We start from the raw sequence: 72,089 nt of genomic DNA on the forward strand, positions 1-72,089 counted from the left end.
TGTAAAGCCACAGTGATTAAAAAGGCCATGTCTTGAAACCATTGCTTTCTGAAAGGTGGAACTGCAACGACTCCTCAGATTCACTCTCTCATTAGGAAAATGCAGTCTGGTTTCCCTCCTGCCATCAGAGAAAGACTGATTCTGAAAGCCAGTGCTCATGAATGTATGAGTAGAAGACGGATTAATTCTGCTTCTTTAACAAACCAGTGTGTCCCTGTATCTTCCTGACACCTATTTGAAAATCTTCACTGCTGCACAGTCATTATCCTGCTACCAGCTGCCTGAAACTCTAACACGTGTCTCTGGCAGCAGATCTGTCTCCTATCCAAAACTCTTTGATGAAAACTTTAGATACACAGGCTGGAATTGAGTTGGCTCATGAGGAAAGGCTAATACTTCCCAGAAATAAAAATCCCAGCTCTGTTACTCACCAGCTAGATGTGGATAGCATTTGCTCATATTCCTAATAATTTCATATATGGGCATCAACCAAACCATGAAATGGATGAAACTTGAAACCTCCTGCAGTGAAGCCTCTCTGGATTGAAAAAAGAAAGAGCTCAGTGGGTCTCAAGTATTTTAAGATCTTGATCAAACCAGGAATTCCTGGCATGCTGGCTGTGCATGGCACATGACCTTCTGTCATGCCACTTTCCCCCTCATCCACCCTTAAACTTGCAGTAAAATATTGGATATATTCATAATTTCTCTAACCCTCTTACTATTTATTGCCAGACCCTGAGGAAACTGTTCCAGCATTCCTTCATTTCCATTTCCCTGGCAGCTCTGTAGCTACATTCAGGATTTATTTCTTGAAAGTACAGACTAAGTCCTAGACACAATCACACTACATCACTGCCCTGTGCAGAAGTTGTCTTCACATTCTGCTCCATTCCCTGCAACTTTCTCTGTTATCTTAACACTGAATTTTTATTTAATTACACTAATTCTTCTTTTATAGCTGAAAGCTTCTCTGATAACCTAAATAGAGATATTTGGGTTGTACCTTTAAATGTTTTAATATTGTTCCATGTTTCCTGTATGCTTTCTGGAGAAATAGATTTAGACCAGCTAATACTGTCTGGATAATGGAGTCCAGAAGCCAAGAAGAATGAGCTCCTTCAGCATGTTTTACACAATCCAGGGCACTGACAAATAGCATTATAAGGCAAAATAATAAATACCTCATGTGCTACACCACAAGTACTGCCTAAAGAGAGATAAGAAATACACATCTTTAGGATGCATATCTGACAGAAGCCTTTATTTGATAAAATTACCAAACTCTTCTCTGATGAACCCTCTTGCAGCTCAAATCTGCTTATTCCAGCTGCTGTGTTCTATTCCTTTGCTTCCCATGCTATAATCCCCTCCTCAAAACAGTCAATAGCAATTCCTACACAAACTGACCATAGCCTCCTCATTTTAAGTCAGTAATTACCTCAGTCAGAGAGCAAAACTGGGGTGCCCTTTGCCTTCTGAACAACTGCTTTCACAGCCGTGGAGCTGTTTCCCAGCTTTAAAGAAAGCAGTGTGGCACAGCAGAGCTGTGTGTGTTTCACAGCAACCTCCAGCACAGCCATCTGCAGGGGAGCTGCACTGGGGCAGCCACAGCCACAGGGACAACACCTTTTGCAGCAGGAGGGGGACATTTGAGCCTGAGGAGAATACCCCTAAAAAAAAAGCAACAGACCTTGGTGACAAGCTACCGTATATATCCTGAATGCTTAAAGCTACATGATAGGAGAGCAGGAGCTCCTGCACAGAAACAATAGTTCTTTAACAAGAAATAGTGAGTTTCCTACAAACCAAAGAGATGATCTCTTATAATCATCTTCCACAACCATTTCCCCACCTTAGATTCCTCCCTCCTTGTTCCCCCTGACTGCTAGAAGTCAGCAAAGACCTGATAATAATAAAACCCCCACTGTTTGCTTTGTCTTTGGATTGAGGTGATGGCAAGGATCTCTGCAGAAAACAAAGCCTTGCTGCTGATGAAGTCATTTTAAAACCATCTGTCGTAATTTACTGAGTAATGAAGTGAAGGCTTGCTCTCCCCAGCCTCACTGCAATTTGCCATTTTTTTGGCACATATATAAAACAACACTTGCCTCCTCTAGCAGTCTCTGTGACAGTCTCAAGGTGACTGTCCAAATATTCCTCAACTCTGGCAAATGTAAAATTGCCAAACTTTGTTTGACCCTCACTGAAAGACATTACAATAGAGTTAGTTTTGCAATACTCTAACAGCAATTTTTCTCCCAGCGGCTGTGTGTTGGCAGTAAAGGACAAGATCACACAGAATACACAGCAAATCCAAGTAAAACTGAAGTTCATTGCAGAATTGATTGACTGAGGTTCAGAGGCAACTCAAAAGGTGAAACCATGTGTTACCTCACCATCACCTCTTTTATCTTGTACAGCAATTCACCATCCTTGACTTTGAATCCTTTCTTTCTTCTCTTTTTTTATTCTGCTGGAAATACTGCAGTTAATATGTGGGAATCCAAGCAGCATATTACTTATGGAATCCCATCTGATTTCAGGTACATCCCATTTACCTCATACCCCATACATTGGCAGTTAGATTTTGTTTAGAAACTGAAGAAAAATAATACAGAATCATAGAATGGTTTAGGTTGGAAAAGACCACTAAGATCATTGAGTCCAACAGAAATATGAGAATAGTTTATTTAATTAAAAAAGAAATAGCCTGATCTTGCCAGAATTTTCCACTTCTAGTTCAGGGAGGTTTATAGCTTGCCAGTAGCTCAGTCTTCACCCTTTGCACATTTTTCTTCCCTTATGTCTGTAACTCCCTTCAATCCTGGCAGGTAAAACGATGTTGGGACTGGAAGCACCGAGGTACACACGTATGCTGAAATCAGGCATGAAGCATTGCACCAGGAGGCTGGAAAGCCTGTTTACAGTGTATCATTTCAAGAGTGGAATGCCATATATTTTCTTTGCTTTTTGTAGCTTTCTTTAAAAAGTCTTCATGGAGTGAGCTGCTGATTCAGCATTGCCTCCTGGTGAGCTGTGAGAGGGTGATGATGTGAAACTGAAACACGAGATCCAGCTCTGGAACAGATCCTTAGATCAGCAGTCAGCCCTCTGCTATGGCAGAAAGCACATCATCCAGGCCTTTGCACTGCTGAGGTTTTCTAAGGTGGCAAGCAAAGCACTGTTAATTTTTGCAGTTGGCGAGACAGTAGGAATAAGCCAGGGCTGGCTGTCTGAGCCCACCCAGGCAGGGATGACCTGCCCCCTGGAACGCTTCCCGGCGTTATTTATGACAGCCTCCGTGGCCACGGCCGCTCTCCTTCTCCAGCATCAATTGCCAACTTTCCTTTTTTTGGCAGTTAATAAGGAGAAAATTCTCTTTTTTTGCCAGGTGAAATGTATTCACTGAGCTCAGGGTATTTGGTAGTAAATTCTGGCTCTGGCTTTGTTTAATGCTACTTTGGTCGAGTGCAGTTTGTCCATCTGCTCCCTAGTGCTGCATCCATTATGGGCGCTGAGACGCTTGTTTTATAGCTCCTGTTACTCCCTTCTCTCTCCTGAGGCGTTCTGCTGACTGATTTGAGAATACAAGCACATTTTCAGATGCAAGGATCTGAAAATCATTTTAATGCTTCCAAATGTCTGGACATTTTCTAGAAGGTCTTTCCAGCCTGTGTCATCTGCTTTGAACATGATTTTTGTGGTGCTTTGCACCTCTCCTTTGAGTCCTTTGTTACAGGTTTAGTGTCATTAGTTCAGGAAAGACCTGGTTTAGATGAAAGCAGTAGTTTTTCTGTAGCCTCTACAACTGAAAGTTCAGTCTGTATAATATGCTTCAGTGTTTTGCCTGTAATTCACATTGTCTCTGCAGTAATCGAGTTGTGTCATCATCTGCTTTCAATGGCTGCCAATTCCCTTTCTTCTCCTGCATAGCTCAGAGGAAGTCAAGGTAACCTGGCAGTCCCTGATCTGCCCATCTGGTTTGCTTTCCCTTTCCTCTTTGCGTGTTCCTGCCCGATTTGTGTCCAGTAGGACTCCAGATTTTATAGACTCCGTTTACGTGAGGTTTGCAAACCATTCCTGGCCAGAAGGATGCAACCTTTGAATCACCACAGCACTGAGTAACAAATTTTTTCCCCAAAAATTGTGACATAAAGTCTTCCCTGGATGCCAGGACTGCTTACAATTCTATTAATCAAAGCAAATGCCCGCATTGTTTTTCTACACAGTCTTACACACCTCTTACACTGATTCCTGGATAACAGCAAAAGCTGCCTCCAGAACAGAGTAGCTTATCATAGCAGCATTTACTAAGGAGCTCCTGTCTTTAACCTCAAAGCAGAACTCACAGTGCAAGATAAAGTGATTCCAGACCACACAGCTCATCTCCAAGATTGAAGGAATAAGCCTTGGAGCCTGGCTCTGCTCCCAGGCAGATGCCAGCCATAACCATATTCTGCTCAGAGGGGTTGGCCAGCTCCAGTCTCTCTAGCTTTGGCTGTTGTTCAGCATTAGGTTCATAATAAAGCTCAGTGACAGATGCATAAACCTTGCTGTCATCTACCTCCCATTGCTACCAGTGCAGTGTTATATTTGTCAGATACTTCTTGACCCTTCCATCTCTTTCAGTGCTTAATGCAGCTTCTAGTGAAGCACTGCCATCAAATCCTACACTGAACTTATTCTAATCCTATTTTTTGCCATTAAGGAAAAAAATTAAAACAGTTTAAATTAGGAATTCAGTTCATCTGAGTGCTCCTTCTCCCCTCATGTCTGTTCATGTATACATAAAAATGACAGATGATTTTTTTTTAAATTTACACATAATCACAATTATTTAGCATTCCACCACATTACTCCAAATTTGAGGCAAGCAAGTGAATAAACTGCCCATGCCACCTTCAGCAGCGGCAAAACTTACCCGACCCAACGCTCTTCCAGAAGTGTCCATAAGAGGCATTTTCAGTAGTACAGTTTCAGATAAACCTTAATCAAAGTCTCAAACTGCTGTTTAAATGCAATTTAAACCCCACCTGCTGGCTGAGCTCCTTAATGGCATCATGTCTGCCCATACAGATGCTAACAGGGCTTAAGGATGCTCCCCTTCCAGTGCTAAGGGGCTTAAGAAAGATCTATGATACATCCCATTAAGAAAAATACCAGGCAAGACTTTCTAAAGTGATTAATCATCTATATTAGCTCTGTTTAATAGTAACATGTCTAAAAGATCTGATTTGCAAAACCACTAATCACATTTGGCAAAACCAACCCTGAAATACTCTGAAACACAAATGGGTCTAAGGAGAAGCAACAAATGTCCTCTCAGTTAAAAAAAATTGAATGTATTTCACAAAGAAGGCTTGAAATAGGGGTTTGATTACCAGATATTGTTTTGTTTCCCAGATCCAGTTTCCAGAGATACATTTCAAGTAACTGTAGAACACTAACTGTACATACATACACACAGAGAACACAATGCAAACATGTAACAATGAGGGATTTGTTCAGAGAGTTTACATTTAATTCAGTTGGGACTCCGATATGACTGTGTTTTTACAAAACCATATATTGAAAGAAAATTAGGCTTTTGTTTTCATTTTTTATTTCAGTACCTAAAAGTCAACTTCAGTGGAAAAACAATCTGTATAACAGTTTAAGAATATGAAGTGCGTTCAGGAAAAATGTTGGGCATTAGTAAATTTTTCCATGTGTGATAAGGGTAATTTAGCATAAAACTATGCATCTTCTGTTTTCTTAAAGCTTGCCAGACTTCAGAAAAATGTTATGGTGCTAATGAGACAGAAATCTCTGCGAATTCAGTGCATGGCATACAGGGAAATCAAAAATTAATTTAAGAGGCATATTTCTAAGCTATGAGGGTTATTGACAATAATCAGTACAATCAGGAAGTCATCAAACACTGACTTGACTCTTTTCAAAACAGTGCATAAAAAGATATTCATTTTGTTTTGTGTTCATATTTCATATTAATTTATTATCCAATAAACAGTTTATGTGACTGTATTTATATTGCATGAATTGTTTGGAAAGTATTTACCACAACTGTCACCCAGAGAACATTTTACTTTCCATAGCTCAATTTGTGGAGCAGGTCAACTGACACTTGAGACTAATTCTGCTTGCCTGGTTAATCCACAAGCTTCAGAATGACCCTCTAAGCACTTCCAAACAAATACCCTGGCCCACTTCTCTCTGATATCCACCCCAGAGCTTTCCATAAGCCATTTTTTATGGATAAAAATGTCATCAGATGAATTAGCAAGAAGCAAGTAGAAAAGAATAACATATCCTGACATGAATTGTAGGGCTTTATGTAAACACATATAAACACACAAGAATATATATGTTAAAAGCATCTACTGATTCTTATTGTTCTTAGTGGCAGAATATGAATAAGAGAAAGATGGACCTACTCAGTTGGTAATACCCTGTTACCTTGATGCTGCTTACACCTTCAAAATTAGCATGGGAGGACAACCACAGTGAAAAGCCTGTTAGGGAAGAAAAAAAAGAAAAGCAAAGCAAAACCCAACAATAATCATAGGGCTTCTCATTAACATGTATAGTCTTTAAAAGCTCAGGTTCTGAGTAGCTGTCAAGAAACCAAGACTTTAGTTAGAAATAATTAGTTACAGTTCATACCCTCAGATTCTGAACCTCATCAGCCCACCCAGCCTGTCTGGAACTAGCAGGAGCAGCAGATGCTTGGCCAGACAGGTAAAGCACTGTAGGAGATTCCAGCTGCCCAGAGCCTGGGGCTGCAGTGCAGGTGATTCCCATAGAGGGAGATGTTGCTTTGTTTCTTCCTTATTTCAAAGGTTTTCTGTCCATGTCATGTGAAAAACGTGGTGTGCTCCAGTCACAGTGCAGACAGTTCCCAATAGGTAGATTTTTAAGATGAGCCAGAACTTTTCGGTCATGTCTATTACTGAATTAAATTTTTCCATTGTCCTGCCATATGGCTTTTTTGAGCCAGCATTACTGAATTTACAATTCCTGACTGTTTTCTTAGCCTGTCCAAAGGAACCCATGAGGATCCTCAAAGGGCTGGAGAATCTCTGCTACAGGCTGAGAGAGCTGGGGGTGTTCAACCTGGAGAAGGAAGGCTCCAGGGAGACCACATTGTGGACTCTCAGTACTTAAAGGGAGCTTATAAAAAATGGATAGAAACTTATTCCAAAGGCAGATCTTATCATTTTCCCTTGTCTTATCCTTAGTGATAAGGGAGAATGATTTTAAACTAAAAGAAGGGAGACTTATATTGTATGTTAGGAGGAAATTTTTTCCATTAGGGTGGTGAGGCCATGGCACAGGTTGCCCAGAGAAGCTGGGATTGCCACATTCATGGAAGTGTTCATCCAGGCTGGATGAGATCTTGAGCAACCTGGTTCTAGTGGCAGGTGTCCCTACCCATGGCAGAGGGTTGGAATGAGATGAGCTTTCAGGGTCCTTCCAACCCAAACCATTCTGGGATTCTATGATTCCTAAAGAAGGATGGAGATGGAAACTGTTCTTACAAAGCAATGAAGCAGCTACTGCATTCCCAGCACTCTTTCAATCCTTCAGCAACAGCCAGGCTGACCACATCACTTGGCACTTTTGACATGAACATACTTTTGTGTCCATCACAAATAGCTGGCACCATCACTTCCTCATTCTGTACCTCCACACAGAGAACATACTTCAAAATAAACAGAAGGAATAATGGACTGTCTCTGATATAACGAATTTATGGAGCTCAGGTTAAACTGAGGACATCATCCCTGGTAACCTATGGTTTGCTATGACAGCCAATGATGTTTGCATTTGCAAGAGAAGTTTTGTCTAATTTAAGGAGTAGGATATGAAAGCACCTGATTTCATTGCTGCCTGGTATTATGGTGGACTCTTCATGAACCATATGCTATATGTCTGCTGTCCAGCACAGGAGCTTTTTAAATTAATATTCCTCAGAGAGGTGATCTGATATTGCTTTTGCAGGCAAAGAAATGGGTCTGCTTTAAAAATAACCTCTTATATGAAATGATGCATCATAGCAATCCCATGCAGAACAGCAGCTAGGAAATTATTCCATAGCAACGGCCACATCTTAATAGAAGATCATCTCCTGGACATCTCCCTCTGCATTTCTGCAATTACCAACTATGTCTCCTACCATCTGCAATTATATAAAATCCCTCTGGCAAGTACAGCTATTGCTTACATGGAAAATTAATGTAGTGGAGCAATGGGACCTAATAACTAAATATAAGAAATGTGAGTTATTACTACATTACTATCTGCCAAGCTTTACACCAGCTACCAGGAGCCATTGAGCTGATCATTATGTGAACTAATTTTGAATTCTTTGACTTAATAATATAAATCATAGCTCTTGGATTTAATATTATCTTTGCACAATAATGCAGAACTTTCTCCTGCCACTTGACATTAAAAATGCAGCAATGCAAGAGGCTGCTTTCAAAATCAGAAAGGAATTAATTGATCTGCTCAAAGGACAATGTGGGAGCCAGGTTATGTTGGCAGCAGCTGTGACCACAGGAGCAATGGACAAGTGTGCCTGGGTACTCCAGGGTGCATCAGGCTTGTTTCAAAGCACACTTCTTCCATACTGCTCAGAAAGAGGCATTTAAGTTTCCTGCTGCCCCTGCGTCATACTGCTGTTGGGCTATTGGTTTTATAAATCAAAAAGCACTTTGATTCTATGTAGAAGAAGCAGGTTTTGAAGTGATTTATATGGCAGGTTAATATTATCCCTAATCTACAGATTAATAATGATTTTACAAACTTTGGTCTTTTTTTGTCCCAGCATCCCTTGACTGTATTAATAACTTCCTACTCTGGTTTTAGAAGGTGCAGATATCATAGTGGCTCTCATTTTCATCTTAAAAATTTAAGACATTAGGCTTCTTTTTTTAAAAAGTGACATTTTATTTAAAGTACTTTGAAAGCAATTAAACATTTTCTGACAGTGGGTATAAACATTGATAAAAAATTCCATAACTGACATTTTTCTAGAAGAAAGCAATGACAAATGGCATCCATGTTTGAAAAAGTTGCACAAATATCATCTTGGGGAAAACAGTAAGACGTCGCCTGCCTAAAAAGATTTGGAACAAAGTAAATTATTGGTACTAACCTATCTCTGTCTACCAGCCTAGGAAAGAAATCTTAGACATCCACTTTTTGTGCTCTGGAAGTATTAATCTCACCATAACATAGCAACACCAGTCAGCACTTCTGCCACAGAACAACATGCCTGGCAATTAATAGAGTTGCCAGTGCCTTGACAAAGTCGAAGCAGGAGGAAATGTTCTGAAGAGGGAGGATATCCCAGTTGTCATGACTTGGATGTCAAAGCAAAGATTGACTGTTTGAAAATTGAATTAATCCTGCTCACCTGTGGCAGATGAAGAAAGGCTGAGTGTAAAACAGCAGCTCAGTCCAACAGTTAGCTGTCAGGTTTTGAACTGTGCTGAAACCAAACTGCAATTCTCTGGTGGTCTAGATAGAGGAGATAAAAAGGGATCATTATGATCAATGGCTCTGACCCTGAACCAAACAGGTATCAAACATACTGTGCTTCCAGCACCGTTTGTGGGCAACCTTAGTTGCAGAACTTCCTGATTTTGATTGCTAATTTTGAGTAACAGGAAAGCTGAGTTTCTTCAGAGTGTCTGGAAAATAGAGGGAAGTGAAAGCAAAGGCCTGGCCCACACACATTCAAGCCCTGTGGTGCGTCATTTCTCGGGATGGTAACGACACCGGTGGATTACAGCAACCTGCTGGAAGGCCAGGGTGAGCTCTGTAAGTCACAGCCAGTACTGCCCTGGGACAGGCAGTAATTCTGTGGGTCACTTTAGGAGCATGAGCACTGAGTGGATTTGGTACAGTCACTGTGCCCCTGTGATGGTGAAGGCAAGAATGCCACTAGCATGATGCACAGTACAGGTATATTTATCTGTGTCACTGTAAGCTGAAGTTAAGAAGCATGGATTAGTCACATAGTCTGCAAAGACAGAGGAGGCTGAGCAGCTGAAGGAGGTTCAGAAAACCCCTTCTGAGAAGCAGGTCATGTCTGAGGAATCTGTCCTTTTCACCATGTGAAGTTTGAAGGAAAACAGCAGGTATCTGCTGGTTAGGTATACAACATCCTGAAGGAGTATTTCAGCAACCTGCAGTAACCTAGCACATGTATTCTCACTAGCCAATAAACATACAACAACAAACAAATACCAGTGCCAAAAGAGGTGACACATTTAGAATTAGAGTAGCTATCCCAAACTGAAAATGCTTACCTAAGTTTAAGAGGATTACCCCCAGCCCTTCCCAGGCTGCTCTCTGTCCCCTCCCAGGTGATATTTGCTTCTCCACCACCTCTGTTGCATAAACAGTTAAATATTTGTATTCTCAATCATTTAGAACTTTCTTCTGCAAATAGTCCCTTGATTATAGATTCAGTGTCAAAATAAGAGCAAATAAATGTAAGAATATGAACTGTTTATATTAGAAATAAAGGCAGTAGAACCCTGGAAATACGCTTTTTATCAATTTATAGATAAATAAATATATCACAACTGGCAAAGAGAACAAAATCTAAGCCAAATTTGTTTTAGTGAGGTAGTTCATGTAGTGTAGTTTCACAGGCTTTCATAGAAACTTCAAGACAGTCACAATACATTGTGTGCTTTCAAAATGGGCACTCCTTGTAGATCCAGCAGATGTTCAATATAATAAATCTGTGTTTTGGTGGGAGGTGAGCCAGTCAGTGCTAACATTACACATTATCAACAGCAGTTTTCATACTAGCATCCTATTCCACAGACAAATTGTTCAGGCCCTCTGCAAACTCAGGCAGCTCTCACTCCAGAAATTCTCACCAATTGAGAAGGCTTTGAAAGATAAAATTGGAAGTTTTGAAGGCTTTCTTCAAAAGCATAAAATCCATAGACATCCTTTCAAGCCAGACAAAATGAACAATGATAGCAGAAGAGCACAGAAAGCGACCTTTGGGTTGTAAGGGACCTTAAAGATGATCTAGTTACAGCCCACAAGTCCCTACCCCTTCCATCAATCCCATCAGACAATGTTGTGTGTTCTTCAATTTTACACAGGCCTTTGCAGCTCATATCAACAGATATATCTAGGGGAAGGTTGGCTTTGTGGTTTGGGTTTGTTTTTTTTGTTGGATTTTTCTTTATTTAAATAAAGCTTGTGTGGGTGACAGGAAAACAGTGTGAAGAGCCATGCACTTGAGCAACACCAGCTCTGCTGGGTACTCTGCACAGCATACAGAAAATGTTACTGCGTGGGCAGCACTACCAGCAAGGAAAAAACAGAGCGGGACAACGAGGAGGAGGAAGAGGAGGAGAAGGGGGAGGTGGGAAGGAGATGATGTGTGTGGATAGGAACACAGGGAAAGCAGTGTGTCCTCAGCTCGTAAGAGCTGTGGCAGATGGCCTAGTAAGAACTGTATCCATATCCTTGGGTTAAGGGCAACCAGGGTACTTACCCAGCAGAGAGCCTTTGTTAGGCAAAGCTGCACCACTGCAAGACATGCAAGGTACAATCAGCACCCAGGGAGTGCAGTCAGGACTGGGCTGCATTTGACCCTGTGGTGCACTGAGAAGTAATGAGAGATGTCTCCGGAGACACTGAGTTTAGCTATGTTAAAAACCAGACCAGGTCTGGCCATTTAGATGGATGAGAGCACCGCAATTATAATGCCTGAAACATTTTTTGAAAGGATTTTCTCAGACCAGACACACATTTTACATAGACTGCTCCCGCTCCCCTGTTCTTTCTTTTTCTTTTAAACCCCCTTCTTCCTTTCTGTGTTCTATTTTGTATGACAAAGGTCCTGTGATGATATGCTGATATTCAGCAAAATAAGGAGAGCTGGAGCTCAGAGTGGCTGATGAGAAGAGCAGGAGAGAAACTCCTTGTAATCTAGTAGTAATGGCATTATGCCACTTGTCACCTGGTACAGTTCTACCCATGAAAGAACAGCAAGGGACACTGGGGAGGAGGCTATGGGCTGGCATTCTGCTTTGGGTACTGAAGGAATAGGATGCTCCATTCAAATGGCAGTAGCACAACAGTCTGGGAACACTAGCAAGCTAGGAATCTTCCAGAACTTTAAGAACTCCAGTTGCTTCTAGTCCCACCATTATAAAAACAGAGGCAGTCTGTTGTGACTTGTCTGTCCCGCAGCCAAGATCCACTGTAGCAACTCCTCTTTTCCACTGGCAGCCGGTGGGCAAGGCAATGGGGAGAGGCAGGAGAGAGGTGGAAAAGGGAATGAACCCTCGGTCTGGCACAGGGTGTGGGGGCAAGCAGCAACCCAGCGCTCCCAATCCGGCAAGGTGAGCTCAAGGACATCCGTGTGGCCCACGCACAAACGCCTCCAAAGGCTCCATCTGGGGCCTTGGTAAAATGGCACTGAGCCATTTTTGTATAGCACGAGGGAGGTGCGTGCCCCTCACGGAACAATCCAGCTGCTCGTTCTCTTCCCTCCATGAACTTCAATCTTCGGAGACCACAGCGCGAACGCCTCGTTCAGACCTCCCCGTCCTGAAAACGTGGGAGCGGAGGCGCCTGCACACAAAGGCTGGGCCGGCAGCAGCTGCGGAGGCCGCGGTGCCGAAGCGCAGCCCCAGCAGGGACCGGCCTTTTCAACAGCCGGGCGGGCGGGCGGCAGGGCCGGCAGCAGAGCCCCGGCAACCTCCGGGATGGCGGCACCGGCGGCCCAGCCGTGAGGGGATCCGTGAGAGGATGGCGAAGGATTTGAGCGGAGCGCGGGGAGGCCGTGAGGGACGGTGAGGAGCGGCGAGCCGCGCCGCCAGGGGCGGGCGGTGGATGTGACGCGCGGCGCGCGGGGCATTGTGGGAGCTCCGCCAGCCCGTCCAGCCGATCCCGGTGGCCCCGCGGGCGGAGCGGAGCGGCGGCAGCGGGGACGGCAGCGGGGACGGGAGCGGGGCCGCCGCCGGCCGACCGGAGACATCTTGCCCGCGCCGTAAGTCACCGCCGTGGCCCGCCCGCCGTGGGCAAGGAGGGGGCGCGGGGCGCTCTGTGGCGGCGCGGTGGCACCGGCGGGGTGGGGGGGCAGCGAGCCGGCCGGGCGCGCCGTGGGACGGACGGGAGCCGGTCCCCTCCCCTGAGGAAAACCGGGAGTCGGCTCAGCTGCTTCTTGCTGCGCCTCGGGTGAAGCCGGGAGATCCACCCGCGCCCCGCGAAATGGTGGCAGCGGGGCTCTGTTTCCCTGGAATCCGCTGTGGAATGACGGTGTGGGGCTGGGGGAGCCGCGGGGTGCAGAGCGGCCGGGGCTGGGAGCCGCGGTCCCGCGTCCCGGCTGCTCCACGCACGGACGGGCTCCGTCCTTGTCGCTCGCACCGCGGGTCGCCGAGCACGGGAGGATAATCGAGGGAGACTGCGAAAAACACAAGGCAAAAAACAGCAGGACTCGTTTTCCGTGTGTTTCACTTCGGGATGAGGAACCCGCGGTGTAAAAGTTACCTGCCTCGTTTGGATGACTTAATTTTAAAAAGCCTAATGATGTATTTTAAACCGTAAGCAGAGGCTTCTGAGAGTAGTAAAAATAAATGTTTGTCTGGAATCAGGGCTCCTTATTCTTTTAGGACTGTCACTTCTTGTGGAGGCTGCAATATGTCTGCCTGCGGGATTTGAGCAGCCCGTGTGGACGGGCTGGGGGTGGGAGTTCCTCCGGGGGCACCGCGGGTGCGGCCGGGCAGGTGAACGCGGGTTCCTGGGGCTCCCCCGAGTGCTGCAGGGCGCAGGTTCCTGGGGCTCCCCTGCATGCTGCAGGGCGCAGGTGAATGCGGGTTCCTGGGGCTCCCCCGAGTGCTGCAGGGCGCAGGTGAGTGCGGGTTCCTGGGGCTCCCCCAGTGCTGCAGGGCGCAGGTGAATGCGGGTTCCTGGGGCTCACCGCGGGTGCTGCAGGGCGCAGGTGAGTGCAGGATCCTGGGGCTCCCCCGAGTGCTGCAGGGCGCAGGTGAACGCGGGTTCCTGGGGCTCCCCCGAGTGCTGCAGGGCGCAGGTGAACGCGGGTTCCTGGGGCTCCCCCGAGTGCTGCAGGGCGCAGGTGAACGCGGGTTCCTGGGGCTCCCCTGCGTGCTGCAGGGCGCAGGTGAGTGCAGGATCCTGGGGCTCCCCCGAGTGCTGCAGGACGCAGGTGAACGCAGGTTCCTGGGGCTCCCCTGAGTGCTGCGGGGCGCAGGTTTCTGGGGCTCCCCTGAGTGCTGCAGGACGCAGGTGAACGCGGGTTCCTGGGGCTCCTCCGAGTGCTGCGGGGTGCAGGTGAGTGCGGGTTCCCGGGGCTCCGCACCCGCTCCAGCTCAGCAGCGCTGGGACTCGGACTCCAGGCTGACGTGTTGGTGCGTGTAGGAGACAGGGAGGGCAACAGACTGTTTCAGTGACTTGCATCTCCCTGTAATCCTTTTGTTTCTTCTGTAATATTTAAAAGTTGTAGAAGGCCCATGAAATTTTGCCTGAAGCCAGCTAGTTGGAACTAGCTCCTATGCTAGCAGGGTGGTGTAAAGCTGAGGTTGCTTCATTTGTAGAGATGGAAGGAGACTTGTTGTTGAAATATACTTGGATGAGACTTGTTATTTATCTCTTGACCGTGCAAGTGAACAACCATTTTTTCCCCAGGACTGTGTGTGGCTGTCACTTAGCAACAGGTCTGTAGAGAACTTGGCAGATCCACTGCCTCCCCCATTCTGAAGAGTAAAAGAAATAAATTAGCAAAGGAGCAAGAGTGACATTAATAAAAACAGTACCTGGGTTCTTAGGGACAGCCCAGAGCTGAAAGACTTATGTTGGAGCAAGACAATTACAGTTGCTTTGAAAATTATGTTTTAATGCAGTTGGGTATGGAAGATTTTGCATCAAACAGTCCCTAGAAAACTACTCAGTGTATTTGGGAGTTTGGAGCTTTTTTTTTTTTTTAAGTGTTGTGAAAGAAAGGAATTAAATTGTTTACTTAGTAATGGTTACAGGTTATTTTGTTGCACTGTGTTTCATAACCTTTCACACTGAAATCTAGACCTTCTGGGTTTTTGAACAGTAACTTTGCTTTTCTGTGTGTGCTGCTTCTGATTGCCAGTAAAGTCAAATGTTGACAGTGTAGATTAAGCCATAACTGATATGAAAACTAGTGGTAAGACTAGAATTTGGCTTAAAGTCAGTAAAGTGCTTATGCACTGCTTATTTTGTAGATCAGCATGAGCAAAAAGAGAAGTCCACCACTGCAAGCTTAGTCTTAAAAGAAACCAGTGTGTTTAAATTTGTTCTTAGGAGTTGCCTAGTTCTGCCGGTGCATAGCAATGATCATTGATAAAAGATATTTTCTTGATAAGGTAGGTGATAGAATCACACTCTGGAAGTATAGTCATGAACCTTTGCTCTCAGAGAAGTACAGAAATATTTTTGTGCAGCTCTGTCAGCTAGTTTCAAAGCTTGCTGTCTGTTCCACAGAAAAGGTAGTCCTACCCCATGTTGGAATCAAAGAGCAGGGATCTGTAACTGATGCCACAAGTGGAGAAAAGAGCCTCCAGACAGTTTCTCCATTGGGAGAGGAAATTTTGGCCCTGTGGGTAGTGCTAAGCATTAGGTTTTGTCATCTCAAGAGGTAAAATTGGAAAAGAAAAATAAAGCACTCATGGAAAGACTGCAGGGCTGGCTTGTTTGCTTGCTTGGGAAGGATGCTGTGAGCACATAAAGAAGCTGTAGTTCCTTACCCAGGCCCATTCTAAAGACAGGATGGTCAGGATTCAGCTCATGGTCCTTGTTCCAGGAGTGATGCAAGAATCATTCATGACCTCCTTGATGGATCAATCCCTTCTCTCAGCAGTATATTATCTATTTTAAATTTTGTTCTGCATCTGAATTTTGCTTTGGAAGCATCCACATGAATTCTTTATTATGTTTTTATTTTCCTACAAAAATGTTAAAGGACAAAGTTGTTTTCAAAGTGTTATTTAAAACAGTTTTTCTGCATTGAGTTCATAAATTATCCACTGACTTAAGGCCCTGTGTAAATTTTTATGCTTTCTGTCTAGTGTACAAAAACCTACAATGTATAAATGGTTATTTCAGGCCAGGTCTCCCAGCAGTGGTCAGTGAAGACAATTGTATTTACATTTTCCTGGATATTGGTGGCAGGATGCCCAGCAGAAACTTGTCACACTCCCAGCACTGTTCTTAGTGGAAGTTTGCACATTAAGGGGTATTTGTTTTGGTGTTTCAGACCCACTGTGGGAGGGAGGGGCTTCTGCCAGTTGAGTACAATTGTACAGCAGTATTTTGTTTAGCACACTGGTTTTGTGAAAATGTTATTCCTGTTTGTCTCATCCTTTCTGTTACTGCTATAGGAATTTTAATTGTCTTAATCTTCAACAGAAAGTACACATATTGTGCATTCCTAGATAGAGAGTGTTCTCTTGGTTTTCCAAATGAAAATAAATGTATGGTGCTACCTTCTCAGATGAGAAGTTAATGGAGTTTTCTGGTTTACAACTGTTTTTCACTCTTCTGTCTGTTTCAGACCTCAAAGAGTTACTGCTTTGATATAGAGCTTGATCTGAAGTTTGAAATCACATGTGATCAAATGATAGCTGAGTGATTGGCTCTTTTTAGTTCTAGAAACCACAGTCCCAGGCAGAGACACTGTTGTGCCAGGCAAGCATTATTAGAGAATATTCTATACCATTTTATAAATATGCCAGAGTAGCTTCTGATTACCTAAGGACAGAGCAAGCTCATTGTCACAGCAAAGTCAAATGCATGTTTTCAGCAAGAGTTCAGCGAGTGGCTATTATTATGGGACATAAATAGATTTAATAGAGAATGGCAGCACTTACATTGTTAATCTTTTGAAACAAGGGAAAGAAAATAGTATTGCAACTAATCTCTTGTGATACAAACTGAACCTTCCAGTTTGGTCTTTGTACTGAAATAAAAAGAATTACTACATCTTAGTATTTCTCTTACTGTAGTAGTGATCTCCTGGATTCCACTAGTTACTGATATGATGATGTAGACCTAAATTGAATCATCTCTTTGCTAAATGCAGTTGATACACCAGTGTAAGCCCACAATCAGAACAGTGTCTGTCTCACAGCAGTAAGATTCATAGTAATTTGTTTAGTCATTAACAACCAGTACCTGAAAACCGTTAATTACAGACTGGGTTTATTACTGCTCTTTGATCAAGGTGTCAAATCTACCAAACTAATGAATTGCTGGTATTTGGAATTTGGGGATCATTTCACTAGGATGTTCAGGCTGTACTTTAAGAATTATGTGATGTTAAACCTTTCAGAAAAACAGCTGCCTATGTGCATTTGAGGAAGGTGGTATTTGAAGGTGTGGTTCAGCAGAGTATCTGTCTTCACACAGAAAAATATGGCCAACCAGAGTTACTCCAGCCAGTTTCAAAGAGAAGAATGGTAATTTTGCTGATTTCATTGCTATACATTAAGGATGTTTCTTAAGAAATGTATTTCTGGCTCACAAAGATGTGACAGCAGAGGAACCTTGTAGCTTGGATCTTTGTTATGACCCAATTAATACACCATCAAATCTTATTTAGGCATTTGGAGATATTAGAAACCAGTGTGAATCTTGCCACAGTCTTTAAGGGGTTTCAAAAGGCTGTGAATCAAGTGCTAAATTCTGTATCTAGGGCGATCTGCATCCAAGCACAGCAGAGCCACTGAAGAATATAGTGTTACATTTGATTTGAAGTCAAAGCTGAACTCTAGATACTTAACTCCTCAATGACATCCCCTGATTATCACAGTGATAATTTTATGAACTCTCACATTGAAACAAAATCATATTATTGTCAAATCTTTGGGGATTTTGCAATGTATTTGGTAAAGTTCTCAAAAATTCCATTACAAAGGCAGGACAGAAGAAAAAAAGGAAAGTACTGGTCCATTGACTATGATTTATTTTGAAATATATTTACTTGCTTTTATTATACTGCTCAAATCTAGTCTGCACTATGATGCGTGTGATAAGGTTGCCTTCGGTTGCCTCTCTGATCTGTGGGCTCCCAGTGACTCAGCAAACAGCTCTGGTTCATTAGTGCTGGCAGCATTCCAGAGTTTCTGGTGCTACAAAGATAAACCATTTCGGAACATGTAAGGCACATGGCTTGCTTTGGTTTTTGATCTGTTGCTATGCTCTTTGCATTTCACCTCAATACATTTTCTTGTGGCTTTTGCAAGTGAAATCTTTCTGTTCTCTTTTTTGGTGGAGAAATAGGGAAGAGGCATTTGAGAGTTGGTTGGGCCATCCTGCAGCTCAAAGGCAGGACAAACAGGTTCTGCAGAGTAATGATCCTGAATACACAATTAAGCTCTGAGAAAAGGTTTCCATGCCAGGCTCTCACTTTCACCTTTCAAATGGCTGCATGGTTGGTAACAGTAAAAGTGGTACTTGAAACCTAATTGAAATTTTCCTCTCTCCACCCCAACATCTAAGCAATCTGAGCATACATGTAGGAATGGGATCCTTGAGATGGGCATCTATATATTTCACCTTTAATAGTGAAAGTTTCAGAAGTTCTTGGGTTTTTCACTATTCAGCCCTGTGCACCAGCATCTTTCAAATTCAGGCAAATTAATTAATAAAAAAATACATTAAAATAAAAAAACACATTAATATTTAGGATACCCTGGACCTAAGTGCATAAAATAAATTATCTGTAGAATTTGCAGAGGTGATGAAGTAAGCTTATGAAAGAAGAAAAAAAGACACCATTTTATAAATGGGTTGGTGTTACTCTGTATTACTACTTCTTTACTAGTGCTTTGATGCAATTGTTACAGCAGCTGACAGCTAAGATGACATTCTCCCAGAGAAAGAAAACATTAGGAAGTAAGGATTTCCATATTCTCTTCCAGCTGTTCTGATATCCCATAAACTCATGAAATGATTAATAGACATTTGCTGCTTAAGGCTTTCAGGCTTTCTCTAGAAAAGTTATGGTTTTCATCATTGACCTCTCAGTTACAAACCAAATATATTGCAGGGCAGCACAGATATTTCTCATGCCCCTCTCTGTGGTGTTTGATTCAATGAACCTCGTAACATTTGAGGTTAAACATCCCTAGTACTGTTGATGAAAATGGATTATGAAATATGAAAATAATTCTTGGCAGAAGGTCTATAGACAAGTCAAAGCCCCACCCAGCCTTCCTGCTAACAAAGACAGAGCTAACTAGATGAGAAAATGCAATTAAATGGATGTTTTTAAAATCATTGGTGAGCTGCATTTGGGTCATTTCTCAAGGCAAGAAAATTGGCTTTTGTCCTCCTCTTCACAGAACAATGATTGTTACAGAATTAAGTCCACAGCAGATGAAAGGAGAAGGAGCCCTTTTGATGGCTTCCCCTTTCCAAAGATTCCTGTCCGTCTCTGGACATGAGTTTCCTAAACATAGTGTGACTTTCATCTGATCTATGAAGATGGACTTGTTTTGTTTAGCCTTAAAAAACAGTAAACCCTTTGCATTTAATTTACTTAATGTGCTGTGCAGGTGTAGATGCTGATGAATGGAATGTGGAAGTGGAAAGGAGAAGAAACCTCTGATACTCGTGTTCCTTTAGCTATTCTGACTGGTATTTGTTTGGTAGTTATGTAGCCTAAATCTTATTGACTCATTGGGAATTGAAGGACTGCAGGATGTGTCAGCACAGAACAGAAATTGCAAAACCTAGGAGTGGGGTTGATGAACCTGTTTTGCCTTATTCTGAGATCACTTCATTGTGGATTCAGGCATGTGGAAAATACAGTTAGGTTCTGAGGGCAAGGAGAGAATTCAGGATAAACAAGTGAAAAATAGGGGAAGTAGAGAAATGGTGTGATAGGAAAGCAGAACTAAAGGAGGTTTCATTGTGGAGTGTATAAACACATCAATGAATGTGGATGTGTGCTAAGTAGGATTTGTGCAGCAAGGGAAGAAGTGAGGTGTGTCTGTATCACTGATGCATTCCGCTGGTTTCCCTGGAGTTCAGACATGAGGGAGGGGAGAGGTGGGGAGATGGGCACTGTCTCCTCTGAGGTAATTTCAAAACCCAGTGAGTTGCCTAAACCTTCAAAGACACCTTGAGAGCCTGTGAACCCTCCACCTCTTTGGATTTGTCAGTTTCTATTTACAGCCTGAGCAGAAATCAAAGAGAGGACAGAATATGTTTGACAGCTGTATCAGCAGTAGGTTCCCTCAGCGAGATAAACTGAGATACAGTTGTCAGATACGTGCTGGGTGTTCAGAGCATTGTGCTGTCAGGGAAAGGTGGCAGATAGAAGATTGTCAGATTCCTGGAGGGAATGTTGAAGTAATATGGTCTTCAGGGTAGAGATGGCTGAGTTTTGGTAGGTTCAAATCTCAAGAGGGTCATTTCAGAGCTTTCTAAAAATAGAACATCTACTGTACAGGGAGATGTATTTTGCCATCCATAGGCCTTTGTTCTGTCAATTCTCATGCACCTGGAAAATCAAGTATTTTAAAGGAGGTGAATATACTTTTATGAAAGCTTTAGTGGATATGGTTTCTCCTAGTTTGGAATATAATTATACATGAACCTAACTGCCCTATCACATCTGTTCAAATGTCCTACCAAAATATTTTCATGGAGATAAGGGGGCTGTGTCAGTCTCCTTTCAGAAAGCATCCTCTGCTTCAATGCAGAAGTTCTATTTTAAATCCGGTACCTATCACTCTTTGCTCCATTAGTGGTACAGGGTCTACTCTGTTAGGAATTTCAGGAAGGTTGATTCTTAGGAAATAACTTGTTTTATATACTTTCTGTATGAAGTTATATGAAATTACAATGGGGACTAAACATTCAGTGGGAAATTATTTTAGGTTCTTGTGTATAGTCTAAAAAGACAACTCGTCTGTATGTTTTAGATACTGTAATGCATTGCCTACCCCAAAATGCTGATTTGCCTTGGAATTCAATGTGTGGTGTTACAGTATCAGTCCTTATTAATAACCTTTTATATTTTGTTCCTTTTTTTTTTTTTTATTTCTTCCTAAATATAGAGTGCTGTTTCAGACCTGATACAGACAAGATGTCCAGCAGGGGTGGAAAGAAGAAGTCAACCAAGACTTCCCGCTCCGCAAAGGCTGGAGTCATATTCCCTGTTGGAAGAATGCTCCGGTACATTAAGAAAGGCCACCCAAAGTACAGAATTGGTGTTGGTGCTCCTGTGTACATGGCTGCTGTACTGGAATATCTAACTGGTAGGTTTTGCTGAATTATGTGAAATAGTAGCAGTAAAAGTTAAACACAAACTGAATTTACACAGGAAAAAACCCAAACAAGCAAAATAAATTACAGCTGAAGTGTGCATTTTGCTGATCACATATCTAAGCCAAAATCAAGGTACCCTCACCCCTGCCTCAGAGCCTTGATGACTTTTGTTCATTCCAGCATGGAGTTTGCTTTCACGACTTGTAAACATACTCTTTCCACATAGTCAGGGTTCCCACTGCCGTCAGTGTGTGTGGACTACATTGTTGCAGTTCTCCTTGCTTTGATTTGTGCCTGATGACTTTGTTTGGGTTATAATTGACTGTTAAGCTTATACATTAATTTTAAGTAGAGAGCTTCTCCATGTTTACACAGGGCTGAGACTGCTTACAGTTTTGTTTAAACATTTTTGTTCAATTTGCAGATTTATTTTCAGACTACACATGCTGTTTGCAATTTGTTTGATTGATTCTGTGTATACATGCAAACTGTTCATCTGCCCTGGATCTATGTAGCTTATTTGCTTACAGCTGTAGTTCTTGTTCTGTTCCCTTCATCACATCAGAATGAGAATACCTTAAATAACTATCTCATCCTCACCTTCTCACAGACAAAAGTATTATTTTGCCTCCATTTAGAAATAAGATTCAAAGGAATAAAATACTTTGCCCAATGACATAAACAACCAGACATGCAAGTGAAAATCTTTACATAGCTGTTTTATTCTCAAACGGAACTGAAGACATTGCAAGTTTACCCACTCTAAACAACATTACAAAAGCAGTCTTTTGACAGAAAACCCCAACTGGAATAGAATCAGCATATGGGCTTTTTGCAATAATGGTTGGCTTAAAATAAAGAAAACAAATGGATAAGAATGTTCAATCACCTTCATGTGGCCAGATTGATGTCTAAGTATTTACCTGTGGTGTAGGGATCTAGCAAAAAGCACAAGTGCCAGACAGATGAGTGTTTGGAGCCAGATTCTATTAGCATGACTAAGGAAAAGTTTAAATTGGATCTTATTTCTCAAAACAGTGTTTCTTTATCCAGTGCATCTTGCTTGTGTTGGTGCTCTTGCCATAGGTTCAAGTGTTTCAATGGACAGGAGACTTTAAGCTGTATTGATGTGCTGAGCCTCTAAAAGGTACAGGTTTTTCTTTGACTCAGGTAGAAAGTTATAAAGCATTGTCTTTTCTGGGAGTATTTAAAATTGAAGCAACCTGACCTTACCACACTATTACATATAATGGCTCTTGACATTGAAGGACAGAAGATTTCTTCTTATAAAGTTTCTTCTTCCCCTAAAGATGAAGATTGGCAATATTACCAAAAAAATAATATTGTGTTTGTTTTCTGTAGGGTATTCATAACATCAAATATATTTTTTTTCACCTTCACTTGTCAACATTCAGTATTCTTTATAATACAGGTGAGCTTAAGGCTCTGCTAATGAGCAGCACATATTATGGGTTAAATAATTTAGTGTTGAATGAGGCAATGATAGTTTAAGCAGTTAAGAATAGGCTGGGGAAATAAAGGTGTTTCTTTAACTGCTGTGCATCCCGAGAACTTGTCTGAGGATATTACCAACAACAAGAAAAAGAAAAAAAAAAACCAAGGAAAATAACATATATCACTTTAGGAAAAACTAAAGGCAGGAGGAAAGAAAAGAAAGAATAGCTGAAGGAGAAAGTACTTTCCTTCTTTATCCCTTCAACTCTTTTAAGGCAGTTTTGCAGTGGTTTTTCTGTCTCCTTGGAAGGCTAGGTAGGTAATCCTAATAACCTGTATCTCATGGCTTTCTTTAATTCCTGTACATAGATGCATGTCAGAAGCACAGATATGCCTTTCTTTCCAGAGTTGGTACCAGTTTTATCATAGAATTATTTGGGTTGGAAGGGACTTCCTTTTTCTAATCCATTTTCCATGGACAGGGATACCTCCCTCTACACCAGATTGCTCCAAACCACGTCCAGTCTGGTAGCCTTGAACCATCTTGGCCATTTCCAGAGATGGGGCAGCCACAGCTTCTCTAGGCAACTGTGCCAGTGCCCCAGCACACTGACAGGGAAGAATTTCTTCCTAATATCTAATCTAAATCTATCCTGTTTCAGTTTGAAGTGATTCCCCCTTGTAGTCCCATCACTACAAGTCCTTCCTTCTCCAGCTTTCCTGTAGACCCCTTACTGTTTCAATCTGGTGGTTTTTGTTTTTTTTTTTCCTTTCTGTAAGTTTTTCACACAGTGTATAGTATGATTTTTAAGCCTTTAGTGCTCAGTATGTTTTCTGAACTTCAGGTCATTAATCTTTTTCAAGGTATTTCAGAAACAGCCCCTTGAAATTGAATGCTTGGAGATTTTGGGTTTGTGTTCTTTTTACCTCTTGGTAGTTATTACTTCACAAAACCATAGAAATCCTGACTTCTCTGCAGGAGAGTTTTTAAAGATCCTTATGTTAGCACATGGTCTGAGACCAAATCAAAGCATTTCAACCATTTCAAAGAAAAACTAGGAACGTGACATAATAGGAAGGAGACCATCTGAACTGGCATGCTAATAAATTGGCTAAATCAAAAAGCAATCCTGTGTATCCAGGAAGGAGAAGTATAAAATATCAAAAGCAGTCATAGGAAAGAGAAATTTCAGAAACAAAAACGGGAGGGGAAATGACAGAGACACGACCTAATAGAAAGGAACCTACTAAGGTTTAAAAATTGGTACATCAGTGCACAGAATATGGAACCATCTTCATTCATTTAGAAAGTGAGGTGTTAAATTTTGCTGGCCTTTTCTGAGGTTTAACTTCAATGTAAATCTGAAGTCAGCCCATAATGTGGTCAGATCTGGGATTTTTTGTTCAATTTGAGATTTGAACTTCTGAAATGCTTCCAGCTGTTCAAACTTGAAGATCTGTTCTGGATTCATTTAGAGTTATGACTTACCACTTTGTACTTTGAAAGTAGCTTATTTTTATCATGTATGTACAACTCTTCATCAAAAAGTAAGAGTACATATTCTATGATTTCACATGTCCTTAGATTTCAATATACTTCACATTTAAACAAGTTGCACAGTGAGTAGTCTCCTTTTCTTACTTACTCGCTAAAGGTTCTCATTACCTAGAAGTAACATTAGAAAATAATTCTCTCATCAGCACAAGCAGTGTATCCTGTTTTGTTTCTTAGGCCAAGTTGCTTGTTGTTTCCTGGTTTTATCTATGGAAATAATGTGTTATGTCCACTGTAAATAGAATGCAAGTGTGTCTTTCATGGGTAAATGTGCAGAAAGTACCTTTGTGTGTTACCAATATTGAAGCAGGTGGATATATACTTCCTTTCTTTACGCTGGAGGAATAGTGTGGATGCCAAAGAAATATAAATGCACAGTTCTTTCTTTTCCTTCTTTGAAGCAGTAGTTCATGCAGTGCTTCCTGCTTTGCAGGGAATAGTCAGAATAGTGGATCAGTTCTGCAGCATAAGCAGAAATTAATTTTAACCATTATCAACAGTTTTCAGTTGGCACATTCTCTGTTGATTACTTTTGTCTTCTTTCCCTATTGCACTTACTTTCCAATGTTCCTTGCCTATTTGTTTTTCCAAATGTGAACTTCAGAAAACTGCAATCCCCCCCATAATTTCTCTGCAAAGTAGTGTATCAATATCAGTTTATGTCAAAAAAGAACTCTAGGTCAGTCAAGAGAATGGCCACAGACTTCATCTGGGGCATTGCAGCCACTCACATGAATTTTGGTGGTTTATATTTGTCAGAACTGGTCCTGCCATACATCTCATCAAATATGGTCTTTTCGGGTGTAGAGCTTGCACAAGTTACAATATGTAGTCCAGTCTTTCTTACTAATGGAAAGAGATACTCCTTTGCCCTTGAAAAACAGAAATCTCTTGAGCTTATTTAAAGGCAGAAAGAGCCAGGCCTGCAAGTGATTTCTGCTCTCCCCTCCCCCATCAACCATTCTACATTGTAAATAATTTTCAATTGCCAAAATGTCATAGCAAATGAGAAGAAGGAGAAGTTTATAAAACAGCAGGAGCACAGGAATACAGAAGAAATGAGACTGATTTATACTTGTTACATACATAATGAAGGTAGGAGAAAATGTTAAATACTTGTTTTCTCCATTAGATCTTTTTCTTAGCTGTGTTTTTGGGATTGTTTTGCGCAGGGGTACTGTTGATCATATATTTTCTTGAAGTGTAAAATAAGCACTTCTTGAACCCCATGGTTAGAATTGCATCTGAGGCATTCCCTTGTTTACCTGAGTTTTTGTTTTAAGGCTTTCTAATGTCACCAGAATCAAATAATGGGGGTTCCTGTGCTGGAGCTCAATTCATTGCATTTTTATCTTGATGAATTTTCAATGTGGGAAGCATTTTTGATCCAGCTGCTGATTGGCTGCAAAAGACAAGTCTTTCCTGAGTGCAGTAGGTTTTACTGCTCATTTCAGATGCTCGCTTTGCAATGTCCAAGCTGAGCAAATTGAATTGCTGTTCACCTCTTGTGTTCTGCTTACTGACCAAAATCTTCACAGGGTCACAGAGGAAAACAATTATTTGCCCTTTCTTCAAAGCAGATGTTCCACTGAACTCCTGCTTGGAAGCAGAGGGGAGCTCAGGGGATCACAGTAATAAAGCATTTGGTTAAAAGCAGATTCAAGTTCCAGGCAGTCTGAGACTCCCATAAATAACCATCCTTGGAGAGTAATGAAATTTAAGAAGATAATTAACTGACAATATTTTTTGATACCATTGAAATGTGTATTCACTACCAAGATACATTTCTGCTATTTAAACAGGCAGCTTTAGAAACACAACTTCATTTAATGGTGGTGTACCACAAACTCTGTCCCAAAGATGCCAGAAGTAAATTAGGGGCTCATAGGACCTGTGCCTTCTTTGAGCGAGCATGAAAATACCTCTTTGTATGTATTGTGCTTTCAATATGGATTAATACTGCACCTAAAATACAGCAGGGCTGTTTATGACAATAACCTACAAGCAGAGACCTTTTGACTGTATCGGCATAGGAAAACTCCTTTGTAACATTCCTTCTACATAAGACTAGTGTCATGCTCTCAAGTGAAGTGTCAGTATCACAATTTAAAATTGCTCTGCTTGTAAGAAGTGCAACTTCAGATATAAAACTTTGCACTGTTATCAACTGAATTACCAACTTTCTGAATTATAAATGCATGAATCAGTCTCTTTTGAATGTTTATAAATGAAGAGTTTTCTTTCACTTACAAGCCCTTCCTTAGCTCCAGCCCCGTAACACTTACAGATATGTCTGTCTTATTATGTAGTCCTGTAAATTTCCATGGATCTCTGAGTTACAAAAGCTTACTCAGTACAAAATTACTGACCTGATTACAGTCGTGATGTATTCTCCAAGCTGCACAGGTCAGGTTTGACAAAAAACTGTAAGAACCAACAAGAGAGTTTTCTTGTAATAAAAGCTCTAACAATGTGTACTGCTATGTCAGCATAGTTCAGAGTGGTGAATATACAACATTGTGACGTGTCATATTGCAAGAATGTACAAAATGCTGGATAGGGCTGGTTTAGTTTTATGGCATGGTCAGTGAATATTTCCTGCCTTGAAAATTTTTTTTGCTATATTTCAGTTACATTTTAACTAACATTAAATACTTCTTAGTCTATAAGTAATTTCACCTGTTTATTTGGCTAAGCTGCAACAGAGTAATGACTTCATCTATATGTTGCTGCTCAATTTAACACTGGTATCAGCCTTTGTTTGGAAGAATGGAGTGTAAAAGAAGTGTAAAACAAAAATGTGGCTGATTTTGTTACATGGTTTTTACCTACTCATACCTTTGTCTTAAATGGAATTCCTTGTTGAGAAGAATAAAAGAATCTATAAAGCTGAAGTCTTTTCTTCTTTGGCCCTTTATTCTTGGAATGACAGTTGTAGGACAACTGGGTAGAAGCAGGAAGACATTCTGACTCCACAGTGTATTTAGCAAACAGTTCTTTCCTCGGATACTCTCAAATTCTAGAAGTTCTTGCATCAAGTATTGTAAGCATGATTTTTTTTTTCTTTTTTTTCCATGAGGATTACTTATAATGCCTGAGTTCAGATAATATTCTGTCTTCGATCTTCGTATTTTTCCAAAGTATATTTTTCCCTGAATTACATTTAGAAATTAAATTCCATGTGGATTCTTTGGTCTCAACAAATGAAATGCTCCTTCCGCAGTATAAACTTCACTGGGGAAAAAGAAATTTAGGGGATATACAGTGAAATACAATATTTCTAAATCATACAGGAGGTACTTTCTCTCAAATTGCAAAAATGTCTGTGGTATAGCAGGCTTTGTTAGTGGATGATGTCATGGATACTAAAAATGGTGCTAAACCTTTCTGAATGGGTTCAGAAAACAATTAGACACATCCATAGAAGTAAAATCTGTTGGGGAACTAAACAAAAAGACAGCATTTCTAACTTGGGGAACCACTCAGCTGCAGATGGCTGAAATCAGAGGGAATGTTCTGGAAAATTTGCTTGCTCCTTTAATGTCCCAGCCCACCTGCACTTGGGCACTGGCTGAGGACCGGAGGTCAGGCTGGATGTGGGCTTTGCTCCAAGGAAGTTACAGTGAGTCCTCTTGGTTTCTTTAATGTTTAGAAAAGCAGCATTAAAGACTAAGCCAGGACCCGGTCTCAGGATGTGAGTAGTCCCCTGTATTCTTTAACAGCCAGACCAAAGCATACATGGAAATCATTTAGATTGGAAAAGTCCTCCAAGATCATCAAGTCCAACTGTTAACCTGGCTCTGCCAAGTCCAGCACTAAACCATGTCCCCAAGTGCCACATGCTGCACTTGATCAGGTAACGTCTGGCAGCAGTTACTTTAATCATGTTTGAGTGCTTGTCTAAAACATGTGTAAGCTGTTATGAGGAACAGCAAAGTGTACTGCCAGGTAGAGGAAGCTCCACTGAAAAAGAATAAAGGCTGATTTGAGTTTGATTAGGATTCTTGTGAAGAAGAGCTAGGCTATCTCTTTAAATTAGTGCTCAGGGTGTAGCCATTGTAAAAAATAACATCTGAGTTGAAATTCAGGTTTCCCTGAAAATTGAACTCTCATGTCCCTTACAGATTAATAGTAAATAAGAACTCAAAGTATAACAAAAAAAAAGGAACTTATGTAACATTGGATGTCTTACAAAAAAAATAATGGATGGTATTATGGTATTAAAGTGTAGAAAAAAGCTGAAGAGACGCGTAAGTCAGATCAGAAGGCTCTAAGTGGAAGTGGCTTTTGTGGCCTATTTGTGTTTTATGTAAACAGCAGTCTGTCGTCTGCCTCACAGAAATGCAAAACTTATAATAACTTTGTGAAGTTAACAGTTTATCCTTTAAAGGGGCCTAGTTTTGATACAGCTCAGACACTCAAAACTGAAAGGATTGGGGTTTTTATCACATCCTAAGAGAACGATTGCCCTGCTGAGAGTTACAGTTTCATCAGGGCTTGTTCAAAGCAGTAAAGTTTCTTGAACTGATTTTCTCTGCATCAGGTTTCCACAACTTTGAACCAGGGATGAGAACTGTTTTATTGGAATACGTAAGAGGGAAAGTGTTGTTAAATGATTCTACCTTCACTCTTGCAACTGCAGATTCCAGGGGGATTGGGTGGAATACATGGAGAGAAGAATGCAGGAAACTCTTAACAGCCTGGGTTGATTGGGTTAAAACCTTCTGGAATCATGTAAAATGAATCTCAAGTCAATAAAATGCTGATGGGAAAGATAATTAATTTAAGTACAATAAGCAGATTCTTTGTCACTTTTTTGACTCTGTAGCAAATACATATTTTTCTCAGTGGAATTGTCAACATTTATTTTTCTTTGATTTCTGGATATTGTTTTCAATTTTCTTTTAAGGAGTGGCTTCACAATTTTTTTAGAAACCCCCGACTTGTTCCTGTTGGAATTCGTGTGTTCAGAAATTGGCCTTGTATCAGCACATCACCTGTTAGTTGTTAAGAGTTTAATTTTCAAATATATGATTTCATCTCCCTGAAGATAAGGTGAACAAAGAGATTCAATGCAACAGCAATGATTTAGCTTGCAATTTAAACCAAAAAAAGAAAAAAAAAAAGGGAAAAGAACATTTTGGGGATGAAGTCAGACCAGTTTAATTTATTGCTTACATTGAGAAAGAGTACAGCCTGGAATGCATGATAAGCTAAAGGCTTTTTTATTTAGGCTTAAGAGGAGTTTTAGTCAGTAATGACTAATAATTTTGTTTGAAAACTAGTAATATTTTGTTTGTACTAGTAAAACTAGTAATATTTTGTTTGAAAACTAGTGATAAGTGAATTTGAGCACTCTCCAGGAGTGGGAGGAGAATGCATTTGTATTTGTAGCATGCAGGTCTGCAGTTTATACTGTGCCTGCTTTGTTCTGGCCTAATAGTAAATAGTTTAATTTTAGCCATGTGTCGTGGTCTGTTCCAGAATTTGCAAATGTGAATACCAATGTAACAGTACTCAGGGCAGAAGGCAGCCCCTTGTGAAACAGGGAAATGCAAGTAGTGAAATTGGGAACTTAGTAGGGTGAGTAGAGATGACCAGGGTCTCTGAAAGTAAAGGACAAGGAAAACTGAAATCTGAGTCCTAAATCCTTCATCCAGGATGAGGTTTCTGTGGTGACTTCTGACACTTTTTGGTTGCGTTTGAGTAGGAAATGTCTTGACATCAGCTTTTCCTGTGGTCTTATCTCAATCTTAAATATGAGGATATACAACCGGTTTGCTTTTCTCCTTTAAAAATACTTAACTGAACTTTTAAAAACCTCAGATGAAGAAAACCAGATTTGGTCCAAGTGCTGAAAACAGGCTTAGACCAGTTTTCAGTACCCATATACCAGTTCTAACTATTACCAAGAAGTTTTTCAAGTGATCTAAATGAAATCTGCTTTGGAGATACGTTTTAAGGAAAATTTCTTAACTTTTAGGGTTTCCCACTCAACGCTTTTACTTTATTAATGACTGAAAGGAAGAAAAATATTAATCATAACAATGTCTTTTAAATCAAATTGGTATGCTCACAGTATAGTCAGATTTCTGAAGCATCCATACCTTTTTTGCTATTAAACAGCTGTCCATGCGCGACTATATCACATGCTGACATTGAATTCCTAATTAATTTTCTTTTCCTAATTATACAGCTCTCACACTTTTTTTTTGGTTTTTTTTGTGTTTTTTTTTTTTTTTATATCTGTACTTAAAGTGGTACGTGTTGGTTTGCATTTTTGTTTGAAATTATTCAAAAGCACAGAAGAAGTCATTTGTGCAGATGGAGTTTATCTTCATATTAAGCTGATTTCAGTATGTAGTAGTTGAAGGATACATTCCAAACCATATAATATTGAAAAAGTTGGTATTTTTCTTCTTTTTTTAAAAAACAGAGCTCTTCATGTTCTGTAGTTCTGTAAAGTGTGTCTTGCAGTTGCCTGCTGCCTGAGTGGTAGTGATGTAATTATTCTCTAGGGGGGAAATGCCTTGAGTAAATATATGAAACGAATGGAATAGACATTATGCAACTTCCATCCTTTTTGTGAGGCCTCATTTTTGTAAAATATTTTTGTTTTGGTTTTCTGGTTGGATAAATACAAGCTGAGTGAAACCTGATGTCATGGAAGCTCTTAAAACTTTCTTTTCCCTCAACAATTCTAAGCAAAGCTTTCCCTCTTGACCCTTCTTTGTTGCTGGAGTTGATTTTTAAATGCTTTCTCCTACTGTGAGAAGATTGCTTTTAATGAAACAGAACTCCTCAATGACTCAGACCTTTGAACCTTGTAGAATGACACTTCCAAAGTGATGGGCTGACCTAAGAGTTCAAGTCCAGTTTCAATTTTAAGTACTTCTTCCCACCTACTCCTTTTCCAGGTAAATCCACAGTTACTCTTCTGAAAATTTGAATCAGTTCCTTTACAATCCTCTAATGTAAAATTGATTTTTAAAATGGGCAAAGCACCATTTAAATCTCCAGAATTAAAGCAACATTAAACAGTGCTGTCTGCAAGAAAAATCCGGGCAAGTAGTCTGAATCCTGTCTGCATCCAGAAAGTCTTCATTTCCAGCATTTCTAAGTGCTCTGGTCTGTTGGATTTGGATTAGGTTTGTCTCTTGTCAGTTCTAAATCAAAAAGCTGTTGCCTATGTTTGCCTCAGTTTGAATACCCCCTGATCCTCTGTTTTTAGATAGGGGAGTCCCCCTCTGACCAGACTCGTGCACATAGCTGAGTCTGGCAGCTCTGAGCGCTGTGGGTCTCTCTGCATGTACAAGCAATACTTGATTGTTGTTGGAGCATTGAGGAGAAGGCCAGAAGAGAAATTCCAGCCTCCATGGCCTCCTCCTCTCTCCCTCTCCCCAAGCTCCTCTTTTGTGGTCCTCAACACCGGTGCAAAGCGTTCTCTTCCTGAAGAGGAAGTGGGGTACCTCAACTTCCCTAAAGGACCATTAGAAAACTGTAATTTCAAAATGAGTTTCCTGTCCAAGGAAGAGGGCTTAGCACTTACAAGAACAGTTCTCCACTGTACGAGGCAGACATTTTAGTTTTATGAGGAACAAATAAAACATTCCTGTGTGCTTTACAGGCATAGCACTTTCTTAGAGTCTTTAGTTCCAGAATGACCTGTCTGCATAGCTGTGCTGATCAGTCACAGAGAGTAACACGGCCTGACTGTTCAGCAGGGCCCGGTGCCGGAAAGCAGTGGAGGTGGAGGAGCAGAGGCCAACCAAAAAGCAGCAAAGCCTTCCCTTGCTTTTGAGCTGGCATTAAGTCTGAGGTACAAACAGTTGCATTCCTGGTGTGAAGCAGTGGAGGTGGTGGCGTTACTCAGTGACAGAGCCTTGCTGGGGTCAGTGGGGGTGCCTGGGGTGCACCCAGGATTTCACAGTGTCCACTGCGAGGTGATGCAGGGCTTTGGCACCACAGGCTGCAGGCAGCAAACCTCACGTGTCTGAGCTGAGCCTTGCCAGAAGTATGTGAAAGGGATTATGCCAACTTAATTCAGTTCTTTGGAGGTGTGGAAACAGTGGGCAGGTTGACCTTACCCTGCTAATCCTGCTTTAAAAATAAATTAAAGCAATTGTTGTCAGCATGAAATGTTGACTTACTTTGGGGTTTAGACTGAATATTCTGCCTCATGCTATACTAAAGTTAATTGTGTGCTTTGAAGAACACAAAAATGGTGAAAGCACACCAAAATCCACAATGAAGTTTAGTTGTAGAATATCCAGTTGAAAGTTTTCCAGTAATCATCATAGCTTAACTGTTATGGGACTTAGGATGGAAAATAATTGGTGAATCATGTTAAATTCAGTCTAATGAGAAGCCATAGTCTGTACTGTATAGTATTACTGAAGATTTACTGTGTCTTATGGTAAAGGCATGTGGTCACGTTGATTTCAGTCATTCTGTTTCCAGGTTAATGCCTTAATTCAGTTCTCTTTGCTTCTAAATCAAGCTTATGGGAGAGCTCTCATGGTGTAGTCAGTTCTGAAATGTGAAATCAAGCTCATATATTATTGGAATGTTACATTTTAATATTAGTATGTAATAGAGGTAAAAAAAGACATTTCCCTTATTTTTCCCCTCTTTTTCTCCACATATTACCAGATACACAAAAGGAAATCTACCAAGTGCAATAGTGAAACACGGATTGTAGAGAGGGAGATGAAAGGTTAAGTGTAATGGAGACAGCAGTGGCACATAATTGCTAAGTCTGATAAACATGTTATGTCATTTTTTTTAATTGTTCCCCAGACTTTCTTGTAATTAATTGCATCCTTGCCCAAGGATTGTTGAGCTGCAGATAAATCAGTTAGCAGGTAATGCTCTAGCCTTTCTCTTCAAAGATCCTTGGACAGGGAGCAAGATCATCTTTCCTAATTCAGTAAAAGCCATTAAATGCCTGGCTGTTGAACATTATTTTGTCAGCCCTGGAAATATCTTCTAAGGAATAATTTATGAGGAGCAAGCAAACATGATTCATCAATTACTTTTTCTGGTTAAAAACTTCTCAGATAGAGAAAAAAATCTTTAAATTAGTGTAGCAGCAGAATTTTTATTTTTAGTGTCCTAACTTGGATGTGTGTTTACATGGTTCCCTAATGCTAAAAATGAGTCATTGATAATAGTGTCTTTTCCAGTAATAAAAAAGTAGGTGATGCAAGCCAGAACTCACATTTGACAGATTTGAGAAAAAGACCTATAGTATTTGTCTATCTACTGTACTGTGTCCCTGATAGGAGAGGGGTCTTAAGAGATAAGCACACAGTAGCCTTGAGAAGAACACTGAAAAGTAAGGAATCTGGGGAAACTGTTTCAAAAGAATAAAAAATAATAATTCTAGTTTAAAGCACGAGACTTAAGTGTGCATTTGTTCTTCAGTGATTAGACATATAAAATCAAAATGATAATTTTGGAGTTAGATGTCTATTGAAGGTATCTACAGCAGTTAGGAGTAACATGATGTAATTCCCATACCTTTTTGCATGGATGCTAAATAACACATTGACTTTTCTTAATGACCACACTGTAATTAAAAGGAGCTTACTTTTTCCCCAGCGGAAATTCTGGAATTGGCTGGAAATGCTGCAAGGGACAACAAGAAAGGTCGAGTCACTCCTAGACACATCCTGTTGGCTGTAGCAAATGATGAAGAATTAAATCAGGTAAGAAGAGCCTCTGCCATGTGAAGGCCAGGATTTCATTTAGGGCTTCTTAAATTATTTTTTTATATAGCTGACTTGTAACTCAAGACCTCTGCTTATTGAGCAGCACACCAGGAAACACTCACTAGCATGCTGCCTGTGTAACTAACTACAGCACTCAGCTTAATTATGTATTTCAGCACTCCTAAAATGTGTAAAAATGCAAAATTGATGTAAAATTATGCTTGCTAACACTATTACAGAGGCAGTGGACGGGATTAATGTACCTTTTTGTGAGGTACTGTAAAAACCCCCCTGAAAAGATACTTTTTCCAAATCTGTGTATCATGATGGAGCAGGAAAGAGTATTCCCCCAACCACCCTCCTTCTGGTTTTGTATGAAATTTGGTAATACTTTCCATTCATTATCCCTTTGTAAGCTTGGATCCTCACTGAGTTGAGTAAACACAAATCAGAAGGTTGGAGCACCTGGGAGACTTTGATGTCACTGTCTGTATCCTCCTGAATAGTGAATTAGTCCCAGTTAGATGTATAAAAATGAGTTAAAGTGGTTTTAAATACAGAACATGATGTATTTCAAACTCTGCTTTTAAAGGGTTGAATAAACTGCCACTTTTGAATATTGATCTTCAGCTGCATATTTTTTTTAAGAAAGACAGGTATAGAGATTTGCTTAAATGTTTCCCTCCATTCTGAAATTTCTTCTTCTAAGAAAAAAAACTTTTTAATAATACAATTGCAGGAAAATGCAGCACTTGGGACATATACTGGGTTCTTCACAGTGTGGCACCCACTGTAATCTCACACCCTGGATTTGGGGTCCCATTTTTCTCTCACAGGCTGCCCTGCTGGGCCCTCAGGTGTGTGCCTGGGGCTGTCTTGGTTTTCCTCACTGGATAACAGCCTTCATGGCAGGGATTCAGAGAAACAGATCTCAGGTGAGCCCTAGAGATGCTGACAGTGACAAGCACATGTGCAAGAAAAACACATGCTCCCTTTATAATTAAAATCAAATATGTGGCCAGCTCCATTTCATATATTTCTCATCTCTTCTTCAAGGATAATGGTGGAGAAACTCACAGCAGTATACAAAATATGCAGTAAAGGCTATTTTCTCTTTATTGGTGAGTAAATACTAGAATTTGTTATGTACAACTTTTTTTTTTTTATTAGCTATTGAAAGGGGTCACCATAGCCAGTGGTGGAGTGTTACCCAATATTCACCCAGAGCTGTTGGCAAAGAAGCGGGGATCAAAAGGAAAACTGGAAGCCATCATCACTCCACCCCCAGCAAAGAAGGCAAAGTCTCCATCACAGAAAAAAACTGTATCAAAGAAAACAGGCGGCAAGAAAGGAGCAAGGAAATCCAAGGTAGAGTAATGTGTTTATTTTAAACCCAAAGCTTGCCAGCAGTAGCTGCAGGGAGCTTCACACCGGGCCAGCTCTCCATTGCACGTGTTGTTACCAATGGTGATTTCAGGGAGGATGAGCTCTGCCCTCTCCCTGGTGCACCTGGAGCCTGAACACCCTCAGGAGTGGCCCAGGTCTGCACAGACAGATGGGCCATAAATCCTCTGTTCTTTGTAAGAAACATTCTGAGGAGGGCAGAGGTTGTACCAAGAGACAAGAGGAAACCGTCTGGGGGCTGTACTGCTCTTGCCTTACAGATTTCAGTTTGTAGGAGTAGGAAATCTTTCTACTGTGTACATGTGTAGCCAAGGATGTTTTCTCTTTTGCAAAGCAACTACAGTTAAGCAATATGTTTGGCAAGTAGGAAGAAAAGTACAGGAATTTCACATGAAATGGACAAGGAATGTGAAAGTTCCCTCTGGGTCAAGCAAAGCTTATGTATTTATCCTGTTACTGTTTACTTGGTCTCTCTTCTGATTGTTTCACTCTTTTGGTTTTTTAAGCTGTTGAATTTAGATTTCTCCCTCAGAACACCTATTAGTTGACATTTCAAATGCAGTGCTTCCAATAACTAACCATACACTAATAATTCCCCTAAATCTGGAATTTTTTTGCCCTGCTTGATTACAAAAGCAGGAAGTCTGTTGTGGGGTTCTGTTTTTCTTCCACACAATAAACTGTATTGTCTGCTTACTATATTGGTATTTGGCTAATAGTAAACTCCTAGGGAATTGAAATAAGACCCATGAAAATGTAATTTTCAAAACACTTGTGTAAAGTAAAGCATGGTTACAGTTTCTAAAAGCACAATGTACCCTTGCATCAGTTATTTTAGTTGTTTGGCCTCAGACTTCATTTATATACTTCGGAAAGGGACAATAGGAGAACAGTGACTTCCTCAGTGTTCCAGGTGTCCCTTTTTTTGATTCAACACAGATGTTGCTGAGGCACCAAATATTTCTGTAAAATTGTAAATAATCATTTTATTGAAAATGTGAAATTGGCACCAATTGAGTTTATAACCACAGCCTTTGTGAATTGACTTCCTTTTCAAAATGTTCTAATCCTCCTTTTTGTTCAGTAAACCAATTAATTCCTGAAACCTGTTATTTCAGTGCAGCAATAAAGTTGAAAAGAGAAATGGTGGTTGAGGGGAACTCCTCTCTCCTCCAGCAGTTTCACTGGAGATGAAAGTAGGTGATGATGGTAAATAAGACAGAAAATTGTTCAGCCCATTTCCTGCAAGCAGGCAGATAGAAAGTATTCTCTTGACACTGCTTCTAAGGACAGCCACATTACAAAGGAGAGTTTCTAAAATTAAGTCTGTGAAATCTGGGAGCACCTCCCTTCACAGATAAAATTTATTCTCTGACAAGTCAGTTTCTAGCTTACAATAAGTGTCTGCCCACACACAGAAATCTGTAATCTTTGTCCACACAAGCCATTAGAAAGCTTTTAAAAGGTTGGGGCTGTTTATATGTTTTCCTGCAACATTTAAGACAACTGTCATCTCAACTGTTGTGGGCAAGAGGAGGCGCCTGTACATCTGCAGACGTTGAGGTTGTTTTTCCTATTGATCCCTTCAGCTGTTATCAGGCACTTTGGTTGGACTACAGGATAAAATCCAACACAACTGTTTGTACAGGCATTTTATTGCCTGCTAAGCATTTAGTGCATATCATATATTTTAGTGTCATTAAACTGTTTTTCTCAGAGCCTTGAGTTAACTAATTAACTATATTTCTGGAAGAAGAAGCAGGGAGAAGTGAGCAAATCAGCCAGTGCTGACAGTACAACAGAGGGAACTCCTGCAGATGGTTTCACAGTCCTGTCCACCAAAAGCCTGTTTCTTGGCCAGAAGGTATGATCCTACATTTTTATAAATTAATATATATTCTTCTGTGCTGCTTAGGGAACAGCCCTCTCCTACTACCCCCTTTTCCACAAAACATCTAGGTACAATGGACATTTCCCCACTGAGCAATCAAGGAGATGTATGATATCAGTTTTTCTCATCAAATAAATTTTCTGAAACAACTCTAGAGCATTTTAAAAAGTACATAAGTCATCATGTGACTACATAATTAAATACTTAATTAGAAGGAAAGCCTGTGTGCTTGTAATCTGTCTCTTTCATAAACAACATAATTGTTACAGATAAGCAACTGCCAAAGAGATTATTCTAAGCATAAAATGTGTTTTTCCAACAGTCAGCCCACTTCATTGCTGATGTAAATGATTTACAGGTTTTTATCAAAACCTATTTTAGACATTTATTCATAATAATGGTGTTATGCTGTGTTCTGCATTGTGATTTACAGAAGTTAATGTTGTGTAATAGTGAATTATGCTTTTATGAAAAGCTAGAGATCAACTATTCTTTTTTTCCCTGTGAATATGATTTGGGATGTGGGTTGGTTTAATACAAATACGTATCTGCTTAAAGAGGATCCATTTAAAGAGATGAGTCATTAAATTAATTTGGTCTTTTATCCTGAAACCTGCCTTTAATTTGTGATGCAAAATTTTCTTAAGTAAAACTGCATCTTTCTGCTATCATTCAATAATCAGATCATTGTGTTGTAAGCCATAAAAGATGAGCCATTGTCCATTGTGGAATGTAACTCCTCTGACTCATTTTTATTTCATACTGAGGTTGTTCTTCATTTATCCTCCAGTTTGTTTGCCAAGTAACATGCATGACAGTAACATTTTTTTCAATACTTCTGATTTTCCACATTTAATTTTACAGCTAGGTAGCTGTTTTGGTAGGATTAGTTTTTATTTTCCTCTTATTAGGAGGGTGGTTTTTCAAAAAACATTTTGATGACTAAATTAGAACCTAAAATTTATAGCCTACATTACTGTTTCAAGAAAGCAAGTAACGTCAGCCTTCCAGAGCTGATTTTGAGCTCATTTTAGTTACCATAGGAAACCTGTAATAAGACCCAGTGCTGTGTCCCAGCAAGACTGACCCAGCAAATCAATGGGGCTTTGCTGTTGGGCTCAGTGGAAGAAAATCATGAACTGCTTTAAGCTGTGGTGGCCAGTGTCTGTTGTGCAGCTTCCCAGTGAGTCCTGATACTGGGGAATGGACTTTCTGTCTTTGTCATTCACTTGAGTCCAACCCCCTGAGAAAAGTACTGGTGTGACACATCCAACCCTGCACTGGGTCCTTGTCAGCTAGCCCTGCACATGACAGGGACCAGGTGTTAGCATTTTGTTGTAACACATAATGAAAAGAGAAATTTAAAAAAATGAAAACCTGTTTGTCTCCTGTGAGGGAATGAGGGTTAGAGAAGATATTTGAAGAACTGCTGCTGCGATCAATCAATCAGGATCTTTCAAACCTTCTGTGACATTCTTGAACACCTTCCCAGCCATTTGTGTGGTTTGCAAAGCCATTATCTGCCAGATCAGAAAATCCTTTGCTAAATGCAGAGAAGGAAGAAAACAATCTTGGTTTTGATGTCACAACATTCATAAGTGTTTAATGAAAAAAATATTTTTCTAGGCTCCATGTTTATAGAAGGGAAGGAACTTATTTGCAAGAGCAGCTCTTCATCCTTCTAATAACCCTAAATTTAATTTGATGCAAAATCACAAATGAGAATGTTGCAAACCTGGGTATTGTTCAGCTTTTAAAATTACAGTTATTGCATTAAATATTTAGGTAACTGCTGACATTCAGCTGGAAATTCCTAGAGGTCATGAAATGGCAAAGAATCCTTCAGTTATACCTGAAGAAGTTTATTAGTGCCACATTAATTATTAAAATCTAGTTAATATGTAAATGATTGCACATCCACAAGTGACATCCCAGTGGAAATGTGGTATTGTGCACATTAACTAGTTTGTTTTTCCTGAGAGTATTGCAAAGTAGAGGCTGAGTTGCAGGATCTCAAGCCTAAGCTTTAAGGTTTGGATTTTCCAAGAGACCTCAGCTTTTGGTCTGCACTAGGCATCTTCAGTTTTCAGTATGAAACTCATACCAGAAAAAGCTTCAAGACTTTTAAGGTAATTTTGTCTGAAATCAGAAATGCCAGGCTTGGCTTTGAAAATATTTATGGATGTGCTAAGTGCCATCTGCATTTTATCTAACTAACATTTAATTGAAATGTTACCTCAAGTTATGTCCATTCTTTGTTGCACATGTATATGCAAGTTGTGTCTATTTTTTTAAAGTTGCCCTTTAGGGGATCACTTGTGCCTAAGACATGCTTCATACTATTGGGCAATGAAATTGAGCAATTACTCATTGGAGGATTTAATTCCACAGGAAAAATTCTGATTAGTTTTTTTTTTTGTTTTTGTCAATTGGATAGCTAACAGTGCATTGAGCAGTAAATGCAGAATTTAGTAAAATAATACTTAGCTGCCAACACATGCTATCAGTCATGCAGTCATGGGCAGCTTTTTAAGCATTTTCTTGTTGTTGCTAAATTGAAACTTTAATTACCAGCTGGCTGTTATGTAAATGCCATATATGACTAGGCTCAGGGATAGATTTAAGCTCCCAAACAAAAACAGTCTGCAGCTGATAGATCTGTGGCAAAAACTTGTAGAGCACAGAATTAGGAATTAAAAAAAAAAAAAAAATCACTTACAGAATGACCAAAATATGTTTAGGAACATATCTCCACAAAACAGTTGTGGTGTGTGCATGTGTTTTGCTGTTGTGTTTTTTTTTAATTTTAAAATTCATTAAGTTTTTTTAATATTTTGATTTTGGTTTGATTTGATTGACTGGTTTTTTAAACAGCAGTTGCTTGTAGTCAAACCCAAGACTCAAACTCCAGTATGAATAACTCACCACGTGTGAAGTATTAAAGGATTCCAAGCTATTTGGAAAGGAAGCTTTCTTAGATTTTATTAGAAATTCCCGAACAGACACGTACTTAAAACAGGGCTGAATTACACTCATTTTTAGTCAAAATCACCCTAGTTTGAGGTAACATAGTTTATTCAAGCAACGTATGCAAATTATATGAAATTGCAGACTTTTAAAAGGAGAAAGAAGTTCAATTCATAGAATCAAATTAATGAAATGGAATTTTTTTTTTTTTCAGAAAATATAAATATAGGGATGATGGCCTCTTTAAAAGTCCCATTCACTTGTATGGGTTTCATAGACTGTCATATTCCCTGTTAATAAATTAACATACACAAAGAAATTATTTGAAGAGTTAAGTTTAAGAATGTGGGCTACAACAAACAAGAGATAAAATTCTGATATGGATGATATAAAGTGCCATGCCTGAAAATGAATGTTATGCTTTGTAGGCTGAGTGCTTTGGATTAAAAGGAAAGCCTGGCCTAACTGCAGCTGGTTGCAGGAACTGTATAAATGAATGAGAGCTTTCTCCTTCATAGTTGCTTTCCGTATCACCCCAACAGCTACTGGAAAAATAAATTAAAATACATATTGTAAACTCAGGCATTGGTTATGCTGTAGCTAATGTATTTCCCCAAATGAAAAAGTCTAGAAAATCTTTTGTACTTTTACAGTATTTAAAGTTTTGTCAGTAATCAACATGGTTCCCATGAAATCAGACTTTCCAACAGAAGCTATGAAGCAGGGTCAAACCCTGGTTAGAAACTTCCCATACCTGCAGTTTTGACCTCTGCCAAGTTTAGCATTCCCATTAGGTTGCATCAAATTGTAGAGTTGGTTTTGTGTTGTGGGTCACATCCTATTAGGAGACCCCCAAACTGTCTCTTAAGAACTCATAATGCAGATGTGAGGTCAGTTTAGGCCTCTGTGCTGCCTTCTGCAGTTCCCTGTGTGCCTCAGGAAAGAGGAGAAAACTTCAGGAGCAATCCTCCTGATTTACAACAAGAAAGAAATTGAAAGACATGCTTGAAATATATGAGGTTACTTAGAGGAGTAAATGAGCATTAATGGGTGGGTTTAAAAATCTCTGCTTTCATAAGGGACAAAAGGAAGTAAAACAATCAAAATAAGAACTAGAAGCAATAAGCACGTAATATCATTTGCCTGCTTATGGTACCTCACCAAGACATTCCCAAAGGCTGCAGAACTGTAATGAGTACTGAAGTATACAGAACATGGTGACCACTGATAAGGAAACAAAAAAAAAAAAGCCTCGTCCCCTTGTTGGGATAGAGGAATTGCTGGAGACAAGTGTCTGCTTTCTCAGAGATAGGCTCGTGTTTGCTGGCTTAAAGAAGGAGCAGCAGCAGCTTTGATCCTGTTTGAGTGCAGAATAGTCTCAGCACATCCCTGTAATTGATGTTTAAGGGATGCTTAGGGTGTCCTTCATCTCTATACTTGGGAAAGAAACAAATACCCTCATTTAATGGCAAAATTAGAATCACAGAATAGTTTGGAAGGGACCTTAAAACTCCTCTCAATCCAAACCCCTGCCATGGGCAGGGACATCTTCCATTATCCCAGGTTGCTCCAGGCCCCATCCAACCTGGCTTTGACCATTTCCAGGGATGGGGCAGCCACAGCTTCTCTGGGCAGCCTGTGCCAGGGCCTCATCACCCTCACAGGGAAGAATTTCTTCCTAATATCCAATCTTAATCTCCCCTCCTTCAGTTTAAGGTCATTCCCTTTGTCCTGTCACTCTATGCCATCATGAAAAGTCCCTATTCAGACTTCTTGTGAGCCCTCTTTAGATACTGGATAATAATAATCCCACATAGTGATCAGTGTAAAACCAAAATAGAGCTTACTAGTTGGTACATTCATGATCTCCCAGTATAAACCATGTTTGAGTCTTGTGTTTGAATTTTTTTGGGCTAATATCCATTTATGACCTGCCTTTTATTTTGCATATTTGTTTGCAGTGATGCTATCTCCATCTGTGTTGCAAAGCTCACTTTTCTGCAGCTTCTCTGTGATTTCCCAGCTGTCCTGTTATTTCCCACCTCATGCTTTTCTTTTCAGCTGAACCTTATTCACAGTGAAATCAGTAATTTAGCCGGCTTCGAGGTGGAGGCCATTATCAATCCTACCAATGCTGACATTGACCTTAAAGATGACCTAGGTAAATGGGGCATGGGTTGACACAACTAACGGTCACATGGAAATTATGGAACCCAGAATTTACTCTCTAGGGCTTCATACCTTTAATCAGAGCAGAAATTCAAATCTTGCAGGTCCTGCTTTTTTGAAGAACTATATTCAAAACACTTTTTGACCAATTCTGAACACTTGCAGCTATTGCTAGTCTTCAAGCTGATTTCAGTTCAAAAATTTTAAATTCTTTTCCATAATGATCATATGTGACTGTTAGCTATTTTGGGGGGTTTCTTATTTGGATACTTTGAGGACTAAAATACTTTTTTTGTCAGGTTTTTCTCAAAATAAGCAGTTTCTCCATTCTACCTGCAATCTCAGGGGTTTTATTTCAATATTTAGACTAGGCTTAAAATTTTTTTAAAGGGCTTACTACATAATTAGCTGTCCCCAAATCTTCTGTACCTTGATTTAATGTTTACTCAGTCAATAATTTGTTTCCATTATGTTTCAATCCTTCCCTGTCACTTTTACATTCAGCTGGAAACAAATACTGATATTATATCAAAAGTGAACTATCATGGGTGGAGAATCACTTTTGAAGCTTTTCTCTTGTTTCAGATTGATAAGAAATCAAAAAATCCTTCTTTAATAGAAGTTTATCCTTCAGCAAAACAAAAATTGCCTTTCATGCATTATGTACTGTGTTTCCTTCTTATTTGAGTAGACCTGCTGCTGTCTTTTTTTGAAACTTCCTTAATGGAATACAACCCGTAATTCTAATACTGCTGCATTTCCTATGGGAATGTAGAGAAGTAACTTCACAAGAAAAAAGGTCTAAGAAGGCTAATTTTTTTATCAGCCTTTCTTAGAAATATGTATATTTCTACAAGTGTCTTAGCCAGTCCAGCACATAATTAAAAGATATGCCTTACTTTAACAAACAATTATTTGTAATTTTAAAGCAAATTCTGTACAACCCTGGCTGCAAATACATCATTTCCTACACGTGAAGGAAACTGACATTTTTAGAAACAAAATTATGAATGGCTTTATATATGAAAATCAGTGGCTGTCAGCTTATTAGTGCTGACAAAATGGAGAAACTAATTATTTTGTTTGTCTTGATGATCCTGAATTTCTCTTTTTTAAACAGATTCCTTATTTTAATGTCATGCTCTGTGGGGAACTTGTTGTTCTAGGTTTCTGCAAAGTGAAATGGGGCATTAGCTGATTTTAAAACTTTGGAAATGATCTCATGTGATTGCTCTGACTTGTCATTTTAACATTTATTTGATCATGTCATACTCAATATTCCTCCTCCTGCTCCCTACACCCCTTTCTCTACACACACCTGCACACACAACTCAGCATACTCCTTTGGCGCAAGGTTTGGAGATGTAAAGGTAGGCAAATATGGACGTTGGTACATGTGTAAATGTAGAGCCTGTGCTGGGTCTCTGTCCAACGTGGTTGATATACATCTGTTTACCTGTTGTAGTTGCAAGTTGTACAGGCTGACATTGCCACGATCGACAGTGATGCTGTCGTTCACCCGACAAACTCTGACTTCTACACCGGTGGTGAAGTAGGTAATGGCAAGTTCAGTGCTGCGGAGTTCGTATGTGTGTGCATGGTCGATCAGCAGCCACCAGCTTGTTGTAGCTATGCAGATTTGCATTCATTTCTCACTTCCAGCAGTCCCGACTGATCGTAACCAGAAATGAACAATTACAAACCTAGTGAGCATCTTTGGTTTTTGTTGCCAAATCAGCCTTTCAGAAGTAACCATGGAGTGTACCACCAAAACTGAAGTGCAGGAACAGTGCATTAAATGCAGGCACATGACCAAGGAAAATTAATTACGACATTGTTGGTTTGCCAAATGCCTGTTTTAAATGTGACTTGAGTCTTGATCTTTAGATTTTAACCAGTTCCAGTGCACCCTCTTCATGCTAAGTTTCAGATGTTCATATCTGGATTCATGGGCTAGATCTAACCTGTTTGTATTTTCCAAACTCTTAAGAATATCCTTATAGACCGATGACCTTCCTAGCCCTGCTCCGTGGTCCTCACATCCACAAGCCCAGGCTAGTGCTGCACACACATCGGTCACCTGAGCTACACGAATGAGAGAAGGCATGACAGGAAACAGGACAGATCTCTTAATTCAGTCATCTTAACTGTCCCTTGAGTAACTCTTCTCCTAGCCCTTCTCTTAACCCTCTCATACACAGAATTTTGAAGGATTTTATAAAAGGATAGGAGTACTTTGATTTAACTACCTTGGTAATTTGAGAAGGCAAATCAGAACTTGGGCCAAATGTAGAAGTTGCTGGCAGTGCTTAAGAACAAGTCAGCTGATCCCAGCCTCTGTTCTGCATCTCATCTTGACCATTGCTGTGAGAATGGGCTCCCCCTGTGCCTGAGGCCTTGTTTTCAGTACTGACTTGGAGGGACACATGTCCTGCACCACCTGTTTTTTCTGAAAGGGCTGCATTCTGAGTAACAAGCAGAAAAATGTAGCTCTGGTTGGCCTGTTGGGGCACAAGCACTGTGACTTTGCTGGCTAAATCATATGCACAGTGTCATAGTAGCCTGTAGCTGAAGAATATGCTACCAAAGTCTGTCAGACCCATTCAGCCAATGTGCCTGTCTCCTACCCTGTGACAAAGAAATGCTTTGCTACTCTGCAAAGAAAATTGTCTCTTGAAGTTGGACTGCTCATTCCTTAGTGTAGGTTCCTGTTGCCTCTGACTGCTGTAAGAAAGAATAGAAGTGCACAAATGCTTAGCTTCCAATGATTAACTTTTACCCATCTAAATTTTTTTTTAATTTTTCGTTGGTTTTTTTCCCTAACAATTTAAGTGTACTGGGGGCTTATCCTGAGAATTTTAGAGCCTAAATTTCTGCTAACGCTGTTTTCAACACTGATACCAATGCCTGCTTGGAAAGCATGAGATAATGATCTTATTCTCATGGGAGTGACACATATTTATGCTTGTGAGCAAATAAGCTACTAACCTTGAAGGTGTGAAGCAAGACTTCCATCAAGAAACTTGCTAGTGTAGTGGAAAATGGTTAAATACAGTCTGTCCTTTGCCAGATTAAGCTAATTTACAACATAGATGTCGAGTATTATTTCAATATAAACCCTCACTATTAATCAGAGCATAATTGAGGAGTAAATGCAGAATATTTCACTCATTCATACCAAATATTACTTTTTCTCTTCTTTGTACCAGATCTGCAAGAAGAGAGCTCAGTGGAATAAACTGACATGGTTGTTCATTGCTTTTAATTATAAATTAATTCCCAGTAGAAGGGAAAAAGCTGATCCTTCTGGATTGAATTAAACCAAACTAGGCTAAATTCCATTAAATGTACAACAGCTTTGCAATGGCAAAGAAATGACCTACTTAATAGAACTTTGCTGTTCCTAGGTTCTGCACAAGGCTTAATTATGTTTCCCCTTGAAACAAGAGAAATTAAGGATTATGAATGTCATGGGTTTTAGGACTGATCAGAGTCCATGGACTCATGGGGAATATAACTGGCATATACATAAATATAAATAGGAATGATATCGAAATATATACAACAGGACTATAACTAGATTGGAAGGCAGTTTCATTCCCTCCCCATTCCTTCTCAGAGTGATTTTATAAGACTCTGGAGTCAGCCACATCTGCTGGATGGGCTCAGCAAAGGGCACAGGGTGTTTTGCTTTACTCATGCCTTTGAAGGGTAGAGTGCTTCCAAGCACCTCAGTGCTTCTCTGGACCTCATTTCCCAGCACTCTCCCGAGACACCTTGCTCCTACAAATAAAGCCACTACTGTCTTTTCTAGGAGATTTGTAAGGTAATCCTCCCACTCAGTTGCACTGGGATAGGCAACTTTAAGTTTCAGGAAATCCTTAGGAGTTTGGCTGAAGTATTTATATGTAAAAGCTTAAATGAGCACAAACAGCAAATTACACTCTGACCTACACAGTCTGACCTTGCAATCCAGTTTTTGGCAAACCCTCTTGTGAACTGCTTATGAAAAAGCCAAAGAAAAGGCATAGCTTTTGTAATTGTCCTCAGCTTTTGTACCCCAAAAGCAATAAACTCCCATGAACAAAATAGACTCAGGGTCACAGAGTCAGTTTTTGAATGGAAAACAAATGCATTGTTTTCAACTTTTCAGTTTGGAAGAAATTTAACAAAACACAACAAAAGCATCTTGCAGTCTTCTTAGTTCCTAGAGCTATATAACCTGATTTAGTTACCAGAATCTTGGAGGAGGGACTCTGCTTCCTGGAGCATACAGTATGTGCACTTCCATCAGAAATTGCATTTTTTTCTTTCTTCATCAGTGGAAGTAAGGGGTGTCACCAAATAAATGTCTAGATCTTTAGAGATCATAGTTCTGAACTTTTAGAAATCAGTTATCAAAGCAATATCTCAAATCAGAGCCTTTATGATATCACTGCTTTTTATTTATCTTTATAATTAATATGTAAAATCATGTGGGATGCTTATGTAGTTAGGAAAATGCTTTCATGGGCTGTTTTTTCTTTCATTAATATTTAAAACTAGAGCTGCAAAATAAGATCTAAACCATTTAATGATGGACTGCCTTTGTAAACAGCATACCTTTTGGTTGCCCTGACACACTGCACAGCTCTTCTCCTCCCAGAATAACTTTGTCCAGCTCCTTAGTTGTAGTTAGAGAAGTTCATTGGAGGAATGTGTTCCTTAGAGATTCTCCTTATTTCTGAGGCTCTTCCTCTTGGTTAAAGGTGGCTCAACAAGCTGGGCAGTTACCAAGTAAAGCAGCCCGCTGCACTCACGAGACTGTTTCATTCCTGGGGCCACCTGTTGGGGTCAGGGACCAAGATCAGGTGAGTTTCAAATTCTTATTGTGGCAAATGGCTCTTTAAAACAATTTGTAAGAGGAGAGGGGAAATGAATCATAGGGGAAGGAATTAAAAACCTACAACCACTGTTGAGCTAGCACATTCTTCTGGAACATTTCACACTAAGAGATGCTCATGAGAAGGAAGGAGGTAGGGATGTCATGTCAGATCTTTTTTGACAGTAAATTCAAGTCTGAGAATGTTAGCAAGGGATATCAGTGTGAGGTTTTTGGGTTGTTAGGGTTGTCTTTTTGTTCTTTCTGTTGTTGTTGTTGTTGTTTTTAATGACTAGCTAATTCTCAAGTCCCAAAAGGTTTAGATCTTACTTTGCAGTCCCCAAAAAAAATGTTTGGGCAGAAAACTCTAGAGTGATGTAACAAAAGCAAATGATGAGTCATATGTCTGCTGCAATCAGAGGAATAAACTAACAATTCTCTGTTCAGGGAGCACTTTGGAAAAGAAAGGTGGCAAGGAGTTTGTGGAAGCCGTCATTGAGCTCCGCAAAAAGAACGGGCCGCTGGACATAGCCGGAGGTGAGGCTGCGCTTCGGGACCCCCAGCCAGAGCCCTGCAGCAGTGCTGGGGCTCTGCTGTCTGCAGGCAGCTCCCAAGGGCTGTGTGTTTGTATTCTCCACAGTTAAACTGCACACATTGCATCTTAAGTAACCTTTCCCTAAGCACCTGGGAAAGGGCAGTGCTGTAGAGGTACAGTAAAGCCAGGCCGCTCAAAGGTACGTGCATGCACACTCAGTGTTGATCGTTAAGGGCACAGTTCAGAAAAGCAATTAATGAGATGCTTATTTTTGAGTCCAACTCTGTTAAACATCTGCTTTGCTGAAATGCTGCTGACTTTCACTGAACTTAAGCATGTGCCTAAAGTTCAGCATCTGCTTGGGTACTTAGTTTAATCAGTGCCAAAATCATCACTATAAAAGCTTATGACTTTTTGATGCCTAGTTATCAAAATTTATGTAATCTCAGAGAAAAATCTACTATGTGAGTAATAAAGTTTGATAATGGCAATATATAATTTTACACCATCTGTGAAATTGCTGATCCATGTTGTTCATATAGAAGGCTGATTCTGCCATCTGTGTTTATGCTATAAAAATAAATAAAGTGTGCACAGTTTTGTAAACGAATCCTAACTACAGCCGAAGGGGAGATGTAAGAATTCAGCTCTGACAGGAAAAATTACAACTGTTTACTTCTGGAGCTTAATACTTTGGGGGTTTCTCCCTTGCTTTTTAAAAATTTTAATAAGTTTTTCTTGGAATTTTTGTTCTGCAAAAATATGCAGAATCAATTACTCACTTCTTTCTTTTTACTAACTTCTGTACAAGATTGCTTACCAGCCCAGACCAAACTGCTCCAAATAGGTGGCAAGTTGAAAAGAAAAGTTTCTTTTTCTCAGCTGTTAGTGCATCCCTCAGATCTGGGGGTTGCTTGGCAGTCTTACTCCAGGGCAGCTCTGCACTGCACTTAGATAAACTGGCTGTTAGGGACTTGTTGGAGGACTCTAGAGCAGAACTAATACATCCATTTTTCAATCCTACATATACTCAGGGTTCAATTTCTCAATTCTATGGACATCTCTTTAATATACCCATAAGCAGAATGCTTACCTGGAGTGTGACTAGCACAGAATAAGTCCATAGTTGGCTTTATCTTTTCTTAATTCCCATTTCAGTGCACTTGCATTTGAAGTAAAGGACAGCTGCTCTTGGTAATGAACAGTTGTCCTCATTAGAATCTTAATGAGTTAATTAATGACTACCCTGGAAAACACTCCCTGAGAAATATTAAAGTTGGTCATGTGTATCAATACAGTATTTTATTCTTTCAGGGTGAGGATGATATCCATATTTCACATCTGACTAGAGATATGTCAGCTGCTTCTAATAGATTTTTCTTGGATTTATGATGTATTCTGAATCTGCTAACATTTTAGTTGCACATTATGACAAATTAATATTGCCTAACACTGAGGCTATTCAACATGTTGGGACTCTGCAAACCCATAAGAACATAAATGCTTGTGTTTCCATTGTCCTTCAAAATGTTCTGGTTAACCCCTGGTCAGGATCCATATGACAAAGTCTATTTTCTCTTTCCTGCAGCAGACACGAGATAGTATCCATATGTGATGATCATGTGCCAAGAGTTACCTCTACTATACTTAAATCGCAAAATGCCTCATAAACATTCCAGAATGGAATAGAGGAATTCTATAAGCACCTCTTCTTATAGACTGATTTTTTAATTTTTAAAAAAAACTTGTTGGTATTTTTATTATGGTTTTGTGAAGACATAAGTTACCATTTTATACCAACACTTTTGTGCAGTATTTTAGGAGCTGACTCTCTGTGAAGGCTCACTGTATGTTCTTGTGAGATTTCAGATGTTTTTCTTCCCTCAGCTTCTCATTAGGGTGGCTTGCTTCTCCCCACCTTTTTTTCTTTTAACGAACCAAAGTTACAACTTTTTATTTGCAACCACAGCCCAGTGAGTTTGGAAATGACAGAGATCCTCTCACCCTGGCTTCTGGCAGGCAGAGCACAGTCTGTTGTTGATCTGTGATGGAAAGTGGTGAACCCAGAACGTGTTCTCCTGCAGAGAAGGAGGCCTCTCATCTGGAGAATCCCTGCCTGTCAGCAGTTTGTAGGCAGGGTCTGCTGCATCTTCTTAGTCCCCACATGTTAATATTGTGGTGGTAAGATATGATTAGCATGGTAAAAATTCTTCTTCATTTCTTTGTACATACAAGGCCTGGCCTGTTGTTACACAGGCAATGTGAATCAAACACTGCAAATCTGTAAATGCATCCTCTACACCCTTCTGTCAAAAATGTGATGAAAGAGAGAAACTAAGCCCAGCATTGTTCAAGTGATCTTGGATGACCCATACACAGAAAAGCTAAAATAAGGCCAGGCCCAAAGTCTTGAAATGACACAAAATGTCTTCATTATAGTTATTCAGAGACAAAGCTAGAAATAAAGCCAGAATCTTAATTCACCTCTTTTCCATCCTTCCTTTGGGGTTTGCAGAACACTAGTAGCTCTGAACTGCTCCAGTTTGGGCTGGGGTGTGATCAGAAGCCAGCTGAACACTCTGTACATTTAGCAGGAGTAGATGAAGGTCATCAGATTTGTAACTCCTTGTGCCTGTCCAGCATCCTGGTATTTACTGTATTTCTGCAGTAAACCCAACCAAAACAAGATCATCCCTTGTCTGGGTTTGGGTTCTGCCCTTCTCTTTACCCAATCCTAAGTATAAATGTGCTTCCTTTGATGTCAGCAACGAATTCTTGCTCTCTCTCAAATAAGCTTAGCTATGATTTGTAAACTATCACAGCAAAATGCAGCTGGAAATGGAAAACACAAAGTCTCTGTAATCATGTTATATTTTAAGGCTGTGTGATTTATAATCTAAAACATTCTCAGAGGCTAAGGGAATGTCTGTTGATTGTTTGCTACTTTAATCACATGTACACTCCTTTAATCCTAAAGAGAGGAAGGTAATTATGTTTCATTTTCAATGCTTCCTAGCTGTTGTCAGTGCTGGCCATGGACTGCCTGCAAAATTTGTGATCCACTGTAATAGCCCAGGCTGGGGCTCAGACAAATGCGAGGAGCTGCTGGAGAAGACAGTGAAGAACTGCCTGGCTCTGGCTGACGAAAAGAAGCTGAAATCAATCGCGTTTCCTTCCATTGGCAGTGGCAGGTAAGGTTGTCAGGCAAACCTGATGCCAAATAGGTCACATTCTCTAAGTGCCATCTGGTGTTCCAGTCCCTTCCCATGTACAAAGCACAGCTACAATGCTGGCTTTTTTCTTCCTTGTTTGAATCAGCTCCCTGAAAGAAGAGTTTCTTCTAGGTTTGTTCAGGCAGTGCTTGGAACCTGCAGTGTTTTCCTGAGTACCAATTTAGTGTTGGCAGATCTCATAGTGATCCCTGCAAATCTTAAAGCATGCAAATGAGATAAAGAGCATAAAATGAACTTTCAAGAGACTGTTAAAAGACTTCTTTTAGACAATCAATTCATTCATATAAATTGGAGATGTGGAAAAGAACATGAAGAAAAGGGGTCTCTTTTGCCTGATTTTAGTGCGTAATGAAACTTACCTGTCTTACAATAGCCAGAAGACATGGCTTAGTGTTTGTTTAAGCAGCAAACCTAAAATGCCTTGATTTTTCAGGATTTGCAGAGTCACATCAAGCTTTCATCCAAAATCCATAAGCTGAATTCCATAGAGTTTACATCATGGGACCAGTTCATTAAAAAAAACCAAAAACCTTAAAAATCCTTGCCAAGGTCTTTGAAAGCCTTAGTCTAAAGTTCAGGTCCTCTGGCTCTGTACAGTGTCCTCAGTGCCTTTGAAAGTCAGATCATGTTCTTAAGAGTTTCAGTCCAGACTGACTGCACCTTCAGTCTGAGGCTTCTGGGTTTGGGGTGCAGAGAGAGGTTGGGAACACCTGGCCCTCATTGATGGCTCTGTAAGAAGACCAAGGGCCAAATCTAAGCTGAATTACACAGTTGTGTCTCTTAACCCTGAACAACTGACCCTTTTCAGTTGCCATGAAAGAAGTTAGCTGGTATACAATAAGAATATTCTTCCCATTGTGTTGTGTTTCAACACTAGATTAATTCTTGCATATTCTGTGGGCTAAGGTAGAAAACAGTGTTTGAGGTTTTGGATGAATGACAAGAAATAAAAGTTTCATTAGGATGCTAAATTTAAGCAACTTGCATCATAGAAATCTCCAGCTAAAGTTAATTTGCATAGGTGTAATTTTAAAGAGATAACTTGAGCAAACTTTGCAGAACAGTAGAGAAATAAAGCAGGGGGTTCATACTAACTTAATGGATTAGCTGTCAGGGTCACAGGCTGGTCAGTACAAAGAGAAGCTCTGAATCACTCTCTGGGAGAAACTCTATTCCTCCACAGAATGATGTGGAGAGTGCAGAGCGTCTGTGGAATTGGTTATGTAAAAGTGGGACCATGTAAAAGTATCTTCCACACAGCCCTGTCTTTTCTGGATAGCTCCCAGCAAAGAACCATTCCCAGCCCTTGTTGTGAAGTAGGTGATTGGTACTGGAAAATGATGAAGCCTTGAACAATCCTTAGGATTCATATTTTGTTCTGAAATTTGGTTACTGACAGGCAGGATCTAGGGCAAGTCCTCCACTTGGCATATACATGTAATTCTTACTTGAGCCAGCTGAAGTGGTGCTTTTAAAAGATGGAGAGGAATCAAAAGGCCTTGAGTAATATATGAGGTTATGTATTTTTCCTTTTTTTTCCCCCCTTAATTAGAGATACTCAAGCGTAAGTTAATTTTGGAGAGAACATAATATATTCTGACAATACTCTCTACTTGTTTTATGAAGTCAAAAGTATTAAAAAAAGAAAAAAGTAAAGCTTTAAAAGATAACAAATGCCAAAGACACCACATGTATGCAGCTGTTCTAGTACAGGCATCTGTCAAGCAGACATCACCCAATAAACCCACATAAACAGTTTCATTCTCTTTTATAGTTGAGGAATGGGATTACATGAGGGCAGTTCAAATAAATCACGAGGGGAAATAAAATAGCATACTTGTAGCATTCATTGGGCCAGATGCTCAGCTACAGCCAACTTATGGAAAGCACAACTTGGGTTCTGTTCAGAGGTAGCCTGGAGTTCAGTCTGGTAGGGCCAGCAGAAGAAAAGGGAAAGGAGAGTTAGGGATTGAACATGAACTCATCCTCTGAGAAGGGATTTCGTTCTGAGGCTCTGACTTTGATCTGAATTGACACTGGTTTGGCTGAAGTCCCAAACTGCCTTTTCACAAGAATTTAACTCAGACCCATAGATCAATGCATCAAGCTTCTGTTTCTCACAGCCCACACATGCCCATCAGGCCAGCACCTTTCTGCTGATTTTTCTGCTCTGTTGTTCTGGGGAGGTGTCCTGAGCAATGGATTGTTATCAGCTAGCCTAGCACTGTGCCTTCCTTTCACCAGGCCACTCCTCTTTCATGTGCCCTGGTGTGACCACCCTGCCAGAGCACTTGGAAGCTGTGTGACTTCAGAGGCTCCTGAGAACAGTTCAGAAACAGTGTATGTCCCTGTTTTGATGCTGCCCTGCATCCTGGAAGATCTCTTCACTGTATGCCAGGATGCAGCACTCACAAATAACCTGCAAGTGCCCAGGTGTGGAAGCTGCTGACTCCTACGCAGCTCCTGTGTCAAAACTGCTCTCAGTTGATTAACTTCTCACACAACTGATTATCCCTGACCAGCTCATTTGGCTTTGGAATAGTACAAACTTTGCTCACAATGCTTTTTCCTTTTTTTTTTTCCCTTCAATAGAAGAAAAAATCAGGCATTTTCAAGAAAGAAAAGAAATAGTGTAAGCTATTTCATGCCATCATTTTTGAAATACCACAAACATTTTCTTCAAGACAGCACATATAATATCACATTACAGGCAGAGCTGATATAGAATTGCTCTCTGAGAATGTTTTTTGATAAGGCAATGTGCAGCAAGTGGGCCATGACACAGGCAATTGCCCTTCACATTTGGTGTGTTGCAGCACAAAATAAGAGGGAGATTACAACAGCATTTTACTACCAGTGTGGTGCTTCAGTGAGCAAGTGCTGAGAAATGTTCTCCTGTTAGTGCCAGAGGTGGATTATCCCAGCTTCCTTGAGCTGCTCAGGAAATGCTGAAAAATTCATCCATCTGTGTAATCTGTAAATTATTTGTAGTATTAATAGTACACACTTCATAATAGGAAGGATTAACTACCAGGTATCTGTAAGTGCACATCAGGGAACCAGGTGATGTTCAACAGGTTCTTTCAGGTTCTTTTTGGGTGCTACTCCTAAGAGAGAGGTCATGTCCCATCACCTTCAGACTGACTATGGAGTGCACATCATTGAGGCTGGGGGAGGGCTCAGAATTTGGCAGGGTAGAACCGTGGTCTGGGTGAGTAGCACTACTTCAGGAGTAACACAGCAACAAAGTTCAGGCAGTTCCAAGTAGTTACCAGGTGTAATTCCAGGAGTTTGCCATGATCTATAAAATTCAGATCGTAAAGTTCAGATCATAGCTTTGTTCAGACAATTCTACTTGTGCTTGACTTGTTTTAATAATAGATGAATCTTTCAGACAAGAATTCCTAGATAAAAATGTGAAGAATTTTATAAGAAAGGTTGTCAGGTTAGGTCCTGTAAAATCCTGTGCTTAGTTACCATTAGTAGTGGTAAGACTGTATTGTAGTTTGGGTCTTTTCATGTTTCATATTCTGTATCAAGTTCTCTGTCCCTTTTTACTTTTCTTTAACAGTTGCTTTGCTTTCAGGACAGTTTAATTTTGCAGCTCCAACACATACACTGCTTTCCAGAATACTGCAGGCTCTTTGTTTACTTACCTGTTAAATGAGAATAATTGACCCATCAGGTATCATGAGGTTCAATCCAACATTGTGTGTAGACTCTGTATTCATATTTTAGGAATGCTTTTCTTCTGTTTGAGCATTTTAAGTCTTGCCTAAATCAACAAGCCTCTAATTCACACTGTAAACACTGATTTTGTAGCTTTATTTGCCATGAGGTGTTGGAGAAAAGATGGAGCCTTCCCTGAGAAGCTAAACCATCAAAAGTTGGTTCAGCAAGTCTTGATTTTCTTTTTTTTTTTTTTTTTTTTTCTCTCTCCTTCTAGAAATGGCTTCCCAAAGCAAACAGCTGCTCAGCTGATCCTGAAAGCCATCTCCAGCTATTTTGTGTCTACAATGTCCTCTTCAATCAAGACGGTGTACTTCGTGCTCTTCGACAGCGAGAGTATAGGGATATACGTGCAGGAAATGGCCAAACTAGATGCCAACTAAGCCTAGAAAGCTACAGTACCAGCCCCCTCTTCCACCCATCAGCATCCTCAAATCTTTAAATCATTGTGAGGCAGAGCATCTCTTATTTTAACTTTTGCTCATCTAGGGAAATAAACGTGGGGGGTTTTGTTGTTTTGTTTTGGAATTTTTTGTTTGTTTTGTTTTTCCTCTCTAAACTGTTTTATGTTGGCACTGATAGTTGGCATTACTGCTGTTAATGCACTGTTATACCAGGCATTGTCTGAAGTTAGTGTAATCTAGAAGATTTTATAGTTTTATTTTAATGAAGTATAAATTGGAACAGGAAACTGTTAGGAGTATGTAGTCTTTTACTTGTGAAAGAAACAGGCCAACCCTATTTTGTAACTGTGTTGTGGTGCTTTATCAATACATCAAGTGGCGTTCCTTTCATTTTTTAAAAGAACAGATGCTATAAACCTAATTTGTGTTTGTTTATTGTCTTAATGATTCTGGAAGAAAAAAAAAATACAGAAACCCAGTTGTCCTTAATTATATTTACAATTTTGAAACTGTGTGAATTGATTTAGTAAAATGTTTGAACTGTTGCTCTTGGTGTACTTGGATTGATTTTTCCTTTAAGCCTTTATTTTTTAAGTTCTGAAAAGTTAGCTCTGAGAGGGATGAGAGCAGATCAGAATCAGTGACCTGGAAGTTTGTTTGGATATGCTGGGCTTCTTCCCTGTGTGGCTGCATTTGAGTGAGCTCAGTGACACTCACAGCTGGGACTTCTCCAGAGTGTTCACCCTTCCCAGTTGTAGCTTCAGATCCTCCTGTGCAGAATCTGCCCTAATTGCCTTTTCAGTTTGGGAGGTTGAAGCCTTTTAGATCAAGCAAGGCCTAAGACTTTTTGAACTCTTTCCAGTCATCTAATACTGGCCTGTTTGAAGCTACTTTGTATTTTTTCCAAATATTTATGAGCCCTGTTTGTAGTGGTGGCCCTGTCCTTTGCACAGCTGAAATCCATACCAACATTGACTTTATGGAAGCCACTTGGGTTTGTACTTTGAGAAAAAGAAGTTACACTGTTAGCATGTGGATACTGCTCTGAGGGAGGCAGCTCTTCCTTTGAAGTTTTTAGTTATTTGTAGGTAGGAGGCATACGTTTTCCATCTCTGTTTTGAAAAACTTTATTTGCTGATGAAAGAGTATTTCACATCCTATTGGATTGGCCGAGAGCAACAAGCAGACCCAATCTGACTTTTCAGTAAGTTCAGGAATACCAAATATTGAAAATGTGTAGATGGAACTCCTGCAAAAGTTTGGGGTGTTTTTTGTAGAAGTTGAAATACTTGGAGCCTTCAAGTGTGGCACCAATAACAGAAGGCAAAATTGAAAATATAAAATAAAATAAAAGTTAATCTAAATATATACCCGAAGTTAAAAGGATCAAAGAGTAAATTATTTTTGTGCTTCAAATGCATAAAGTCTTTGACAGAATATAAGCTTAAACTTTAAAATTTTTAATGGCCATTTCTTAGACAGCAGCTTAAGGGACAGTAAATGAAATAAGGTGCAGTACTTTGGGCATTTAATTGTGATGCATCTGCTACTGACTGCAGTTGGATCAGTCCTTGGAGTTCAACTGAACTTGCACTTTCCCCAAGTTTCACTAGATGTCACTAAAAGAATTGAAAAATATCAAAAACTCTCACAGCTAACTCTGAATGAAACGGGCCTTGATTTTTTTCAGGAGTGCATTTTTAACACAGGAGAGCACACATCACACTGAGCATTCAGATAACAGAATCCTGATCTGTTTGCAGTGTAGAAATTACTATACTGTATTAAATCTCACTATTTCAAACTCAAAAGGTTTTAATGTCAACTAAAGTGTTTATCCAGTTTATTTTCTAGGTGGTTGAAAGTACAATCTCCAGTGGCATTTAACAGATCTCACACTGCACCAGGCTGGGAAGGCCAACTTTTGTCTTTCAGCTAGAAAAGCCTAAAGCAAACTGAATTGTAATTCAAATCACATGGACTTGGTTCTTTTGGCCTCACACCTCACCTTCTTTTTTGGCTGTGGGCTCCACAAGAAGCTTGGCTGACTTCCTTGGGATCACCTGTGATGTGCCATTTTATTTGCTGGGATTATGGTGCTTTTGTAAGGAAAAAGCAAAACCAGAATCATTTGCAGTGTTGGAGCTGTCTCATGTGGGGCATTGCCATATTCTCTCTCCATACAAACACCAGAGCATCCTCTTCTTCCTCCTCCAGCAGCCCAGAGCCACCGTGTTCACCCACATCTCCCAGAGCCCAAGGAGTGCTGCTGCAAGGCCCAAAATCCAGCAGCCTCTGTCAGGAGATCCCAGAACAAGCTTGACCTCAGGCAGCCTGAGCATATTATGGCACCTATTCAAGAACCTAAAAAGTAACATATCAGGTTACATTCATAACAAGGAAAACAAGAGGAGAAATTCCTGCTAACATGTGCACTGGGGCCAGGATATTACTTTGGGAATCTCTGTGGTGTTTTGCTTGTTGGAGCTAAATGTGTAAGCTTCACTTGCCAAAAAAACCCCAAAAATAAAAATAACACTTTGGGAAGGCCACACATGGAAAAATGTCAGTGAGATGCCTTTACAGCTTCTTCTCTTACTGGTAAGTTCATTCTGTCTTACCTGAACACAGCAGTTAAGATAGACATTCCCTAACTTTTTCAATACTTTCAAGGTAAAAAAGTTTAAAGCATTTTGTGGCCAATAGCATTTTCAATTCAAGTCAGTAGAAGTCAGGTGGCTGAGCAAGGATGACCCTGACAGGAGGTACAGACACATGGCAGAGACTTTGCCTGTCCTGATGCCTGTTGCATCCTGGAGATCCCACTGCTCCCTATTTTCGGGCAATTGGGCAAAGAATAGGTGGGACTGAATTGCTTCCATGTGCTTGATTACAGGTCTGACACTACATTTCATCATCATCATTCAAATTTACAGCATAGTTGAGAACAAATAATTGTTCTAATTGTTTAATGAATGATGAATTTTAAAAAAACTCTGATTAGTAACTCAAGCCCTCATAACCATAATATTGGAGATGCTGTGTGCAGCAAGGTAAACAAACACACCAATGGGACAACATCAGGACATCTCCAGAGATTTGTCACCAAAAATGCTTCCATTTACAAGATTTTATCACAATTGGGAAATGCAATTCAAGGGTTCATTGGGAGCAGTATCAACATAATCATAAGGATAATACGGAAATACAAAAGATAGGTGTTAATAGCAAGATAGGAGAGTGTGTAATCCTTCAGCCACCAAGTGTACTAAGGAAGTCACTGAAGTGACTGTAGTTTTGTAAAAATGTGAGGAAGACTGGAACTGGAGTCATTAGGTGTGAGCAAAGCACTTTTAGAAATGCTTTTTTCAGTAAGAAGGTGAATCAGGAACCATCCTGTTTGTAAAAACTCCAAAAACCAGAGTAGAATCAGAGTCCTAGGGTGGTTTGGGTCAGAGGGACCTTAAAGATCATCTCTTTCCAACTCCCTGCCTTGGGCAGGGACACTTTGCACTAGACCAGGTTGCTGAGCCCAACCTGGCCTTAAGCATCTCCAGAGAATTCAGAAAAAGCACTCCAAAAGGGAAAACAATAACACACAGACAAGACATCAGAGCCATACTCAGACTGAAACAATCAGAGAGGCAGAAGTTTACAGAAACATAAGGCTCCAGGTTTCCAGCATTCATTAGCACCAAGTTTTTGTGAGCTCCCTTCCCCTTGATCCTAGCTAAAATTGGGGTTTCTAGCCCAAGAAGCAGCATTGATAGGAGCTGCAGGTGCTGGTACTCGAAGATGAGGTCTGCAGTCAGTGCTAACCAGTCACATACTCTGCTCTGTGCTGCTTTTACAGAGGACAGTAATACCTCAAGTTGTAACTGCAACTCAGAAGGAGCAGCATAATTGATAGGCCTGAAGAGTGCAGGTAAGTAGGAGGATTGTATTTATATCCCTGGCATGAAACCCAAAGGGAACCAGGCTATTGCACACTGGCTAAAGTGCTTGAAAATTGCCACCGATCCCTTTTTGTGTCAAGTTCTTCAGAGATTTACTTTGCTCCTCCATAGAATCCCACTTAATGCCTCCACAATTCATGTTTAACCATTATCACTAGCAACCTGCTCATAAATGCTGCTTCCTTGTTACATTCCACAACCAGGAATCAAGGGGAGATGATACCACTGTTTCCTAATACAAAGGAAGGAGCAACGATGTTTCACAGCGCAGCCCATAAAATCCCAACTGTTCCCCACTTTTTCACCAGCCTGGTTAACGGAAGAAATTTGATATTTTTGTACCTTGAAATGACTAACCTTCTTAGGCTTAGGAGAATAAATTAAAGTTGAGTCAAAGTATGCCTCAGCTGCAGCAATGGGCAGATTGATTTGCTTTCCATCTGGGAGATTAAATTCCACTGCCAAAAAAATGGCACCAGCATAATTAGCTGTCAGTCAAGCTGCAAAGAGACAGACTATGTGGGATAATTGAAAGCCCTGCAGCTTCTCATTACATACTACAGTAGCCCTATTTGCAAATTTCCACCTTGAGGAGGTTCTCCCAACATGGTCAGTATTGTACTCATTCCTCCTGGCACATTCTTGTGAAGTGAAACAGGAGTGTTGTGCAGGGATGGATTAATTTTAAGTAACTCGCTTAACCTAAGTTGTTTATAATATATTTGTCAACAGCCCCTGACAGCTCCACTAGACTTTAATTGCAAACAAATCCAAACAGCTAGAAGGAAATTGTGTATCTTCCACTCTGGGTACACCCAGGAGACACCTTTACAGACATAAAAATCACCTCCCTCCCTTTGCCTTTTTTTTTTTTGTTATGTGCTGTCCCTCCCACAGGATCCTCCTATTCAGCAAAATGTAATTCATAATGAATCCATCAGTATGCAATATTACAAACATGTACCTTTCATAAAATAATGAACTATTTTTTCCTCCCGTTTCCTGAGGCTCGAGCATGCTTCAGCGATTGTTGAGTGTACAGGAAAGTTTAGAATCATAGAGGAGAATCACAGAATGGTTTGTGTTGGAAGGGACCTGGTTCCAACCCCCTGCCATGTGCAGGGACACCTTTCACTAGACCAGGTTGTTCAGAGCCCCATCCAGCCTGGCCTTGAGAAACAAGCAGCTCTGATGATCAGCCCAAGCCTTACTGAAGGGTGTCTAGTAATCTTGGTGATGAGTCAGGAGGCAAAAATGGTCCTAAGAGTAAAATATGTTACAGCTGTCACCCTAAAACTATAGGGAATATGTAATCCATATTTTCCCTCTGACTATAACGGGAGTCAGCACTGCCTACACTCTCCTCTTAGGGTGAGATGTAATTTCTGTCCCTCTTCCCCACCAAGCTAAGGAGAATTGGGTCTGTCACTCACCAAGCTCCCAGTTTTAACCAAGGCACAGCTCCCACCGCGGCCGCCCTTCCCTCCCGGGGAGGAGGCAGCCGTGCCCCGCCGCACAGCGGGGCGTTTCCTGATCTCACCTGCAATAATGTCATTTATAGCCATGTCCCGAGGTGGGAGGCATGGGGGAGGCTTCGGGGGCTTCCTTTGCTTTTGGCGGCTTCCAAGTTCTGCGGCGCAGGGAAGTCTGTGGTTCCCACAGAAGAGGGAGCCAGCGCCACACGCCCGGCTGTGAGCTCCGCGCTAATAAAGCCGCACTAATGCACTAATAACTCTTCCTAAACCAGAGCTTTCATTATAAATGTAATTTATGCTCACCTTTAAGAGCACCACAAACCTGAGCCCTCGCACAGCACAGATTTGCCTCCCTGCAGCACTTCCTCAACACTGGGACGCGCTGGTGCGGACTGGGAGCCAAACTGGGAACAGAGCAGGTGCTTCATAAATGGAGTAAAGGCAAAGTAATGAGTTTGCTGCTGTGCTGGGGGAGAAGACTGGGTTGGCACGACAGAATCTGCAGAAAACGGTGTGAAACTATTCCTGATTATTCAGGCTCCATCAGAAATCTAAACACGCCAATCTTCTCCTGTGTCTAGAGGGAGCAAGTCAGGATTTAGCAACAGACAGGTCTCACGCTGGCTTATCCTCATGTATGCTAGGAATGGGAAAATTGCCCCTCTTGTCTGTGACAATGCCCCTTTATGATTTATTAGACGGTCCTCTCTTTTTGCCTCAATTACTCACTTCAAAAGAGGGTGGAAATGGGACATTCCTAGCCCTAATACTAAATGCATGTAGTCAATAAAAAAGAAAAAACACTGAAAAATGTTTAAAGGGAGGGTGCTTAAGTTATTGCAGCCCTTGGGAGCATTAATGTATGTGCCAACAAGTTACTGTATGTGGCTTTAACATGCTTATTTATTCTGCTGTGCAATAAAACTCTCTCTTAAATAGTGCCAAAACCTGTTTGCCATGGCAACCCCTCATCACACATGTGTTCCAGTAGTACTTACAAGCACCTTCTTAAAGAGAAATACACAGCAGGATAAATGTCTTGTGACCTTCAGGGCATTTTACAAAGTTTTAAGTACCCAAGTAAATATTACTTTGGACTGAAATATTTATTCCAGGTATTTTTTTTTCCTTTTTGAGCAACATTAAGCAGTGAAGCAAAGCTTTTTCCTTGCTCACTTCTCCCCAAGTGGAGCTCTAATGACTTGGACAAAGCACAGAGCCTGGTTTTTACCTGGCAGGGCTCAGGTGTTGCCAGTTGGCTGGGGAAGCATGGTAGGGATCAGCTGATCTTCTATAGTTTCAAGTGCACTGCAGCTGTTCCTGGTGTAATTAGTCATCCTTTGTACTGTACAAGAAAATGGATGTTTTTCCCTCCTCCCATCCACACAAATGTTTGCTCAGTGTAGCCACTGGCCTGGAATCCAAGCATGCACATGTCCATAATAAAGCCACTAACACTGGCATTACATTTCCAGTCCTGCAAGTACTCAGGAAGGGCTCAATCCTGGTCTCTTTTAGCACTGCTGTTTAATTTACTGCTGTGCCTTAACACAACTGGCAAGACCAGCTCATTTCCCACATCACTGGGTGATACATCCATGGACTGTGCAGGAAACTGCAAGGAGCAGGTCTGGGTCCTCCTGCTGAGCCTTCCTCCCACACTGCCCTGGTTGCTTCCAGCCAGCAGCTCTCAGCTGGAGGCAGCAGTGAACAGAAGAGCCCTTCCAGACACAAATTCCCAGTGACTCAACAAGCAAAACCTGATTGATAGTGGCCTTTTTAAATCATCATTGGCTGTTTGTGCTGTTGTGCACGAGCAGGACCAGTGGAAGGAGCAAGCCAGGCAGGTTCTGCCCAGAGAGTGGGGCTCCCCCAGGATGGCTTAACCTTCCCTGCCCCTCCCTCCTCATCTGCTTCTCTTTGTGGGGTTCCCACTCCTTTCCTCCCCTTTTCATTTCAAAGAACATTATTTAATATTTCCCAAACCCATCACAGGACTGTAGAGGATGATGAAGTACCTTTATTCCCCAGGTGTGGAGAGGGCAGGGCTGGCTCACTGAACATCAGAAACGGCTGCTGGGGGCTCCTGAGGAGCCACTCCCCAACAGCTGCAAGGGCCCTGCATAACAGCACATCCTGAAAAGCCCCACAGCCCTCCAGCCCCAGTGCCCTCCATCCTGAAGGTGGCACTGCCCAGAGGTGGGTTCATGCTTGGGGCACCCCTGGGGGCATGTCCACTTCACTGAATTCTGATAATAAGATTGTTAGGGGGGAAAATAAGAGATATTTTATTCCTCTGGCATCATATAGAACCACAGAACATTATAAGCCTGAAAACAATAGTAAGATGATCAAGTTCAACCATTAAGCTAACACTGCCAAGCCCACCACTAAATATCATGAATTTTTGCACAATAAAGTTCAGTTTAATCTTTCCAGAAAGAAATCCATGAATATTATCAACCTCTCCTGGGCATGCACTTTCCTCAGAGCTGACAAACCTTGTCTACTCCATTGTCCACCTGAATTCCCTGTCCCAGCCCTGCTGCAGACTGTGGAGGGGAAGAGCTGGTCCCAGTAAGGCACAGGAACATTACCAGATATGGCTGTGCAGACATTCATTCTTGTAGCCAGCTCCAGGGAAATGCTCCCTCCAGCACCCAGGAAAGAAATCCTAGAAAGCACCAGAAAACAGTTGTTTTAAAAATAAATAGATGTATATAAAACAAGAAAAGAAAACAGTGTATTCTTAATGCTCCATTATTAACGGTGCTCAGGAAAGGATTTTCTGCTTTACTGGAGCATGTAACAGGCTTAAATAAGAATCCCTACCAGAATATAATTTTGTAATTATGCAGATAATTTTTTTTCTTGTAATGATAACATGAACACTCAAGCTACATTACTTGCACATTTCTGTAAATAGCAGGGATGTCTCTCAGGTTGCACTTCCATGAAGACCACAAGCATGTCACCCTGACAAACCACAAATCATTTAAGACTCCAGGCATTTAATAGTGCTGTCCTGTTGGTTTTAGTGAGGCTTTCAGCTACTGGCTCCTAGCAGGATTCCTGAAGCAGTTGTGCCAGGCAGAAAGCTGATTTCCCAGCCCTATGTTAATTAATTAACTATTTCAGCACCAACCCAGGTGCATCCTTTAATGCTCAGTGAAGCCTGTAGAGAGCCAACCAACCTGAGGGCTGTTCTGAAATGCCTCAGTTTTACTCTTTATCTCACAAAACAACAATACCACACCTAGAAATAAATAAATCATAGAATGGTTTGGGTTGGAAAGGACCTTAAAGATATCCCATTCCACAGCCTGCCATGGGCAGGGAACCCTTCCACCAGACCAGGTTGCTCCAATCCCTGCCCAACATGGCCTTGGACACTTCCAGGGATGGGGCAGCCACAGCTGCTCTGGGGACCTTGTGCCAGGGCCTCACCAACCTCATGCTGAAGAAATACCCTCTTTTTGTCTTCCTCATTTTCTCAGTGGCTAACAGAGAATATAAACACAGCACTTGCACGCCTGCAGCTGTGACAGGACATAACTCAAAAATTCCAAATGTACAGAAATAAAGTCTAACAGCTCTGTACAGTAAGTGATTCCTTCTGGCAAACTGTGACACACTTCTATGGTATCACAGCAAATATATGTTTTACTGCTCTGGCAGTGGGATCGATCCCTTCCACAGTAAGCGTTTAAACAGATACATGCTTTGCTGGAGAACTGTTTTGGGGTCAAATCCATGAAATTTCAAATTTGTGCTGAAATGTCTAATTATGAACACTTCTGTCATGTCTTACAGCTTCCTAAATCCCAACTGGAAAATATCTTTATTTTATACTGGTGTCATCAGACAAACATATAAAGTTCCATTTATTGAGCTGCAATTTTGCAGTGCATTTGCAAAATTCAGAAAATATGTTAATGCTTGATTCCTCCAAAAGGCAGGCACAGAAAACACACACTGATCTACTTGCGCATGTGTTTATAATTATTTTTGTACATTACTGTGTCCAAATAGCTGTTAGAAAAAAATCCAGGCTAGTGTGGATATGTTTAGTTTTACCCCAATGTCCATAAATGCATAAGAAATCTCTGCTGCCTAGAGACTTCTGAAAGCCTCATTCTAGCTGGAATCAAATATCAGGAATGATACCTATTACTGCATCCCCCTTGCCTGCTCCATCATAACTTGGAGGCATCACAATATTTTGTGTCATTACATAGTGCTGGAGGCATGAAAATTCTCTGGGCTGATTAGCATCCTGGAATTTCTCACACAAGCACCTAATCCATTGGAAAGGACTGTTGGGTCTCAGCTGATCACTCATTTGTCTCACTGAAACACTATGAGTCCATTTTAAGAGCTTTTTTATAGACTCGTATAAAGGAGAAAGTGAACTTTTTAACATGTTTGCACTTCACTAAGTCAATACACATAAAAAGAAGTACAACTGGGGTTCCTACATGGATATACAGCCCAGAAGTGCTAAGCTGGTAAAGAGATACAGCTACTAGCTAGGCAAGAGATTAACTTTATTTATTTCCTTTTCTTCAATTTGCTAACTTCTTCCAAAAGATGCAAGGAGCATCCAGGAATGTGACAGCAGGATGAGTCAGATCCCAGACTCCCCAGACAGATGTTTTACCCAGGACGTTTATATGTGAATTTTTTTCCCCCTTAAATAATTTTCTTGGAGCAGTCTGTGTTACTCTGCGAGTTGTTTTGCTGTTGCTTCTCTGTCCTTTGAATGCCAAATCCAAAAGCAGAGCAGGATTCCCAGAGCACTGTCATTCCTGTCTCTACAGAGCCTTACATACAGCTCAGCACACACAATCCCCATCCCAACAAGCTTTTCTGGGAGCACTTTGCCCAGTTACCTGACAGGAGCAGCAGTGAGGATTAAGGGGCTGTTTCTCCTACATGAAAAACTGATGCACTTGTCCATCCTGCTGCCTAAATATCTAGCAGTAGTTCATAAAGCATGGTGGGGTGTTTGACCATCCCAATTTACTGAGAGCTTCTCCTTCTCCCCTGCTTGTTGTCCAGATTGTTCCCACACCATTGTGAAGGTCTGAATCATGTGAGAGAGAAGAAAATCAAGTTCTCTGCAATGGCAGTGTTGGAGGCACTTCCCCCCTCTCTGATGCCTGTGAGATGCCAAGAGAAAGAATCTCAGCAGCTGCAAGATGCAGCAAACAAAAGAGACTTTTTTTTTTTAAATAGAAACCATCAGTACCAATACAGTTGTCTACTGTGCTTTGCCCAAGTGAATTTTTATTAAGCTCTGTAAAACTTTCCAAGTCTGAAACTTTAAAAACTTTTTTTTCTGTTTAAAATGAAATTTAAAGTGGCAAGTTTTATTAAAAACTAATGTTAAAGCAAGAGCATAGCCAAGAGAATCACTGAGATAAATAATGTTATCAACTATCATTTAAACATCTACATCTTCAATAGTCATCCAAAACCTGTCAGAAGGAAGACAATCAGGATCTCCCAGCCAGATGGCTGAAACAGCACCAGCCAGCCTTTCCCATGGATAACTGCCTCCTTCACAGTCTAACTTCCAAAATGTTCACAAATCTCTGACAAAGTTTAAAGAAAAATGCTTGATCCAAAATTAATGGCATTGGTGCAGTACCACTGATTCTCAGTTTGCAAGAACCTGGGTGGCATTCAGGAAAGGACCAGAAGAAAGTACGAAAAAAGAAGAAAAGAAGATAAGCAAACAGAGATTCAGAAAGTCCAGTTTTATACAGAAAAGAAGAACCGTCACATCAGCAACACAATCAAAGTGAAATTTGCAAGTTATCTTGGATGATGTTTTAGTTAAAGCTTTTCCAGGTTGGGGTGAGGTTTTTTGTTTTCTTGAAAAGTACAGACATTAGCCCAAGCCCTCTGAAGGGTGATGAAAGCCACCAAATTCCCAGCCATAGCCCAGCATTATCTTTTCCTAAAAATATTGCCCTCGGCTTTTATTTGACCAAAAAGTTGAGAACATTCAAACCAGAGTGAACCACAGGCTAGAAACAATGCTCATTAGAAACAGCCTCAAATTATATGTATATTTGTATACTGTGATCCTGAAATTATATAACAATAATTCTTCTTGGAAGAGAATCTTCCTGGAAACAAGGGCAGAAATTTATGCTGCCCTCTCGTTTCTGACACTACATTGAGAAATACCCTGGCAATTCATGGTTTATTACCATGAAATGAAACTTTAAGGGAGGAGATCTGTCAGGGAAAGCAGCTACTGGATCAAAATAAATACACACAACAGAGGAAAAAAGAGTTCACAGCCAAGTCTAAAACCTGAGGGAACCCAACTCTGCCCAGCTCCACAGGTTTAATGCAAGTAACTTATTGTAATAGCCATAACTGTATCAAGGGCATAACTGCTGCTTAAAATAACCCAGAGAATCAAGCATTCATACTGGGATAAAGCTGGACCTTCATGGTGGCAGCATTTCCATTTGTAAAATGGGGATGTAAAGCAACGGGGACCCACCAGAGCCACGGCTGTGCTCTGCCAACAGCAGCCAAGATTTCCGGTCCCAGGCCAGTTTGCTGGGGAGGATTAGGGATGAGCAGGGCTGGGGATGACAGACATAGTGAGAGCAACCCAACACAGCCCCCAGAGCATGTTCAAACACACCAGCATCAGCTGTCAGATGTAAAAGGAGGTTGAGAGCACTGGCATGCAAAGTATTTTCTCCAAGTCTACACCAAACTACAGTCTTGAAGGGAAATCTTGATTTCTGTCTCTATAGTTCATAATCAACCTCATGACCCAGGAATTAAGGGAATCTTGAAATAATTGCAAGCTTCTTGTGTAACTAGGGAATTTGTTTTTCATTCCTGCTCTCCAACAAAAATTTTTCACTCTTCAGCTTCTACATGGTCCCACACCCTTCCCAACAACAAGGTCATTAAATTTTGATCCCAAAAGGATGTGAAGAACAAAAGGACATCAAAGTTTTTGGGTCAATTCATGAATGCAGGACAGCAAGCCATATACAAGTATTGTTTGAGTTTTCTACTGTTCCCCCTGACTCCCAAAATTCTCTGAAAGACCTGGTAGAGCTCATGTTATGATGGGCAATTTGACAAGAATCTGAAATATGTCCTATCCAAAATACAGTCTGACACACAAGTGGTCTAGGCAGCAAACACAATGTTTGCCCATATGCTATGATTCTATGAACATGTGGAGTAGTATAAAATGAGATTTTGAAATGCTTTGGAGTTTAACTTCATTACCTCACTCAGTGCCTCGTTAGCTAGGTCTAATTTTAATCAGCCAGCAGTCCTAATTGAGCAGAGCTGTCTTCCAAGGGATAGTGGGAACAACACCAGTGTCCCATCACATTTATTCAAGGCACAGCATTCCTGGAGTGCCTGTCATTCCACAGGCTTTGTTTCAGAAACCACGGCAGTGTGGTTTTACCCAGCTCTGGTGGGTACAGAGATCCATTTCATCATAGTTCTCACAACAGGACTGTGGAGATCCACGTTTCTAAGCAAGATCACCATGACTGCTCCCATCTCACAAAAAGGTGGGAAAAGAAAGACATGTCACAGATTTTGGGGCAAAATACTCAGGCCTTTCAGTATTAGGACTGTTGATTGAAAGACCTCTGATTTTTTATTAGCTCTAAGAGGTAATTTTTTCAAGCACTTTCTTAGTCCTTTATTAAGACAACTTATTTCCTTTTAATTAAGAAGCCAGTGGTCTTCTGAAAGATAAACAAAAGGGAGGGAGACCCCCAGCCAAGTGAACAGGATCCACTCTGTGATATGCAGTTTGTGCATGGTTAATGGATGTTGGGCATTAATATTTCTTACCCTTTTGTCTGTGTTCTCTGTAATAGAAACCCCTGTCTAGACTGAGTGGCTACTACAAGTAATCCCAGTAATATCCAATAAAATCACTCTGAAATGTGATAGCTATAGTTATCAAGGAGCACCAGGATTAACTTGATTGATTGAACAATGGACTTCTGGTTTTTAACATGATCTATATGTGTCCCAAAAAAAATTCAAAAATATACATAAGGTTGTAAAACCTTCAATGCTGGGCAACTTATCATAGTCTGTAAGTGTACTGACACACCCTGAAAGGAGAGGGATTAGTGCTGCTCCAAAATTAAAGGGAAAATGGCAGTGGTCATAAAGAAATACTTTCACTTAACCAACTTCTGCAAGGACAGGCACATCACCTTCTCACTGACAGCCAGCAAACACAAACATAGATACTCAATCTTTGCTTGAAAGTCCTCTGCTGAAAATGCTGCAAAAATCATCATTTATGGCTCAAGTCTGACCATGAAAACCACCTGCTTTTCCTAGAGTGGCCTCTGAAGTGTCTCAATAAATACATCTTTCATTGAAGAAGGTGAATTAGACTCTTCCAAGAGGTATGAGACCACATGGAATGCATTTGTTGAATTTACATAAGTAGCAAAATATCTAAGTCCAGGTGTAGAGCACCATCCACTTCTATGAGCCCACAATGGCTTTCCTGCTGACCCAGGTGTACAGCTTGCATCCAGCACTCTGCTTTGAGCTTGGTTAGTTTATGGTGGGATATCTGATCTGTCTGGAGACTAAATCACATCAGTGGATAATTAATTAGTTAGAGGTACCTTGAACCAAAACTCTTGCACTCATTTCCAGCTCTGCTCAAAGTCCTCTTTTTGAATTTGTTCAAAACCTTGAATTCTTTGCAAGGGCTGATATGAGTCTGGAAATGAGAAAAATGTTCCTGTCTAGAACAAAAGATAGAACATTCAATTACTAAATGCATGCTTAAGTTGGAGATTAATAACTTCTCAAACTATAAAAGTATGAACCTTTAGGAAAGTTGCTCAATAAACCAGTTTAATCTAAGGAATCCCCATCCAAAGAACTGCATTTTGTTTCTAGAGTTCATCATCAGTTCCCAGGAAATTGGAAGGAAACTGTCCTGAGTTTGCAGCAATACTGACACCAGGAATTTCAGTGAGGCACAATCTCTTAGGAATGGGTTTTGAATGACCTGGCAGCAAGATGGGGTTTTGCTCATCTGTGGTATACCAAAAAACAACATGTCTGCAAAGGAATAGAAAGCTACTAACCATAACAAATTCTTCTGATGTTCAGGTTATTTCTGCACCAGATGTGCAGTCACACAAAGCATTCAGGCACTGTCTCATACTGCAGCAAAAAGAGCTTCCTTCCCCAGTACCTCTGCCTTCCCTTTTATAGTGCACCTGTGGATCACATTTCCCTGGCTTCCTGCATTAAAATGGCAGAACAGGAGGTCAGGTTTGTTTGAAAAAACAATTAAAGGAGCTCTCCCTGTACTGCCAGTTGTTAAGTAGCTCAGCCTTACTCACCTGGGACTGGCCTACTGCAGCAAGGCTGCTTGTTCCCTTTGTTCCCGCAAGTAATTCAATTTGAGCAGGGAAGGAAAGGGAATTACAACCAAAAGTCATTCATTCACTAATAATTTTTGGTTTTTTCTGGTGGAAACATTCTTATTGCTGCAAGCTCAGCTGTACCCACTGCCTAACTTTGCTCAAATTCCAACCAAATCCAACATTTAAAATAAGCAAGAGATGAACACTTTCAATCACTTCCCATCCACCAGCCACTATGAAGCTCTGGCAGTTTCTTAGAGAAGGATATGGTCCATGTCTAGCAAAACATGGTTAAAGAGCTTGCTTTGCTGACCTGACATTGAACCTTTCCCTGAGCTGTTCCCAGTGCAGGAAAATATTTGTTTTATTACAGCCCTGCAGAGCTCATCCCAGTCCAGGCACTCAGATTAAGACCAAATGTGTTGAGCTTGCATTGGGTGAAGTTATGATATCTGCATTTGGGGTTTTGTCTTTTTTGTAGATGCTGGTGGTGCTGAAAGGACACAAAATAAAAGAATTGCAATAATAACAGCAGTCATGGCAGCATGTGGGTTCTGTTGGGGACTTCATAAAGGGGATAGCCCTATCCTGTGTCAAATGTTGTTTTCAAAGTCTTATGTAACACAAGTCTCCTGAATCCTAAGAAATTCCTTTTACAAGGAAATTCACGAGGCTCTCCTGGCTGGCTGAGCAGCATCAACCTTCGAGTCTGAGCTTACATCAGCTCCCTGCACATCACAGACCTCTCCAGACCCAGCTTGGCAGCACCAGCAGCCACCCCAACACCAGCAGGGACATGGAGGAGGGAACCTCTCCCCAGCCAAAAGGGAAAGGTGTTGAGGTGGGGAGAGGTCACAGGGCACTTTTGTCTCCAGGCATAACCCAAATCTGATCCTGGGAATCCTGCAGCGCGAGAGAAGAGACCATCAGACCTGCACTGAGACCCAACTCAAGGGTGTCCATACAGGCACCAATGAACCATGCTCATTTATTTCTGATTTCCACTGCATTAACAGCTATTTCAAATAGCAGTGAGACAACTGAAATCTTGTGGGGTTAGACACTGATGAAACCATTAAGGAGTTTTCTCACCGAAATTTCTAAGTAATCCATGTTCTCATAGTAACAGAAAAATCCCTGTTTAAAATATAGTTGCAAATATCCTGTTTCTTTTTATTGCTGAGTTGATATATCAGACCTGGGATATGAGATATATGATATTTCCATTACAACCATAATGTCTCTTTGGGACCTATATGGTGTCACTGTGTATTACTAGACTTCAGGAGTGATCCTGAATACAAGGATTTTGTTTACTAAAATATCACATATACCAGTCCCCAATCCTTCTATTGTATTATGAAGAAAATGAAAACTAATGAGAAATAAATGCTAATTCCAATATTTTAAAGCCCAAGTGTAAATTTCCACCTTTAGAAAACATGGTAGGGAAAGGGGAGGGGGGGGAGGAAGAAAGTGTGCAATCATAAGTTCTTTTATCTGATCACAAGAGAAATGCCAAATTAATAGCATGAGGGTTTATTAATGTCTCTGGGCTTGTTTCTGAGACTGTGTGAAAGGAGCCTTTATGAAGGAGGCTTTATTTGAAGACGCACCCCAGTTCTCACACAGTTTTCCAAAAGTGTAACAACAGATCACTAGTACAGAAACAGAGATCTGCCCCAGTATTATCTGTCCATCTATTTGAAAGCAGCTTGAGAGGCAAGGAAGGGTTGTGAGGTGCAGATGTTATCAATTAGCCAAAGTTAACAAAACAACTTCAAACCACAGCAGTTGTTCCAGCTGAGCAGGCTGAGGTTTGAAGTGGGCATTGAGCTGTGGCTGTGTGCTCACTGCTTTTGTATGTGCTGATAGGAAACCAGTCAGACCACAGCTGTGAAACCCCAGCTTTGGGACCCAGACCCTCACTTTCAAATCCAAGGGGCAGCAAACAAGGCTTGTATTGCAAAGGATGCACAGTCCTAAGGTAAAAATCACAGCTAGAACACAGCAG

At 40.6% G+C, this 72,089-nt stretch overlaps 1 protein-coding gene across 5 annotated transcripts; it reads left to right on the forward strand.

The window, feature by feature from the left end:
* The first annotated feature begins 12,743 nt into the window (after positions 1-12,743).
* On the forward strand, positions 12,744-55,773 carry MACROH2A1 (macroH2A.1 histone). 5 transcript variants are annotated; one of them, XM_021549528.2, is made up of 9 exons: positions 12,744-12,842; positions 21,102-21,302; positions 33,926-34,032; positions 35,206-35,403; positions 37,193-37,303; positions 42,359-42,458; positions 47,775-47,864; positions 50,879-51,053; positions 55,042-55,773. In XM_021549528.2, the coding sequence occupies exons 2-9, from the start codon at positions 21,131-21,133 to the stop codon at positions 55,205-55,207; spliced, it is 1,119 nt and encodes a 372-aa protein (XP_021405203.1). In that variant the 5' UTR covers positions 12,744-12,842; positions 21,102-21,130; the 3' UTR covers positions 55,208-55,773. The 5 variants fall into 5 exon arrangements, with proteins under 5 accessions (XP_021405203.1, XP_021405202.1, XP_021405206.1 ...); XM_021549527.1 differs by lacking the exon at positions 12,744-12,842 and adding an exon at positions 12,914-13,039; XM_021549531.1 differs by lacking the exons at positions 12,744-12,842; positions 42,359-42,458 and adding exons at positions 12,914-13,039; positions 43,932-44,022.
* Positions 55,774-72,089: the final 16,316 nt, after the last annotated feature.

This window comes from Lonchura striata, chromosome 15, assembly GCF_046129695.1.
Source record: "Lonchura striata isolate bLonStr1 chromosome 15, bLonStr1.mat, whole genome shotgun sequence".
NCBI lineage: Eukaryota > Metazoa > Chordata > Aves > Passeriformes > Estrildidae > Lonchura > Lonchura striata.

What these genes read in the sequence shown, in the direction of transcription:
- MACROH2A1 (XM_021549528.2), top strand. Translation starts at nt 21,131, where the DNA reads ATGTCCAGCAGGGGTGGAAAGAAGAAGTCAACCAAGACTTCCCGCTCC. An exon ending in ATGATGAAGAATTAAATCAG is followed by an intron (nt 34,033 to 35,205) that starts GTAAGAAGAGCC and finishes TTTTTTTATTAG; the next exon opens with CTATTGAAAGGGGTCACCAT. An exon ending in AAGGAGCAAGGAAATCCAAG is followed by an intron (nt 35,404 to 37,192) that starts GTAGAGTAATGT and finishes TATTTCTGGAAG; the next exon opens with AAGAAGCAGGGAGAAGTGAG.